General features: G+C 38.7%; 1 protein-coding gene across 1 annotated transcript; it reads right to left on the reverse strand.

The window, feature by feature from the left end:
• Nucleotides 1-23,984: 23,984 nt before the first annotated feature.
• Nucleotides 23,985-36,656, reverse strand: AGR3 (anterior gradient 3, protein disulphide isomerase family member). The gene is made up of 8 exons (XM_043462298.1): nucleotides 36,529-36,656; nucleotides 34,076-34,207; nucleotides 29,734-29,797; nucleotides 26,359-26,411; nucleotides 25,755-25,831; nucleotides 25,460-25,523; nucleotides 24,939-25,022; nucleotides 23,985-24,205 (listed from the first exon to the last, which is right to left on the reverse strand). Exons 2-8 carry the CDS (start codon nucleotides 34,182-34,184, stop codon nucleotides 24,156-24,158), a joined length of 501 nt encoding a protein of 166 aa, XP_043318233.1. The 5' UTR covers nucleotides 34,185-34,207; nucleotides 36,529-36,656; the 3' UTR covers nucleotides 23,985-24,155.
• Nucleotides 36,657-72,089: the final 35,433 nt, after the last annotated feature.

Consider the following 72,089-nt stretch of genomic DNA (forward strand, 5'->3'; position numbering starts at 1 on the left):
TGCTGTCAAATAAAATGTGGTCGAGTTTGCATAATGGAGCTTGTGATTGAAGGAGGACAAAATACAGAAAGTAGTAAAGATTGGGGAAATTTATGGTTTCCAACCAGAAGTGTGTGTGTGTGTGGGGGTGTGTGTGTGTGGGGGTGCACGTGTGTGCACAGGCATGTGTGTATTTCAGAGCATAGTTTGTGAAAACCAAGGAAGTCTAAGATATCTTGCAGGAGTCTGAAGGATCCTGTGAAGCGAGAGAAAAGTAGGCAGTCCCTGTCTCAGTCAGAACAACTCTCATTATGTGTGTCTTACACAGTGGGCTTCCACGTAGAAATTTCTTTTGGACAAAATGACTTTAGGGACTAAACATTTGAAAGCCACTGGTGTAAGCCAAGCCTTTCATTGCCACTCTGTTTTGTCCTCTACTGAATGATCAGTACCTAGCACAGTACCTGGCACCCAGAAGAAGTTCAATAAATATGCAGTGAGTGACTAAGAGGAGTCTCCCATTTGGTGGGAGACTCATATGGTTCAAGATGGGCTTTAACCAAGATGAATAATCAGTTATATTGTTTTAAAAGTGGAGAAGACACTTTGGGATTCTAGATGAGGCTTTAATGACAGCTCAGTTGGGTTATGTTGATAGAATTGAAGAGAAGGGGAACAGAGGAGGTAGAATAGACTGGATCAGCAACTGCTTTGGTGTGAAAATGAAGAGGATGGATTTTACTATAAGATTTTCGAGGCTTAAGCTGAGAGAAAGGCAGTAAATATGGAATGGATGTATTGGGTCCAAGGAGTGGTGGAAAATAAAGATGAAACTGACCATGAGGCCTGGCAACAAGGAAATCCTTGAAATCTTTGAAAGAACAGTTTCTTTTATAGGAACTTGCTTATATTTGTTCTCTGCAGTTCAAAGACTCAGCGGGGAGTTCAGCCGCACCCTGGTTTCCAGGAGAAATCCTGGCCTCAAATGTGAGGAAAACCAGAGTTGAGCTGAGCACACTGACTCTCGGAATCAAGTCACGTTGCTGTTGTGGTCCCTAGTCTTGGGTCCTCCCGGATGACCGGACCCGTGCTTCATCAACACGTCGATTCTGCAAGTTGCCTTGATTCTGGTGTATGGATTTCTGTGTTATTTTCTATCCTTGCGTCTTCATTGAGGTGCCTTTTCCTAAGGTTCACCTCCTGCCTTGGTTGCCTTGACCCCCAGAATAGGGCACCAGCCCTCCCCTTCTAGAGCCATCTTGGAACTGGCTTTTGATAACTGGGGCTCAGAGCTCTGCTCAGAGAATCCCCTATGCTGGCTGTTGGAATCTCTGAACGCGGCCTGTTTCTGGATATTTGCATGCTGTGTTTATTTGTTAGGGCATCCTGATCATTCATAATAGAACTCTCTGCTGGAAGTGTTTGCCTAAACTCAACTGCCACTTCCAGGTGATGTTTTCTGCCTGGCAGACTGGAGTTTTACTAGAAATAGCATCAATCTGAGCCTGCAATGGCTCCTGACTTCGGTGGGTCTGTCTCCAGCATCCATGGTCCCTTACTTCACATCCTCCTTACTGTGTTGAACTGATTCATTTTTCAAAGGCACCAAGTTCTTTCTTGCTTCAAATCTTTATAGATTGGTCTGTTCTAAAGGGTCATTCTACAGGCTATAGAACAACCGGCTATTTTTTGCCACCATTTCAGAAAAGCCTTCCTGACCATGGTACCCCAGTACGTAGTCTTCCCTGCTTTCACCAGCAGTCTACCTGCTCATCTCCTTTGTAGCGTACCTTGTTATTTCCAAGTATTTTTTGTTCACCTGTTACTTAATTGTCTTCCCTGCTAGATTGTAAAATCCAAGTTACAATCGTGTTTCTTGCACCTAGTGATGCTCTAAAAGAATTTGCTGAGTTAATAAATGTACCCTGTGTTTGACATAAAAGGAGTAAAAACTGACATTGAAAGCCAGTTTTTAGGGGTTGGGGTTATGGTTGGGGAGAGAATAAGTTGTGGAAAACCAAATACTGATAGCTCAAGAAATTAGGATCAAGAGAGGAGATACTTTGAGGAAATAACAGGGCTGATAAAAGTTCACTTTAGAATGGAGTCCATCTAAGCTTATTAGAGATAACAGGAAAGTGCCCCGAAGTATGAGAGGAATTAAAGGAGAAGATAGTTTTGTTTGCTTAAGTGAAGTTGGGAATTGAAAAAAGAAAATATTCATTCATTCATTCATTGACAAATGGTAAAAGATCCGTTTACCAAAAATCAAAATAACTTGTGGAATCTATGTGTTGAAGATGAAACTAAAGTTGTGAATAAAGGTGTATAAAAGAATCGTCAGACAGTAAGGGCCCAGCTGAGGTTGGAAAACATGACTTTGGAGTGTCCTCAGACAGTCAGGGTTTATGTTATTTCTTTAGAAAACTAAATTGCTTTTGAACTAGAAAAGTTCACAGGATAGAGGCTCTGGAGTTGCAATTCAATCTCAGTGATTTTCCCTTTCTTTTTAACCTACGGTTTTTAGTTACCTGTGGATTTTTTTGTTTTTAAATATTTTGCAATTTTGTATTAGTCTAAAATAAGCTGATAGCATATTTTATGGGTAATTTAGCAGATAATTGGGATAAAGGGGAAGGTTATTGAAGAGAGAAAAGGAAAAAAGCACAGTAATATTTTTTATTGTACAGCACCAGATCCGTATTTTATCAGAGATTTTTTTTTTCCCTCCTGCTAGGATTAAATCTTCTTTGTATGGTCAATTATGCTTAGGAGATAAAATCAAAAAGGAATTAAAAGTGTTATTCAACTTGATGACTTGATTCTCACTTGACTGATAGAGTAAGTATAATAAAGTGTATATGCCTTGGGGCCTCAGCTTCTTCATTTCTATACAGAATGCGATAGTAATGAACTACTTTAGGTTGCTAGGAGGAAAATAAACAGTCTGATCGTAAAGGACTGGCTAAATATTAAATGCTATACAAATACCTTTGGAGTGCTATTCAGGAAGGACTCATGACCTTTTAGATAAAGTTTATTAAATTTCCAAGGGAAGAAAATGAATGAATAACAAAGCAGGCATTGCAGTTGGAAATCAGTCCCCTGATACTTTCCTGATAAGTAGACTGATTTTCAGTCAGACCTTCCTTTTGAGGAAATGCAAACACTTTAGTAACGTGAGCTTGCAAATAGTTCTAGTCTCATGAAGCAGGGGGCCATGTTTCCAAAGAAGGAGGCTTGAGCCAGGAATACAATTGACTTGATAAGGATCCGCAATACGGCAGGAGAGAGGGGAAACTTACATGAGCGCCTGCTTCGGTAGGTAGAGTCACATACCCCATGATTCAGCCAGAGCTGCACTAAGAAGAACTTCGGGAACCTAGTAGGTGCTCAGGGAACGTTTGCTGCTTTCCAGAATGTACAGCCTGCTGATCTGCTGTACAGTCTGCTAATCGGTGTGAAATATGCTGATTTCCTCTCCAGATTTGTTCATGACTCTGAGTTTCATATGGGTTTGAGGACTGGAGTTCTGAGATTACATCCCAGAAACACAGTAGGCGGGGACCTAAGTAGAATGGCAAGAGGTCCCCTCTTGAGTGCTCCATGTTACCATTTGAAGAGTACTTAGTTTTTACAAATATTTTTTGATTTGGACCATTTTTAAAGTCTTTATTGAATTTGTTACAGTATTGTTTCTGTTTCATGTTTTAGTCTTTGGACCAGGAGCCATGTGGGAGACTTAGCCATCACTAAGCCATGTCCTTAGTTCCCTATTCAGGGATGGAATCTGTGCCCCCTGCATTGGAAGGTGAAGGTAATCCCTACACCCCGGGGAAGTTCCTGCAGAGTGCTTTTATGTTCATTTTCTCTTGATTCCATGAGGTAAGGAGGGTAAGCATTTGTCTCACTTTTCTCAAGGAGAAACTGAAACCTCACAGATTATGCCCTGACCTAATATGTTATGATGAGTACTTTGCTAGAAATCAGTTTGGCTAGAAATGAGGTCTCCTGATTCATATCTCTGTGTTCTTTTTTTCCCCTCAAAAGATTCTCTGATAAAAACAAATGAGTACATAAATAAAATTTGAGGGTCAGTCCTTTCTTAAAACTTCGGATTAAAACACTGAGAGCTTCTGTTAAGTAAAAATAAATTCCCTAGAAGAGGTCTATTATTAATACTCACAGAATATTATGTTATAGTAGCCAAAATAATATGAATAGCCAATACTCTGCCAGGCAGCCTCAAAATGCCTTACAGATATTAACTGATTTAGTCTGCACAATGACTCTGTGATGTGGGTGCCACAAATTTAGTTTAGCAAGTGTGGACAGCAAAGTTGGATAACAAGGGATATTACACTGTTGAAAACAATTTGGTTCCTGATTTTCAGACAGCAGGTAGTGGGAGTTTCCATGCGTGTGTGTGCTCAGTTGTGTCCGATTCTTTGCGACCTTGTAGATTATAACTTTCCAGGCTCCTCGGTCCATGGGATTTTCCAGGCAAGAATACTGGAGTGGGTTGCCAGTTCCTTCTCCAGTGAGTTTCTATAGCAAGGGACTTACTCAAATTTTTTCACCTCCTAAATTTAAATAACAAGGATGTCTGCACTATTATATCTGCTTTATACTAGAGGAAACCGAGGCCGGGAAAAGTGAACTAACTTGCCTATGTCTATCCAGCTTGTCTTTCACTAGGACCCCTAGTTGTGTCCCAGAAATTTTAGGACCTTAAGTTTTGAATAGAAAAGAGAAGGACAAAGTTAGCACCTAGAATGTTAGAATATGGGTGCGGGAGTGGGTGGGGAGGAAGAACAGCTCTGGTGATGCAGGTGGGTGAGTTTAGGCCTAATGATATCCGCTTACCAATGATTTTACTTTAAAACCTGGCAAGCAAAAGCCTGACTTGTCTCTAAAATATCTGATGCGCAGAACCCTATTTAACTCCCTTGGCTTCTTTCTATGTGTCTGTCTGGAATTGGAGGTCTGAGATACATGCTGAATAAGTTCTGCTTCATTCGGCAAGTTGTGCAAGAAAAAAAAATTCTTAGTGCTCTGTTTCCTAATGATACTCACTGGGCATTATTGCCAAGAGATGTTCCCTAAGAAAACATTTTTATAGTCAAAGAGGCTTAGAAACCACATTATACAGCACCCACAACGTATTGCCTATTAGCATCTTAAAGGCATTCAGAAGTTCTGCAGGAATGAAGTCTGTTTAATTTTGCTTAACCAAGTGTTTTTTTCAGACTATCTGATCAAAAAAATTTGGAAGGGGTTTCATTGTCATTTTATTTGCATAATATCTATTAATTTTCCATAGAACAAACCTTAGGAAATCTCAAAAAAAATCTTTCACCAAGGTAGATATTTTATGGAAAATCAGACCACTGCTTAGTTGAGATGATAATGTACAACCTATTTCTAGGAAGATAGAGCTACTTCCACATTTCCATGGCAACGTGCTCTGTGGGCACGAGGTTCTTTTATGCACATCACATCATTTGCCTCTTAAAACCGCTGTGAGATAAAGTAGGGCAGCTAAACTTATCCCACTTGACCTAAGAATGTGGCTCAAAAATGTGGAAGTCACTCCAGCTCCTCAGATACCCAGAGTGGGGCTGATGGCTGCTGCTTTGTTCCACAAATGTGTTGAATCACTTGGGGGTGCTGGGGCTTTGAGTTTTATTTTTCATTGTGGTGATTGCTTTTGCTTGATCTAACAACCTCCTTTGCAGTGGTTCCCATTAATGCTCTCAGGGAGATATCAGGCTGATGTGGAAAGAGACATTAATGGCTATGGCACTGAAAATAGAAAAAGAAACATTCTAGGAGAAAGCAGAGGTAGTCATGTGTGTTCTAGACAGTTAAAATAACACTAAAGCATGAAAAATAATGATAGAGATTGGGCGTTGTGAAGTTGTGTTTACTTTCACAAAAATTTCTGGATATGGAACAATAACTGAGAAGCCAATGAATGTATAAATATGTTTTTCAAGCAGTCAGGATTAGTTGTTGTGGTTCAGTTGCTATGTCTTCTCCAACTCTTTGTGACCCCATGGACTGTAGCACACCAGACCTCCCTGTCCCTCACCATCTCTTGGAGTTTGCCCAAGTTCTTGTCCATTGAATTGGTGATGCCATCCAATCTCTCATCCTCTGCTGTCCTCTTCTCCTTTTGCCCTCAATCTTTCCCAGCATCAGGGTCTTTTCCAGTGAGTTGGTTCTAGGTTAAAATATTGGAGCTTCAGCTTCAGCATCAGTCATTCCAGTGAATATTCAGGGTTGATTTCCTTTAGAATTGACTGGTTTGATCTCCTTGCTGTCCAAGGGACTTTCTAGAGTCTTCTCCAGCACCACAATTTAAAAGCGTCAATTCTTTGGTGTTTAGCCTTCTTTATGATCCAATTCACACCCATACATGACTACTGGGAAAACCATAGTTTTGAATAGATGGACCTTTGTTGGCAAAGTGATGTCTTTGCTTTTTAAAATGCTGTCTACGTTTGAATGACTGAATTAGGATTTGAGTCCAGCACCACTCAAAGCCTAGGTGGCTTGACCACAAGCCAAGGAGTACTGACGTGAACCTGACTGCTTGGGTAGAACAAGTGAGCAGAAGTGTGTTAGTTGCTCAGTCGTGTCAGACTCTTTGTGACCACATGGACTATACCAGCCAGGCTCCTCTGTCCATGGAACTCTCCAGGCAAGAATACTGGAGTAGGTTGCCATTCCCTTTTCCAGGGTATCTTCCCAACCTAGGGATCAAACCCAGGTCTCCAGCATTGTAGGGAGATTCTTTACTGCCTGAGGCACCAGGGAATTAAGTAGCAGCATCCTGCAAATAGTCCTTTATCTGAATCAAGGATCAAATTATGTTGTTAATTAAACCTGCCAGTGGAGCCATGTAGGTAGGCCCTTCAAGTTTGCCGTTTTAGGGGTGCTGTTGGTTTGTCTTGATGCTTAGATTCAAAGACACTTGCCCCAAGTTGACCCAGTTTGTTCATTCTCTCTGGAAGGTCCTAGGGGTAGCCTTATGATTCCCAAGGAAAGGGAATTATTACTGTATAACATTATTTCTCTCTAGCCCCTTTTTGTTTATTTAATCCATATCTTTGCCATTGATGAGTCTGAGTTTCTTGGTATAGTAGAGGGAAAAGAATGTTAACTTTGCCTTCAACATTTTTAATAAGGCAACTGTGTAGATGGTAAGTACCACTTTGGAACAGTGCCTTTTCTGTTGCATGGAGTCTCACTGTCAGTTATCACTAACTGAGACTTTATGAGAGTGGATATCCGGCTGGTTTGACGTTAAACTTTGATATGACTTTGGAAATGTGGGTCTGTGCCAAAAAGTGGTGTAAATAAGATTTCAGGTGGGAATATTTACTTATTTCAGACAACAAGCTAATTAAAAACTTAATCAGTTTGACATAAAACTTACTGTGTGTGCATGCCAAGTCGCTACTGTCGAGTCTGACTCTTTGTGACCCCATGCACTGTAGCCTGCCAGGCTCCTCTGTCCACGGGATTTCCCTGGCAGGAGTATTGGAGTGGGTTGCGGTACCCTCCTCCAGGGGATCTTCCCGACCCAAGGATCGAACCCATGTCTCTTATGTCTCCAGCACTGGCAGGAGGGTTCTTTACCACCAGCCTCTAAATGCTTCTTATGCAGTTTGTCTTATATATTTAAAACATATTACTTTTATCCATTCACTGAAACTTATCCAGTTACTGTCTAAATATGAAAATAAACTGTATTTCTTTGATTGGGGTATTCAGTGAGCATTTGGGGGAATTGAAGTTCTGTTAACCAATTTAACAATCTATACCAGTCTAGATTCTAATGGTACTGATGGGCTTCTATGTGGCTTGGAGCACTTTGAAGGTAACAAACAAAACAACATCAAATATTGTTTGTAGGGAATGGGTTGGAAAGCTTGGGAGTGTTTGTAAAAGTGGGTTTTCCATATCCTTTTAGTTTATACAGTTCCTTCTAAAAGCTCCTTAGCCTTCTGTGAAGATGTTTCTGGTATATAAGGATGGATTTCTGCTAATTAGGTACCTTCCCTCAGGATCCTACTTATAGTTCCAAATCAAAGCTTGAGGGAGAAGTCTCAAATTACATCCTACTCGATAATGAATTTAGATCCTTAGGTGCAAAAGAATAATGATGTTCATTTTCAAAGAGAGTGTTTTTCCTATTTGTGAAGATAAGTTGAAGATGCTAAAATGTGGCCCTTTGAGTAGTCATCATTTATAGGAGGGTGAATGTTTATATTAAATATCAGGGTCTGAAAGTATTTCCCATTTTAGGGATGAGGTTACAGCAGCCAATTCATTTACGCAAGCCAGGGAGCCCTGGATTAGTCTCTGACTTTGTTCAAGGCCATCCATCCTGGTTCAGATAACCTAGAGATGGATGCTAAGATGATCTCTTGGTAATCCCTTGCGAGCTGCAGAAATACTCTAAATGCAGTTTTCCTCTAAATTATCTCTAAATGATAATTCTCCCTCTGTGGTAAAGTGGTAAGAAACATACTCTTAATGATTTATTCTAGATTTTTAGGTTAACATTTAAAAAAGCAGGTTTCAGATACAGAAGCTTTTGAATAGGAAAGGAATTAAACCACCAGTAACTAGCTTTAGGTACCACAGAAAGACACTTAAACAAACAGGGACGATACCAGTCCTTGTTTGTTTCTTGATCCATTCCGCTGTGTCCATGTGCCTCTGTGCGTCTGTGTGTGTGAATTTAAAATTACTCATGTGCAATTAATAACTGGAATGAATTTTATTATAAATGGTGACACATAAACTGTTACAGGGAGAGTTTCCAACAGAGGGCTTTGTTTTTCTAAATAGTTAGAACTACCTTATTTGTGGAAAGAATGTAGTTTAATTCTCTTAATTTGCTTTTACATTTTCTGCTAGGGCCAGTACTTTGAGAGTTGTTTTCACTTTTCAATTTAAGAATGAACATTTTCCCCTAGCTTCTTCAGTGAGATTTCAGGTAAATAGCCAACTTCATATGAGAACTTGATGTACTGCTTAGATGAAAGTATCAATAATAGATTATCAGTTATAAATTTCAGTCCTGTAATTTGTTTTGTGCTGTGACACACATTTTTAAAAAATACCCAGGATTCTTTTTGTTTCAAGTAGCAAACCTCAATAAAATGCCTTTATCACACTATCTTAAAAGAAATACTTCCAAATTAAAAAAGTTTCAGTAGCTCAATAAACTACTTTATTATCTGAGAGAAGTCTGGAAGGGCATGTTAACCCAGACAGTGAGAAAAATGCAAATCTAACAGTGTCCCTAAGGAAAGTCCAGGATACAGCCTACAAAGAACAAGCGGAAAAGTGGGCTTAGGAGAACTGTTATGTTAAAGCTTCCAGAACAGTTTCCTGTCAGTATCTATTTTTTAATGGCTATAGTAAGCTCCAGAAACATTGATGTAACATCTATATTTATTTTTCTAGCTAATTAACACAGCCAGCTTCAGATTCGTGTTTTGTCATTTGTTTGTCCCTATTGATTTCTGGAAATACCTTTTGAACATTTATAATTTTTTGTTCAAAATTTGTGTTTTGGCCCATTAAGAAATCTCCCTGAAGATTTCTACTTTCTTTCTGTTTGAGGTTTATTTTTTCCTCTTGGTTCATACTCTTTGCAGAAATACTTAAAATCAACTTAGACCTTGTGTGATGGGGCTCCTGTCAAAGCACGTTGCTCTGAAGAGCCGTTGGGTCTGTGGCTGGCTGGGAACCTTAAATGCCCTCTTCTTAAGATTTTTTAAAAATCTATTTCAAGTAAAAAGCTTACCTTGATACTTGGGATTCTTTCCCCCTGTTTCCAGTTCTGGCCAGAAGTATCTGTCTGGTTCTTTTAACTTAATATCCTCAAGAAGTTAATTTTATAAGCAAGTCAAAAGCATTGTGTGGTAGTAGAAAATGCATGGAGTTAGGGATCAGATAAAATAGGCCAAATTTTTTAATCTCTCTCTGAGCCTCAACTTTTTTACCTGTAAAAGGGGGGCAATTATACTAACTTCATAATGTTGCAAAGTTCAGATATAAAGTAAATAATCTAGTACTTTGCATCAGTTCAGTTCAGTCACTCAGTCATGTCTGACTCTTTGAGACCCTAGGGACTGCAGCACGTCAGGCTTCCCTGTCCATCACCAACTCCCAGAGCTTGCTCAAACTCATGTCCATTGAGTCGATGATGCTATTCAACCATCTCATCCTCTGTCATCCCCTTCTCTTCTTGCCTTCAATCTTTCCCAGCATCAGGGTCTTTTCCAGTGAGTCAGTTCTTTACATCATGTGGCCAAAGTATTGTAGCTTCAGCATCAGTCCTTCCAATGAATATTCAGGACTGATTTACTTTAGGATGGACTGGTTGGATCTCCTTGTAGTCCAAGGGACCCTCAAGAGTCTTCTCCAACACCACCATTCAGAAGCATCAATCCTTCAGCACTCAGGCCAGGAGCAAACAGATAAAGTGTCCTGCTTTTCATAGTGTCAGCTGCTAAGTTGTGTCTGACTCTTTGCGACCCTATGAACTGTAGCGTGCCAGGCTCCTCTGTCTGTGGGATTCTCCAGGCAAGAATACTGGAGAGGGTTGCCATGCCCTATAGTCGTTGCCTACCTTCAAGTCTTCTCAACATCACGGATCTGTGCTCTGTATGACGTCCTGACCCACAGAATCAGTACACATAATAAAACAGTCCTTTTAAGATATTAAATTTTGAGGTGGTTTATAAATTGGCAGTAGTAGTTAGAACACTTTCCTTCCCTTTCCTACTCCCCTTCCCATGGGCATGTCAATGGAACTTAATTCTGTGTTACTCACATGTTTGAGTAGATGTGAAATGATAATTTATTCAGTGCTTGCACTGTGCTAGGCATCATGGGTTCCAAGCACTTTACACCTCGTGTGTGTGTGTGTGTGTGTGTGTGTGTGTGTGTGTGTGTGTGAGAGAGAGAGAGAGAGAGAGAGAGAGCATTCTTCCTGATTACTTTTTATTTGTGTTTAATTGGAGGATAACTGCTTTATGATGTTGTGTTGGTTTCTGCTATACAATGTGAATCAGCCATAATACTCATCTTACTTAGATACTCTAGGAGAATACTGTAACAATGCCAATGATACAATAAGAGAACCACTATTATTATTATCTGAATTGATAAAGGAGAAGAATCCAGAGGTTATATAATTTGTCCAAGGTCAAACATCCATTAATTGCTGGCTCCAAACCTCCCATTTTACATTTAAAATTACAGAGGCAAGTGAAAGTAGTAATACATAATTCTAGGTCAGAGAGAGCTTGGCTTACTTCATAGGTACATAGATTGAAAATATTAGGTTCCAAATACACGAAAAACATTTCATTCATTTAAGACTACTTCCTTTTGAACTTTAAAGAAAATATAAGAAGTTACCGATTCTTTTAGTAACTTAACTAGTTTCGGGGATTCAGGGAACTCTAAATTAGTAAATCTAACCTTAAAAACCAAGATTTAGCATTACTTTATGTCTTTTACAAACACATTTCCTCCAAGGTGCACATTTTTTCAGCATTTTAACAGCTTAAAAATGATAATGCTTTTACAATGGATCATGTGTCATAGTTGAATTGGCAACACTTTAAATCATTTTTAGTGTTATGTATAAAATAATGATCTTACAATAGATTGTTTTATTTCAGTAAATTGTATGTATTTTACATTTTCAACCTATGAGATGATAGAATCTGGCAAGAATCTGGCAAACACTAAAGTTGCAACAAGGGCATACACATACAGGAAATGACAAATAACCCAAGAATCCTTCTAAATGATTGATGCAGTGTTAAACTGAAAAGTCAAGGATTGTCAAAAATCTAGCAGGCTCTGAAATGAGGCCAGCATTAGGCTTTCAGTACTTGTCTTGCAAATACATGTATTTTTACCCAGAGAACTGTCATCACAGATAGACACTTGGTAATCAGTATTTAATTGGGTCTCTGCTGGAATAAGGTTTCATAAGCAAAATTCAGCCCTTACGTGAGTGCTAAGTCACACGCACAACTGGTTTTGATTTTCACAACCAAAATCCAGGGAAATTTGCTAGGGTTCCTGCTGGTGTTGCCAAATACTTTCCTCTCCTGCAAATAAAGGCATCGTTTGCATTCAAGGGCTCCAGTACCTCATTTCATCCTGACATTTCTCTCGTCAAATTTATGTTTTGTAAATCAGTTGTCATACAGTTATCTTTTCTAATTTATCACAGTATGTTTGCAAGTTTTATGTCAATTTGTAGTTTTTAACTCATTGTAGTAGTAACTGGGCTAAATATTGCTGGTTATTGTATTCCTCCACAGTATCTAATTTTCAAAGATCAGTCATGTTCCTAAAGCCTTAGTGATTTTGTACACTCCAACAAACCAGTCTAAGAGCTTCATATTCATTGGAGGAATGATAACAGTGCGGTAGAAGCTGGGATTCTTGCGGAGAATCCTTCCAAAGGAAGGCATTGCACTGACCAGGGTGGCAGAACAGCTGTCTGTATTCAGGACTGGTGCGCCTGCTATGGCCATTGCAGATACGATCCCTGACTCAGTAACTCCAGATCTGCTAGTTTATATTCCTTCTTTGAGTGGGACTATTTCTCAAACAATAGGATTTCTTGACTGCTGAGGAAGCAAGGTTTCCAGATTGGTTTCTTTGATGCTCCTCTGAGAGTTTCCTTTTGATTCAAAGGGAAAAGTAACACATATCTATTTTTAAATTAAATTAAACCTCTATTTTAATGGATAACATACAAATTGTAATAATTAAAGGTAAAATGCACTTTTAGGCCATTATGCCGTTTGTTATGAAATCCCTCAGAGATGTAGTAAAATCTAAGGCTCGATGGTTAGAATGGGGGTGTGCACAACTGCCACGGTTTTAGACAGCCCAGAGCAGAAGAGGCGGTAGGCAGTGCTCTGGGTTACGATCAGAGGGATCAAAAGGAACCACTTGAAAAGCTGAGTGAGAAGACTGTTTCAGGCAGGAGACATGAGTTAAAATAATCTGAAATGAGAGAGAGATTCTTGGCATAAGAGAGTAATATGAGTGCCAGTCTGTGTGGACACAGTGAGCAAAAGGAAGACAGGTACAAGAGTGTGGGGAGCAGGCTGGGAGAGCAGAAACGGATCAGTGGCACCTTACAGGCCATGAATCGTGGACATTGTTGCTTGCCTACCTAACTTTCCTTTTCTCCTTGTTGTGGACCAAATGTTTGCATCTCTCCAAAAATGCATGTGTTGAAGTCTTAACTCCCAAATGTGATAGGATGTGGAGAGTGGTGGCCCTAGTGGTAAAGAACCCACCTGCCAATGCAAGAGACGTGAGGGAGCACAGGTTCAATCCCCGGGTCAGGAAGAGCCCCAGGAGGCGGGAATGGCAACCCACTCCAGTCTTCCTGCCTGGAGGATCCCGCGGAAAGAGCAGCTTGCTGGACTATGGTCCATGGGGTCACAAAGAGTCGGACAAAACTGAAGTGGCTTCACATGCATGCATGCCTCTGGGAGGTAATTAGGTCATGAGGGTGGAATCCTCATGAGTAGATTAGTGGACTTCTAAGAAGAGACCAAGAGAGTTCTTTGTCTCTCATATGTGAGAATACAGCTCTTTGTAGATCAGGAAGAGTGTGCGTGCATGCTTAATCACTTCAGTTGTGTCTGACTCTTTCCAATCCTTTGGATTGTAGCCTGACAGGCTCCTTTGTCCATGGGGTTTTCACTGCAAGAATACTGGAGTGGGTAGTCATGCTCTCTTCCAGGGGATCATCCTGCCTCAGCGATCAAACCTGGGTCTCCTGCATTGCAGGCAGATTCTTTACACTGAACCACTGGAGAAGCTCAGAGCAGGACGAGAGCCTTCACCAAAAACCCAACCATGCCTACACTCTGATCTCACATTACTAGCCTCCAGAACTGTGAGAAATAAATGATTATTGTCACTCAGACTATGATATTCTATTAAAGCAATCCAAACTAAGGCATCCTTTTTTTTCTGAATGTGTGAACCTTATACATCTTCACGCATTGCCCTTATTCTTCAGTGAGAAGCTGACCTCATTTCCAGCTCCATGAATGGGTTCTTGTTGGCTCAGGCCAATCAGCATTTCCCAATCTTCTGTCTGTAGTCATTTATGTCAGAAGTGTGTCTGTGATCCAAGACATCCAGTTAGGGGAAACTGGACCCTTGTTCCCTCCTTTTAGACATGAACAAAAATCTTGTTATCCTGATTGTGTCTGACAGACATTTTATGAGCCATTATTGCGAGAGATTCAACACCGTGGATGGCAGAAGAAAGCAGAAAGTGGAACTTTGATGACGTTTTTGAGATGCCCTATTTCTGGATCTTCCTGGTGTGAGTCAGTGAATTCTCTTTATCATTTACGTCAATTTCAACTGGGTTTTCTTATCTTAGCATGCAGAGACATAGTCCATTGGGAAACCATTAAGTGGTTTTATGTTAGGGAGTGGTTTGCCCTTGTTCCATTTTTTTAAAAAAAAGGTTATCCTAGGTTAAGAAAGCAGATTTATTGACTTACAAAAGAAAAACTGGATCAAGAAGAATCATTCAGAAGCGACTGCAGTTGTCTATGTGAAAGGTTATAATGAAGAAGCTGAAACGGTAACACTGGAGACAGAAGAAAGGTCATATGCAAAGAAATATATTTTGGCAGTACAGTCAATAGGACTTGTTGAAGGGTTAGTTGAGGGGAATGAGGAATAGGAATAGTCATGGGTGAGTCTTCCAAAGTCATGGGAAGTTTTTGGTTGGAACCATTAAGATGGTGCCATTTACTAATAAGGAGTCTGGTAGCCGGTGGAGAAATCAGGTCAGGAAATAAAATGTGTGAGTCATCAGTTTATCAGTGGGTTTTAAATAAATAGAATTAGATGAGATCATTTATGTGGAGATTATACATAAAAAGTAAAGAAGGTCCTTGGATGGAGCCCTAGTGCTTGCCAAGTAGGAGGCTGATCAGAGATTTAGGGAATACATTAGAAAAGGTTGACTAGAAAGGCAGGTAGAAAATCTGCAGTATGGAGAGTTATCAGTCAATTCTAGAGGAAGTCAACTCTGAATACTCATTGGAAGGACTGATGCTGAAGCTCCAACACTGGTCACCGGAGGCAAAAAGCAGACTCATTGGAAAAGACCCTGATGCGGGAAAAGACTGAGGGCAGGAGGAGAAGGGGATGACGGAGGATAAGATGGCTGGATGGCATAGAACTCAATGGACATGAGTTTGAGCAAGCTCCAGGAGATAGTGAAGGATGGGGAAGCCTACGATGCCGCAGTCTATGGGGTCACAAAGAGTCAGACACAACTAAGTCACGGAACAACAATAGAGGGTTGACGTAACAAAAGTAGGGAAGTATTTCAAGAGAGGCTTCAGGCCTGTGGAAGCCTCCTGAGGGTTTGACCAATAGGGAGAGAGGGAGCTATTTGTTTGGATATGATGAAAATCAGAGATGCTAGAAGGCTCTCAATCGTCAAAGATTAATTTTATTATTTATTTAAGACAGCTTTTAAAATCTATGTTTTGAAGATATTTCATGTATTATGAGTCATAATTAAGCAGAGTATTTGATCAAAATACTATTCTAACTCAGATAACTCTCAGGCCGTATAGATTCCATCCAACAAAAATAATTTAAAATTATTCCTATTTTTTACTTACACTTTTTAAAGAACATTAATGGATATTCATGTCGTGATACTTCTTTTGTCATTTTTGTCCTCCTCTAATTGTTTTAAATTTATGAGAGAGAGAGAAAAAAAAGGGAGAGAAAAATAGTCCTTCCTTGATATTTTCACTAAATATCCCCCAGCTACTTGGCTGTGGTCCTACTCCAAGCCATATCAGGACACTCTTGCATGACTGGAAAACTCAATTACTGTATTTCTCTGAACCTTTCTTCTGGAAGTAAATGCAAGAAGTTCTTTGGAAATTTATTTTACTCTGATTGCTTTTTCCTTGTGGAGAGAATCAGATGAATCAAATTATCTTCCTTCTTAAATTGAATTTTCCAGTCATGCTATATGAAAAAGTTTATGGGTCAAACTATTTTGCTTTTTGGGGGAGTATTCTTTTAAATAAGTTTTCCTACTGTGACTCATTTTCAAAATTCAAAACACCACGTTTAGAGGACTTAAAACATTTACTGCATTTATGAAATTTTCATTCCAGTGGCCAGCTCTGGCTTTTCTTGGGTTGCTGCTTTGGAGAAGGTGATGTGTTTTCCATAATGTCATCATCCATTGAAATCCATCTGTCTCCTTGCCCCTGCAGCGAGGGAGCTCTTTCAGGTTCAGCAGGGAAGCCAAATTAAATGCTAATCTCCACCTTTTCAGTAAGTATAGAAAAAACAAAAGTGAAAAAAACAGGCCTATAGGGAAGAGACAGGTACGTATATACTCCTGCTCTAGAGGTGTAATGTGAAACTAATATTCTGTTAAACCTGTTGAACATTTACTCAGATTTCTTCACCAGTGCAGTTCACATTTAAGATAAAAAATGACCCTGTCATACTGTGGAAGGAACAACATAAATTACTAGAGAAAGACGATTAGATAGGCCACACTTTCTGATTCAAGTTGGGAACCTGACTAGTACCCTTTTATTAATTAGCATGTACTTACATATCAAAGAACTCTCCAAATGGGAAAAATCTAGTCAGTCCCCAATAGACCTCACTACATGGCTCCCTTCCATTCCTTTATTGACTGGGTCAGGTTTTAAGCAGAAGAAAAAGAAATCCAGGGCTCGTGACTCATTCCCCTGTCCTCTTGCTGTTCTGTAGCTGAGTTGTGTCTGACTCTGCAACCCCATGGACTGTAGCCCACCAGGCTCTTCTGTCCAGGGTATCGCCCAGGCAAGAATACTGGAGTGGGTTGGCAGTTCCTTCTCCAGGGGATCTTCCTGACCCAGGGATCGAACCTGCTTCTACACTGGCAGGCGGGTTCTTCACCCCGTGAGCCACCAAGGAAGCCCTTCCCCTCCTCCTACGGTAGTTTAAATGCTGAGGTGTCCTAAAACTTCGGATATACTTTGGAAACTAAACTGAGGAATTTTTTTCTTATTCATTCTGGTCCAGTGCAAATATTTGTCTATTGAGAAATATATAATACATTAGACTCATAAACCCACCATCTGCCGAAAGTAAGCCAACACCCACCTGTGAGGAGACGGATGCAGGCTGGCTTCCTGTTTCTCCAGCTCCTAAGTGGAGGCCGCTGACGCTATGGAGCCCGGCTTTGTTTGCGCTGCCCCATGCTAGGATTGCCTGATCCAGTTACAAAGGGTGTGTACATTTGCTGCAACCCATAAAGATTGCTTTCAGGTTCTATTAGAGAAATGTTTTTACAGAAGTGGGGTCAAACGGAGGCTAAAAAAGACCCTCAGCTTTGGGTATGTGGGTGCATTTGTGAATTCTTCAGGATATTGATTGATCATGGTGCAAGGGATAAAATCAACAACTACATCACCTCTTGTTCTGAGAAGCAACAGGTGTGATGGCCCACATTAGCTGAGAGAAAGAGATCATCCTTGGTGGAGAGGATGACAGCAAAAAAGGACCTTCTACTCACAGTGGCTTATCTTTTGAAAAGAGCAGAAGTCCTCATTTTAACTACAGACATTTGGCTGACACTTGAACTTAGAGTTCTTCCTGAAAAGCTTGCTCTTGCTACAATAAGCTTACAGAATCTAGAAAATGAATTTGTAGTGGAGTGGTTTTTCCTGGAAGCAGCTGCAATTGCTTTATTTTTAATATTATTTTATTGCTTTTGCATATCCTTTTTAATTGACATACAACTGATTTAAAATATCGAGTTAATTTCAAGTGTACAACACATTGCCATTGATGTCTTAAAGAAAAGCTACCCACCCTCCCAGGCCCCAGCACCTCACCCCCTCCCGCCAGAAAACAAAAACTTCAGGATGATCACACTGCATAAAGTGTTCCCTTGAAGGGCTTACCTCTGAGATCGCCGTCCTTTGGAAAGACTCTAATACAAAATGGATACAGAAAGATGACTAATTTTTGTATTTTAGAGGTTGAAGGTTTTGAAACAAACCAACAACCACGTAATTTTTATGAAGGTTTTAGAGTGGTATTAGCATGTCTGACCTAAGAAACATGATTGGCTAAGACTCCTCTGTGATATATACAAGTTATTTGCCAAATCTAGGTATGAAATCAAATCTAGCTACATATATCAGCTCTTTTGGGGTGTGTTGCTTTGCTCAGCATTTTTTCTTAGGATAGGAGAAAGTTCTATGGTTGATGTGAATGCAGTTCTTAAGTTCCTCTTAGGGCTAATGAAGTCAGAAGGGAGAGCGTCAATACAGTTTCTAGGTAGACAGGTGGTCTTAATAAGTCGTTGAAAGCCCCTTTATTGTTAGTACCTGGAGGCACTAAAGCTTCAACAGCCTCTGTGTTCCAGGGTTAAGGGTGGAAACGACAGGTGAGAGTACTAATCACAAACGTCTTTGGGGGGAGAAAAACGCTGCTGACCTCAGAACTGCCTGGGAGCTGGTCCGCAAGCTGCACTCTCTGTAGTAGTGGGACCTGGAAGGACGTCTTTAAGAACGAAGAATTCTGCTAAAAGGAAGCTGCTTTCTTGGAAAGTTTCCTGTGGGTACGGTGCGTAGTGTGATAAACTGGGAATAGCGGGTCATTTATATCCGCCATTGTTCACGAGGAGGTGTGTTTGGGACTGGAAATCACACCGTCCTGTCCACTTCTCTTGATTTCCTTAGAGGCCCACGTTGGAAATCCATTGCAGAATCACCGGGCGCTGGTGGAAGCCAGTCCTTTGGTTTGTTGGGGGTGAAACCTCCAAGCCGAGAATAGTGGGACTGCGTACAGTGTTTCTATAGCATGTTAATTGGAATCAATGTGCACTGCCCTTCTTTTACAAAGAATACACTTTACATGTTTTCCGTTATAGCACACTGTCAGTTTTGATAAAATCATATTTTTCACAACATACAGCTCTAAAGTGGAATAATATGGTAGTTAATCGTGTTGACCCCGGGGCCAAACTTGCTGGGTTTGAGAACTAACTCTGCTAATTAGCTATGTGAGCTTTCTTTTCTTTTTCATCAAGTTATTGAACATCTTCAGGCCCCAGCTAATCATAAGTAAAGTGAGGGGCACGGTATTTCACATTTGTGGTGAGGTATTAATGAGTAAGATCTCAGCTCAGTGCCTGGAACTACAGAGGCCAGTATGTTTGCTTTAATAATAACTAACAATACCAAATGTGATAATCAGCTCTTTCTCTGGGTGTGACTTTTGTTTCTGCATTAAAACCACAGCATTAGTTTTGATATTTCATAAACCTGACTTGACCAATTATGTAAAGGCCTTTGTGTACTAAAGTAACATTTTGCTGGGCAGAAATTTGTTTGGAGGGTAGGTTCAGTTCAGTTCAGTCCAGTTGGTCAGTCATGTCCGACTCTTTGAGACCCCATGAACCGCAGCACACCAGGCCTCCCTGTCCATCACCAGCTCCTGGAGTTTACCCAAACCCATGTCCATTGAGTCGGTGATGCCATCCAACCATCTCATCCTCTATCGTCCCCTTTTCCTCCTGCCCTCAATCTTTCCCAGCATCAGAGTCTTTTCAAATGAGTTAGGTCTTCTCATCAGGTGGCCAAAGTATTGGAGTTTCACCTTCAGCATCAGTCCTTCCAATGAATGCCCAGGACCGATCTCCTTTAGGATGGACTGGTTGGATCTCCTTGCAGTCCAAGGGACTCTCAAGAGTCTTCTCCAACACCACGGTTCAAAAGCATCAGTTCCTCGGCACTCAGCTTTTTTTATAGTCCAACTCTCACATCCATACATGACTACTGGAAAAACTGTAGCCTTGACTAGACGGACCTTTATTGACAAAGTAATGTCTCTGCTTTTTAATATGCTGTCTCGGTAGGTCATAACTTTCCTTCCAAGGAGTAAGCGTCTTTTAATTTCATGGGTGCAATCACCATCTGCAATGATTTTGGAGCCCCCCAAAATAAAGTCAGCCACTGTTTCCACTGTTTCCCCATCTATTTGCCATAAAGTGATGGGAGGGTAGGTTAGTAACAGGCAAATTTACAGGGAGAAATGATTCTTCAGTTGTAGCAGACCTTCTCTTTAAGTGTGTGAAGAGAAGCGTTGGTGTTACCTTATCCCCAAACTGGGGGTGGGGGAGGGGACAGCACGGGGATTGGTTTGCTAGGGTTGTCCCGACAACCCTGACCATACACAGGCTAACTTAGAACAGAAAAGCAACAGAAACACACAGACTAACTTAAAACAAAAAACAACAGAAACTTATCCTCTCACAGATGAGGCTAGGAGTCCCAGATCAAGGTATTGGCAAGACTGGTTCTTTCTGATAGCTGTGAAGGATAATCTGTTCACTCTCACCTGGCTTCTTGCAGTTTGCTGTAATTGCAGCATTCCTTGGCTTCTGTAGCATCACCGGGATCTCTGCCTTCCTCTTCACATGATATTCTGTCTCTGTGCATGACTGTGTTCAAAATCCCCATTTTTGTAAGAATGTCAGTCATACTGGCTAAGGGGCCCACCTGCTACTCCAGTCTGACCTCACCTGGGTCAATAATATCTTCAGTGACTCTATTTTCAAATAAGGTCACATTTGGAAACAGTTGAGGATTTAAGATTGCAATCCCTGAATTTTGGGGGAAACTAATTCCACCTGTAACAGTATCCTGTCCTTGAAAACCCTATAAGGTACTTCAAGCAGCTGCAGGAGTCAGTCAATACTTGGAAAAAATCCAATTGCCTGATTTCAAAGCTGTGGGCAGTGGATTCATTTCATCTTTTAAGAACAGACGTTCACAAACTGATGTTCATAAAGTTGAGCACTGTAACCACGGGGGAATTACACACTTATGTCATCGTGCTCTGGGTGGTTGCCACCGTCTTGCCTCCCCCTGAAGTAGTCCGGATGTATTTTATGAGGGTGTGTGCATGCATGGATGTGAGAGAGGCTGACTTTCAGCAGCCAAGTGCTTTTCCTTTTGTGAAAAAATAGATGTTGCATTAGAAACAATGTTTAAAAACAGCCTGGTGAGGTGGGGGAAAGGTTATCTTTTGTTACACAGTAAGGATGTTTGTGAATACACAGATTTCATATTATGCATCCCTTTCAGTGCTGTTGTGTTCAAGGAGTGCGACTGTAGATTCTCAAGCACGTCTGTCTCAGTTTTTAGAGTATGTGATCCTCTATGTTTAAGTTTGTCTGAAGCTTGGCACAGTATCTTAACCTAATCTAAAATTCTGAAGGACCTTACTAAGGAAACCTTGTGCACTTTTGTATTTTAAAGTTAAACCAATGAACGAGAATGTGCTTTATTGTTTCATCATGTGGATTTCTATGATGGTGGGATACATTCTTGTTCAGGGATGCATGGATGCTACATCTTGTGTGAAGCCCCACTTGGAGTCGGGGCCATCCTCATGATGGATCTTACCACTAGATTAGGAACTCTCGGGAACAGAATTGCCTTATTTTTATCTATTTTATCTTTGGATGCATAATATCAAACACAGTGTATGGCGCAGAGCAGAAGTTTAATTGGGAGAGATTAAGTGCTATAAAATAATTGAAGTTACTTTCTGGAACTTAGAAATTGATTGACTTGAAATGTAAAAGAAATGTTGCAAAAAAAGAGAAATGTTGCTGTTTTAGGCAAAAAATTGAGGAGGGACAGCTAGTGCAGTAACAGGAAATCAAAGTACAGGTCACCCAGTTAAATGTGAATTTCACATAAATGGCAAATATGCTTTTGTGCATATTTGGAATTGTGCATATTGTTTCAGGTAGTTAGTATAAGTAATATAATTCTTAATATTGGGTGTATTAAAGATGGAATAAATACCTTTTTGGAGGTTACAAGGTTAAAAGTAATGGAAGTGAAGTTACATGTACACATATGTTCTCTGTTTAGTCCTGCATTTCAAAGCTGGGGTAACCACAAATGATGGAGTCTAAACCACTGAGTTTATAAAATGAAGAAATCAGAAATATCAGCTAGGATATAGAATTTTAATTGTTAGAGTAGAGAAGGAAACTAAATTGGTTGCAAGACTACACTGATTAACTTATTTTCAAATAATGTGTATATATGTACAGTAAAAGTTCTTGTATGTATAATTAAATGCATACTTGAATTATATAATTTAAATATATATGAAAAAATAAAGGTGTGTATATTTTCATGGTAAAGAATAATCAGTTTATCATTTAGTAACATTTTTATACTTCTTGAAGAAAAACAAGTGAATATTCTATTTTATTAGTTCTTAAGACTGCAACTGTCAACTGATTCCTTCTTAGTTCACTGCAAATAACCAGGGACCTCTGTACTATTTATGCAACAATGAAATCAGTTATATTACTCTTTATATATTAAATTATTATAGAGAATACAAATATACTTTTGATCTCTTAGAATGCATTAAAAAAACAACTCCAGGCTTTTATCTGAAATAAAAATAGGATGTTTAATATTCTTTTGCAAAGAGGATACATGGATATCTAATATTGATGTAAAAAGCAGACATTACTTTGCCAACAAAGGTCCGTCTAGTCAAGCTATGGTTTTCCAGTAGTCATGTATGGATGTGAGAGTTGGACTATAAAGAAAGCTGAGTGCTGAAGAACGGATGCCTTCGAACTGTGGTGTTGGAGAAGACTGTTGAGAGTCCCTTGGACTGCAAGGAGATCCAACCAGTTCATCCTAAAGTAAATCAGTCCTGAATATTCATTGGAAGGACTGATGCTGAAGCTGAAATTCCAATACTTTGGTCACCTTATGTGAAGAACTGACTCACTGGAGAAGACCCTGGTGCTGGGAAAGATTGAAGGCAGGAGGAGAAGGGGATGACAGAGGATGAGATGGTTGGATGGCATCACCAACTTGATGGGTATGAGTTTGAGCAAGCTCTGGGAGTTGGTGATGGACAGGGAAGCCTGGCGTGTTACAGTCCATGGTAAAGAGTTGGACACGACTGAGCGACTGAACTGAACTGTAACGTATTTATATCTAACTAGATCAGTTGTTAAAAGTCTGCTTAAAATGAACTGAATAGTGATCAAGTAAAATCTGAAAGAAACTTTTCTTTCTCTGACTCATGAAACATTGGAATTAATTAGATATCAATATCATAAATGTTGTATACCTATCTTATAAGATGGTGTACCTTTGTATCTAAAATAATTCAAGTTATTTAAATGCAGCCAGATCCTATGGATGAGGATAATTTTTGCCTGTCTGAAACATTCTCGCCTTTCTAAGAATTAATCTCAGCTGATTAAGAGATTTTCATCAGTAATTAGAATTACTCCAACTGATGATGGAAATTTTGTCCATAAAAAATTAGGATTTGGGGGAACTGTTATTTGAAGGAATAGAAGACATGGATATGATCCTCCAGAAGCTTCCTGTGAAGAATTAAGTTGGTGGTTGAATGTTTGATAATTTCAGAGTATATAGATTCCTCTTCAGCTAGTTAGGAATTCTTTAATATTCTGGAGACAGTTTTGTTCTTCTTAAAATTATTAAGTGTTAAATATCCACCTAACAAGAAAAATGTATTTAAAGTTTTAAAATATTATTTAAATTTATTATAATTAGGGATAAAAAGAAGTAAATGTTAATTATAAGAGTTGCGCTGCTGAAAGTTCAAACAATAAGTGGATAGAGATGAATCCATTTGCTTTGTTGACATGAAGATCAGGCATGACCTTAACTTGCATGTTCTATGTAATAGAGGGGTCAGAAATAAGATTAGATTACTTGGTGGAAGGAAAGATAGATCAGAAAATAGAAACAACCAATGTAGATGCCTTTTTCTTAGGTCTCCACTGTAACTATCAGCTTATGAAAAGCTTTCTTTGCTACCAGTGCAGGCAAGCCACAACATTGTCAAGCTCAGGTTTTGACTTTTATTAAAATATCATTTTACCATCATAAGAATATTCAAGCACATTAAGAATCTAAATGATAATGTACAGAATTCATGTACCCACCCATTTAGTTTTAGTCCTTTAACCAGAAGTTTTTCTTCATGACTTTTGACCTCTTAGAGGTAATATATTATAACTCGGATTGAATAAGTTTTAATGCTTTCTTCATGTTTTCTATCACTGTAATAAAGTAAATATACATTATTAGTAAATGAGAGTATAAAATTTTATAATTAACCCTGAATCTAAAATCAACCTGTTTAACAACTATAAAGATATGGGGATATTTTTGCAATATTAAAAACTATTATATAAAAGTGTACACATAAATTTAGGGATTAGACCTTTAAGAGCTGATTAATTAATTTTACGTTAAAGAATTTTATCAGAGGGATTTGAGGGGGTATCTGTTTTGGTAACTGATTATTTTGTGTTAGTTTCATTGGATATGACAGGCATAACTACCTTGTTAAGCATAGCTGATAGTGAATGTTTTTAAGAATGAAAGTCCCAAGTCAGACTGTATCTCCTTGCTTATAGTCATTAACGGAAGAGGAAGAGATTTAATTGTTAATCACTTTGAGGAAACCACATATGATCTTTGATATGAGAAGAATGGACAGGTTTTCTTAAAGTGTAATTTTCATGTGTACTCTATCCTGTTTGATGGTCTTAACATTTAGTGATCACAAGGACTCTGTTGAAAAAAAGAGATTTCAAGTTGTCCCAGAAATTCTGATGTCAATTGGAGCTAAGAGTTTGCATTTTAACCACAACCACCACTGCCAATCCCAGGAACTGTGATGGGTGGGAAGCACTGTTTGAGGGAAAGTGCAGATGGAGGGCATCACTCACCCTTATAACAGTCAAGTGTTGCGAGCATCACTGTTTAAGATAATTTGAGAATACTTACGTAGTGGTAAATCCTGAGGTTCGTATGTATATAATCTGTTCGAGTATCTTCCGGTTATATCAGCTCTGACCGTTAAAGAAGGATCTGCCCACAAAATATAAGTTACTTACATACTTTTTAAAATTTCTGAAAATCATTCATGCCTCTAGCTCTGAAACAAACATTAAGCATATTTACAAGCTAAATCAGTTTTCATACACGTTAATTCATGATGAGTTAATCAGAATTTCCATTTCAGTGTGCTACAGCTCTCTGTCAACATAGTTTAGAGAACTGTATTGAAAGTATTTTGGGGATTGATTTAATAGCATGAGTTAATTTAAAAATAAAACTTTAATATTTATAAGTGGCAAATATAGATATAATGAGTTTGATTGTTGAACTAACAAGAGCTGTTGTTGTACTGGGTTACTAATGACTCCCCTTTAAAAGGAATAGTACTTGAGCTAACATTTGAAAGTAAATAAAAGCAAGAAGGCTACTGATTTTGTAAATCTGATGGGAAGAGATTACACAATTACCCACAAACATGATTCTAGGTACATATTGTCCATCAGGCGATAAATTCTTATCTGTGGTCTCATGCTAGCAAAAGAAGAAAAAAAATGTTATTGGATTGTTTTTAACAGTTGATTTAAAAATAGTCTATGTAAACAGGTTTTCAGTAAATTGTATATTTTAGCCTCTTACAATTCTATGTAACATTCTATGTCCACTAATACTGTATAGCTCTTTTTGCCTTTAAATAAAGACTAAAAGAGATTAAACTTTTCCATTGAATTGAAATATTAAAAAAAAATTGTAGAGATCATGTACCATGAGATTCAGCATGATGAAATTATTCTGAGCCATTTCTTGTATTTCTTTATTTTGGGCAAACACTTTTTTTAGTGCTGTGGGGGAAGATATAATGCCAGTTAGTTTCAAGGATCAAGATTATTTTAAAATAATGTAGCAAAATAAAGCTAGTAGTTTGCATTTGTTTGCTTCTATAACTTGGATGTTAATAGTTGATTGGCCCATTGCTACTCTGTCTCTCATTGGAAAACAGTGAGGGACACAGTCTATCCAAGGTGGGGGGGGGGACATCAAGGGATAATCACATTGAAATCACCAGTTTTATAATGTTACTTAATTCATTGACTCGTTGGTTAAAGCATCATCTTTTCAGCCAGTTTCCCCACCTTTTTTGGGGGCAGGGGAGGCAGAGGGATATAAAATCCTGAAGGACACATCATATAAATATATTCAGTGGATTGCTAACAATCGTTGTAGTCAGTAAGCCCCTTAGTAAAATGGTGGTACTCTATCAGTTGTCTTTTTTTTTTTTTTTAAATTTCGAGTGCCTTCTTAATTTGTAGCTAGGTCACTTTCTTACTTCATACTGAAAACACAATACAATCTTAAAAGCATAAATTACCTTGGCAGTATTGACAGTCCTCCAAGTGATGAATAACCATCAGTGGCTTGTTACTAAACAGAGAGAGAGTGAAATTGAGCCAAGTGATTCATTCGAGTTGAACTGTACAGGGAAATTAGATTTAAAGTTTTCATACTTTGTGTAAGACATTAAAATTCTCAGGTTGACAGATCACAGCACTGAAATCTATGGTAGTGTTATTCATAAAATGACCCCAGAACTGAAGCATCAGCCTCACCAGAAATGTAGCTCATTAGAAATGTAAATTTTCTAGCTCTCTCTGGGTCCACTCAATCAGAATCTCTGGGGGTGAGGTCCAGGAATCATAGCTTAACAAGTTGACCAGGTCATTCTTACATATACCGTAGTATAGTTAGAAAGATAGAGCCAATTCTGTCTCCAAAGTTGAAAGGATATAACAAGACATTCATTTCCAGTGAACATGTGGTATAAAATTTTAGGACAATAAAGTTTTTACTTATTTTCTGTTTTTAGTTTTTGCAAAAAGGCTATTTGGTTATTTTTTACCAACTTTCACTCTTGTCATAATTCTATAAGAATCTCAGAGTTCCCTTCCTATATATTTTGCAGTGTCAGTTTGATTTTAACTCTTGGAAAAAAAATTCTTTATGGTAGTTAATTGACTACTGTTTAGAATTATAAAAAAGTTACAATGTTGATTATAGTAAAGGATAAATGAATTATGATTTGTATACATAAGATATTTTTTAATGTTTAATTTTGAGAGGATGTTGGGTCCAAAAAGAGATGAATGTAAAAATATAAATCATAAATCTTTAAAAGAACAGAGATAATTATATGAAATACACCCCAAAGAAAATATGAAACTTTGAGTTGTTCATAATTTCATTTAATTCTCAAACTTAGATTTCACATTAATTTTAGGTAAAAGAAATCCTACAACTTTTAAAATTTATAACATAGAAAGCTAACATTTACCAACTTCACATTTCCTTTTTTTTTTTTTCCTTTTTCACTTTGGTGATACTCAAGCCTAAAGAAATACAAAGGTGAGGCAAGAGCAGCACTGAGGGCAAAAAATTAAGTTTGTTTCTGCATCCTAGACATCCCTCATGCCTCACCGTAATATCAGCCCTTCCATACTCCAAGAATTTAAAGAAATAAAATTTTGCAGTAGTATCTTCTAGTACCTTAATGGTTTCATCCTTATAATTAATCTTTGTAGTTTATTTTGGTGTAAAATGTGAGGTATGGATCCAAGTTTATTTTCCCACATGACTCAAATTCTAACAGTAATTATTTTATATACTCTGTGTCCCCTATTCCTGATTTAAAATGCTACATTATTACGAACACAGTTTCTGTTGTATCTGGTTTTATTTCTGTTCTTTCCATTCTGTTCAGTTCATTTACCGGTAACATATTGTTTTATTGTGGTTTGGTAAAATGTTACATATTGATTAAAGGCTAGTCCCCACTGGTTTCTTTTTCAGAATGTTCCTAACTATTTGTGTCTATGTTCCCATTTCAATTTTAGAATTATTTTTTAAACAAAAATTATACTAATATATTGTGATTGTCTTTAAAAAATTTGAAGTATGAAGAGAATTGACATTTTTACAATGTTGAGTCTTCCTATATAAGAACACAAAACTCTTATCATAGGTTTGTCATTTTCTCAGTAGTACATTTAGTTCATAATAGATTTCATGCATTTTCTGTCATTTATCCTGAGTAATTTTGTCTTTTTTTGCTGCTGTTTAACCATTTTAATTTTATGTGCGTGTGTGCTAAGTCACTTTAGTTGTGTCTGACTCTGCCACCCGATGAACTGCAGCCCACCAGGCTCCTCTGTCCATGAGATTTACCAGGCCAGAATACTGGAGTGGGTTGCCATGCCCTCCTCCAGAGGATCTTCCTGACCCAGGGATCATACCCATGTCTCTTACGTCTCCTGAATTGGCAGGCAGGTTCTTTATCACTGGCACCACCTGGGAAGTCCTTTAATTTTGTTTATATATATATATATGCCATTGATTTCTGGGTATTAATTTAGTCTCATCTAATTTAACTTAATTTTCATACTTCTGAATACTTAGAGTTGATTCTCAAGTTTTTCATGTACCCAGTCAACATCTGCAAATGAAGATACTTTCACACTCTCCTTTTTAACTTTTTCTCATCTAATTGCATTGATTGGTGTCTCGAGAACAATGTTAATAATTGTGGTGATTAAAGAATCCCATCAGTGGGATACTTTAATTGACTTTCCCAGTAAGCATGATACTGGGTGTTTAGGTTTTTTTTTGTTGTTGTTGTTTTTACTGGGATGGCTATTTCTTTGTTAGGACAAATAAAAATAAATTGATATTGTTAAATAAAAGTTTAAAAAACTCCAGTATAGATTTGGCATTATTGTAAATGCCTCTTCACCATTTATGTTGATAGGAGACACTTGTATGATTTGTGTCCTTATGAATATTAGATTATTTTAATAGATTTCTTAATCTTGAATTTTTTGGCATTCCCAAACTGAATTTCACTTTATCAGAGTATATTTTTTAAGTGTTCTGCTGGCTGCTCTTTGCTCATATGTTGTTTGCTTTTTGCATTTCTCTTTGATAATAAGATTATCCTGTAAACTTTTCTGTGTTTTTTTGGTAATGTTTGTCCAGTGTTGAGAGTGTGTTACTCAATTATTTGGAATCTTTCCTTTTTCTTTGAAGAGTTGAATTGAACACTCATTTGATATTTGATAAATATTTGGGGTGTTTTTAAAAATGTAAGTTTCTCAGCTCTATCGCCTCAAAGTCAGTAGATCTTGAAGGACAAAAATCATGTCACTCTTGGTCATTGAGTACATAACAGTGCCTAGCACATAGCAGTGGGTACTCAGTAAGTACTGGACTGACTGACCATGAATGTGGATTTTAAAGAAGGCTCTCTGAATTGTTCTGATAATCAGAAAGCCTTGAGAAGCACTTTTCTAAACCAGGTTCCTGTTTAAGCTTGTATAATGCCCAGTGTGTAAAGCTGTTTTATTTATGCAGCTAATATTCAAAAGTTTACTTGGTGCATGTTAACTAGACTTATTGCTGTACCATTTTGCAATATATACAAATATCCAATCATTATTTTGTATGTCTGACACTAATATAATGTTAAGTCAGTTATTCCTCAGTATAAAAGCTTGCCTGGGTTATTAAAGAATTAATACAAGGATATTTAGAAATTTTGCTTATAAAAAATTCTAATAGCAACTCTTAGTTTAAACAGCAGTCAGTATCAGAGCAAATTGTTACTGTGTCCTTTCAAAAGCGAACATGCTAGTTTTTTTGGCTCAGCGATGAGGTATGTGTATCATCCGTCAAAGTTGAATGAGAGGTATTTTACCTTTTTTGGGTATGAAAGAGACCTTCCTCATAAGTCTGCACCCAAGTGATGTCATCTCCCCATCCTAAAACAGAAGAGGGAAATCAGTGTATCAACTCAAGACCCTTGAAGAGTTCTGAAATGCATGTAGAGGATACATGACTGCAACTGGATAGGAAGAGGTTGTGCCCTTTTAGATGATAGTGCTGAGGTTTTGCAACTGGTTTCACATCTCAACTGCCCATGGCCGTGAACCCAGTAAGTGTTCAATAGATGCTATTATGGTTAGTGGTGACTGGTAAGACATCTTTGGACCATGCAAAAACTCTGGCTTTCAGGTTGTACAGGAGAAGACTAGTTGATCTGCATGCTTTGTAAGTGCTAGTGCTAAGTTGCTTTGGTCATGTCTGACTCTTTGTGACCTGTGGACTGTAGCCTGCCAGGCTCCTCTGTCCATGGGTTTCTCCAGGCAAGAATACTGGAATGGTTTGCCGTTTCCTCCTCCAGGGGATCTTCCTGACCCAGGGATTGAACCCAATGTCTCTTGCATCTCCTGCATTGGCAGTGGGTTCTTTTCCACTAGCGCCACCTGGGAATCCCACGCATACTTTGTCAATCTATTAGGAATATGTTGGACTGTACTGTCTAGTATCCTTGAAGCTTGAGTACTGAGAGATGTTGAAGCCTTTAAAATCAGAATACATCATGAAAAAAACAGAATTTCAAGTTTTGCTTTTGAGTTTTAACAGGTAAAAAATTCTGCTGTGGAAATTTCATGGTTGAGAGATAAACCAGTAAAACACAGTTGTTTTGGAAGCATCCAAAAAAGAGTGGAGGAGAGGGAAACAGAACCCAAGGAGTAGAGAGAGAACCTACTGGTCCTTAAGGAGGTGATGTGAGGAGTTGGGGATGTATACTGGTGACTGAAGAATGACTGTTGAGAATGCACAAAGTATTTCAAAGTATTTTCTGGAAATGTCTCAGTCTACAGATGGAAAAGATTGAATTAATTTGAAAATAGAAATATTTGCAGCCTAGTTTGTACTCAGATTTTTTTGTATGCTGGAGTTTCTTGTTTTGATACCATGGCTTAGAAGATGGCCAGGACTTATGAAGCAGAATTATGAAGCGAGATAAATATGATTGCATGATTTTTGTCAGGTTTTAGTTTGTTTGTTAATAGAGCCTATTAAATATAATTAATAACAATACATCTATGGAAAGTAGATACTTTTTTTGGTCTGTTTACATAGTGTGCAACCATTACCACAATAATTAAGAGAACATTTTTATCACCTGAAAAAAGAAACCCTTTCCCACTCAGTTATCACCACCTAATCCTTTCATTTCCTCAACCCTAAGAAACACTGACTCCACTTTCTGTCTGTAGGTTCCCTTATTCCAGATGTTTTGTGCCTTTGGAATCACATAGGATGTGATGCATTTTATGGCTGGATGCTTTCATTCGGTACGATGTTTTCAAGGTTCATCCGTGTCATTGCGTGTATTAGGACTTCATTCTTGGGCCATTCCATTGTAACACTATACCACATTTTGTTTATCCAGTTATCATTTGATGAACATTTGGGTTGTTTCTAGTTTCTGGATTTTATGAATACTGCTGCTGTGAACACATGGGTGCAAAACTTTTGGGCGAACATATGTTTTCATTTTCCCTGCGTATATCCCTAGAGGTGGGATTGCTGGACCAAATGCTAACTGTACCTTTAACATTCTGGGGGCACTAGGAAACTTTTCCCAAAGTGATTGCATTATTTTACTGCCTTACCAGAAATGTTGTTGGTTTTTTTTTTGCCTGATTTTAGAAGCTGGGCATTGGAAGACCAACTTATGCTAGCTTAGTAACTCCCCCCCTTAGCAGGAATCGTTCCTGTCTATAGTAATCCTGAACGATTTTCTTCACTTGAGCATATGTAGTAACTTTATGCTACATTTAGCATTCGGTAAAAGTTCCTTTGGAAATAGCCAGTGAGACTAGGCTCCTACTTAATTTCCCTATTCTGTTGCAAATACCATTCAAAGCCAGAATGTCAGCAATGGGAAGAATCACTGTTCTCTGCCCTTGGCGAACTTAGTTCTGCAAACATTAAAGGAACATCTGCTATATGCCTTGCTCCAATTGGCACTGGGTGTACAAAGGTGGAGGAGTATAGTCCCTGCTCTCAAACAGTTCGTTCATAGCTTGGCAAGATAGTCATATTGTATTATAATTGTTTTTATACACTTTACCTCATAATCACAATAGGCCAAAGGTGGTACAGAATTTAAACTGTCTTCAGGGTCTCTGTTCATTGTTGTTGTTTAGTCACTCAATCGTGTCCAACTCTTTGTAACCCCATGGACAGCAGCATGCCAGGCTTCCCTGTCCTTCACCATCTCCTGGAGTTTGTGCAAATTCATGTCCATTGAGTTGATGTTGCCATCCCACCATCTCATCCTCTGTTGCCCTCTTCTCCTCATGCCCTCAATTTTTCCCAGCATCAGGGTCTTTACCAATGAGTCAGCTGTTTGCATCGGGTAGGCAAAGTATTAGAGCTTCAGCTTCGGCATCAGTCCTTCCCATGAATATTCAGGTCTGATTTCCCTTAGAATTGACGGGTCTGATCTACTTGCAGTTCAAGGGACTCTCGAGCATCTTCTCCAATACCAGAGTTAGAAAGCATTGTTTCTTTGGCACTCAGCCTTCTTTATGGTCCAACTCTCCCATCCATACATGACTACGGGAAAAACCATAACTTTAACCTGATGGACCTTTGTCAGCAAAGTGGTATCTCTGCTTTTTAATATCCTGTCTAGGTTTGTCATAGCTTTTCTTCCAAGGAGCAAGTGTCTTTTAATTTCATGGTGCAGTCACCATCCATGGTGATTTTCGAGTCCAAGGAAATAAAATATGTCACTGTTTCCACTTTTCCTCCTTCTATTTGCCATGAAGTGATGGGACTGGATGCCATGATCTTAGTTCATAATTCAGTACTGGCTATGTTTACTTGTCATCTGAGATTTCGTTCATCTTCAATATGTGTTTATTGAATACTTACTGTATGCCAGGTGCTGGTTGCAGAGCAGTTCTTTTAATTCCAAAGAAAGTTAAGGTTTTGGGGTTCATTTTTATATTAAACTATTTCTTAACTTTTTCCAATTAATATTCCCTCTTCTCCCTAACAATGTCTCTGTTTAACTGGTGCTGCTCCCCACTCCAAGCAGCTCCATGTGCTACTTGATGATACACGTGGTGTTTTAATTCAGCCCTTGAGGGTCTTTAAGGGCAGTGACTAGTTTGGTCTTTGGCAATTGAAGGCTACTGAGTTCATTGTTTTATGACTATTGTATGTGTATATATAGAGATCATATGATAAATTACACTTAGGAAAATATTTCCCTCTTTTATTTATTTTGCAAAAGCTTACTGATTTTTTTAGACTTTCTGTGCTTTTAAACTGAGGTAGAATTAATTATTTTGGCTAAATATTGGTGAGCAGTTGGCTGGTATCCAGTACATTTATTAAGGGATAAATTAACTTGGAAAGAAAGTCAATATTTTCAAATTTGAAATTATGCTATAGTTTATCTCTATTTGTTTATCACTTAGTTCACATTGCCTTTCCAAGTAGTGGTCAAGTGTTTTTTTGGGTTGTGCTACTAATTTAGAATTAGCTATGTGCAGATGAATGATTTTCTTTACATTTCTGATAGCTGAAAATGTAGACATCAATTTTGAGAATCTTGTTTATATTTCTTTACAGGTGAAGATATATTTGTTTCTTAGGCCGAAGTAAAGCAGTTGGTGCAAAATAGATGTTTTCTAAATAGTGAAGCCCATGGCAAATTTAGATCATGTTGTCTAAAAATACTATAGCGGTTACCTGGAGTCAGCATAGCAAACACTTGGTTAACCAGAATTCTTGGAGGATGGAGATAAAATAATTTTTGAGGAATCCCAGTATAAAATCATTCCAAATTATTTTCTTCCCTGAATAAATATTGGGCAGAGCACTGGAACAGATTCTATGGAAATCCTGATTGCATTTAGGATATCAATATGACATATCAATAGAATTTTCCAGAATTTTCTAGGACTCTGGTTACCAAAGTTATAGGCAATCAAACTAGTTTTGTACTATTTCTATAGAAGATGCAGCAATTTTTTTTTTCTTTTGATTTGGCTCACTCTTTAAAATTAACTGATGCTTTCTGGGATTCTTCTCCCCCTGTTTTCAAGTGACAAACAACAAAAAATTCCAGTTAATTGAGTCGGTTTTATACCTAGACTGTGAGCAAGAGATGAAGAATTTTAAAACAATCCAAATGATTGAGTTTAGAGAATAAAATGAAATTCCAGTACCTCTTGAAAGTGTCTGAGGAGGTCTCTTTTCCTTTTTGATAGCAATGGCAAGGTTGGAGGAAACTGTGATGAATAAGAGGCAGAGGACCAGAGCTGAGTGTGACATCATGTCTTCTCAAGAATCCTTCAGAACTGGATGGTAAAAAATGTCAGAACCTAGTAGGTTACCTCAGGCTGTCATCAAGACATTTGTTAAGAGTTAGACCAAACTTAGGCTGACAGGTTGCTTTGCTTATGTGAGTTGACATGGTACAACCATCTAGAACTTTCACATTTTATTTTTAAATTATTGTAAAAATACAATCAATTCAATAAAAGTCTACTTGATGAAAAGCCACAGTGTTTGGGCTTCCTGGGGGCAGTACAATGAGGTTGACACCCAAATAGGCACCCAAAGCCTATTTCTGACAGCATTTGAGTGCTTACAGCGCTGCTTTAAATCTCAGATAAAATCATGTTGATTAAAGGGCTTGCCCCTGCTGAATGCAGTGGGAAGGTGACAAGTGTCATGCATAAATAATCTTTGCCTTTTGATTAAAACACCATTTTAACTTTGTGCCAAGACAGGAAGATGAGGCATGAACAATTAGTGCTTAAAATGAAAATGAGAGGAAAAATGGAATATGGAGGTTCTTGTTTTTCAGTCCCTTGATAGTCATTTATCTTAATCCTCCCATCCTTTACTCAGCATTTTGCTCTTCACTGTGCAACCCTGCCCTATTTAAACATCAGGCCTCTCATTTTAGTATCTTTCTCTTGCCAGTGGTGCATTTGGTTCTCTCCTGGATTGAAAACGGTTGCTTTGGTTCTATTTAAATTATTTTCTTTCCTAATCTGGAAAGGACTCACTAGTAAATTTCTTTGTATTGAGAAACCCTGTTAAACAATAATCATGTTGCAGTTTAAGTTCTTATAACTTGGTAATACTGTAAAACATGTCCAAATGCCATCTTTTACCTTATGGATGCCATCTTGTACTGTGAAGATTGGAACAAAGAAAGGGTAGATTTCAGTAGGGATAAAGACTGTTGAATCTGGAGCACAGAGTCCAATGTGGGGAGGGCAGGCTTTGTTGGGGTGAGGTTGCTGTAGAGAAATGGAAGCAACCATCTAAGGCAGGGTCTTAACTTGGGTCCAAGGAGCTTTTGGATGATCTGTGATTGGGCTCCTGAAGTCTCAAAAATCTCTGAATTTGTCTGTAAAATTTTATGAGCCTTTGTTCTCTTTTCTGGGGAAGAGAGCCCCCAGTTGCCTTAAGATTCTTCCAGGTATCTTTAGAAGCAAGGAGTTAAGAAGCAGTTAATCTGGAGAAAGCATGAGAAAAAATTCTTTATGATACAGAAAGAAATAAGTAGGTAGAATCACTATCAAAAGGTTATAACTTCACTTTTTTCTTAGTTTAAAGCTGCTAAATTTAAATAGGAACTGATTTTTTTCAGATTTCAAGTTATTAGGTATGATTGTCAGACTGTTCTACTTAAATCAAAATATTTGTTTTCTGTTTGACATTGATAAATTGTAAAAGAGGTACTAAATATATTCTATAATGAAGACAGTCAATTTATATATTAATGTTTTGGGTGAGTAGTAATTTCCCTGGTGAATAGAACATGAATGACTTACAATCCTCCAGTATCAGATGCCTGGGTTAATCTAATTGGGGGACACAGATATGGTTATGTTATGGTCATGTGCTGGGAACAGCTTGCACTGCACTCGGAGGCCAATAACCACATGTCTACAATTAGGTGTTATAAACACTGGCAGCATTTTCTGACAGTACTTTACTTTTCAAAAGTAATTTAACATATGTCATTTACTTAAATATTTAAAAATTCTCCATAAAAGAAAAGAGGGAGTGAAATTTTACATTCTTTTCACAGGATATTAAAATTAACTCCCTATGCTAAACAGTAGAACCTTGTTGTTTATCCATCCTATATATAAGTTTGCATCTATTAACCCCAAACTTTCACTCCATCCCTCTGTTCTCTTTCCTGGGGAAGAGAGCCCCTTAGAGAATATTTAAAATAAAAATGTATATATATGTATATACATATATATATTCTTTATATTCCTTACATAAATATCCTTTATGACTGAATCACTTTGTTATATAGCAGAAACTTGCATACTGTAAATCAACTATACTTCAATAAGATAATTTAAAAAAGAAAACAGAGAGGAACAATTGTTACTTGCAGCATAATTTTTAAAGGGTTGCTTTGATCAATGTTATTATAGTTACAGTGTTATTATAGTAACATTAATACAAGTAGAGAATAAAAGTATGAAGCCAACAAAGAAAATCTAATTTATTAAATGAAGAAAAATTTCATTGAACTTCCCTCTGACTTACTGAAGGCCTCAGTGTTATACAGTGAGAAGTTGATCTTTTAAATATAACTGAGCTTGACCACTGATTAAATAGTCTGCAAATTTTGCTTGCTTACCTGAAATAGTGCTCTTGCTGGAAGTGTGTTCTGGATGTTTCTGGTTAAAAATGGGTGTGGATTTATAGACAGACACACACCTGATCTAGAGCCCCACCTGCCTTGAAACAAGAGCACAGTCCACTGCAAACTTATAAAAATGGGCCTGTCTGAAAAATCTGTGCTGTTCTCCAGTCCTCATGCTCTCACACTGAGAAAGAAAGTGTCATCTTTCTTTCTCTAAGTTCAGATTGAGTGTCCTGATAGAATGAGGCCAAATACCACCTTTGTACTTTTTTTTTCCATCCACCTTTTACTTCCCAGGGTAATTTAATGTTTGGCTGGAGTTCAACACCAGGAAAAGGTTGGGGGGGTGGGGAGGGTGGCAGGCGGGGAGGAACTGGTATGAATGTTGGAACTGTGTGTGCACTATTGTTCTCGATGAAAGGTCAGTGAGGCTTGAGATTAGATATAAAACAAAGAGGAATTCCTAAGGCTTACTCTCTTTACAGAACTAGAATTAATAGCTGAAGAGAGCAAATCCCCCCTTCTTTTCTGAGAAAGAGGAAAAGAGAAATATGCTGTTTTAAAATTTAACATTTTAATAGTTTGACTCTGTATAAAATCCCTTACCTTACCGTGCCAAGAAAAAAAAAAAGGAAAGCAGGTAATTAGACACTGTATTTATCTAATAGTTGAAAAGAATTTTTTATAGTTAATCTATGATTATGGAAAAGCATTTTTGAAGTATGGAGTTGTGTCAAAAAGAAAGTAAGGTTCTCTTGCCCTTCCCCAGTACTGCCTGTCTTTTTCTGTTCACCCCCTCCCCAACAGACACACGTCTACCTACCCCACCCACCATGTTCTACTTTATGGACTTAATTATTGTTAAAGTGATCTAGGGCAGAGTCTTCAAACCTGGCCTGTCTTTTTGTGCAGACCAAGAGCTAAGAGTGGTTTTTACATTTTAAAATGTTTTTGGGTGAAAAATCAGAAGAATCATAATTTGTGACATGTGAAAATTGTATGAAATTCAAATGACAGTGTCTATAAATGGAAATGACTGGATGAAGCACAACCATGCCCATTGCCTTCCTATTGTCTCGGGTTACTTTTGCATTCTAATGAAGAAGTGCGGTGCTGAAACAGGGACTGTATGACCCGTGAAGTCTTAAAATATTTACTCTCAGGTCTTTTGTAGAAAAAGTTGGCTGATCTTTAGTCTAGGTGGTTGATCAACAAAGTTTTGTCTTCCTTCCTCCCTCCCTGTCTTTCTCTCTCTTTTTTTTTATTCATTATATTAATAAATGTACTGCTAAAAAGTGGAGGTGGTGGTTATCTTCTGACATTAAAGAGTATCCTTCTAGTATTTTAACTTTGGATATAGTACCGGCTTGATTTTATCATGTTAAGAAAGTAGCCATTGTTCCTACATCATGTCTCTTCAAGGCAGGAATGTTCAGTTTTGTTCTATGAAGACGTATGTATATGAGATAGTAAATTTATATGGTAAATGTATTCCTTTTGTATAGTAAGTTTATAGTTTTCCTGCTAAATTTTCCTTGTGATCCTAAGAGAAACCCCACGTAGCCCGGTTTTATTATTCTTTTAGTATACTTCTGATTCCTGTATTTGTTTAATTGTACTTTCTTTCTTTTATAGAATCCTCAAAGGGAACCTTCCTTGGAACATGCTGCTGAAATAGAATCCTTCCTGCTGAAGATTCAGAAACTGGAGGTGTAGTGTTCATTTTACATCCAGTACTTACAAGCAGAGAAACAACTGGGCAGTCATCCTTAAGGTTTCCTCTTAGAATGGGAGAGCTTTCACCTTGTTCTTGACTGGTAGTGGTTTATCGAAAAATCTTAGAACATTCTGAGGACATCCCCGTTAAATGCCTCAGAGATTATCTGTTTTAATAGATAGAATAAGAAAGTCAGCTACTTGAGGAGTAATGAAATGAGGTCCCAAGGTGTCTGAGCTGATCAGTGTCATTTTTTCTTTCCTACTAGTGTGACCATGTAGTATATCTTGTAAACTAGGACAACGTTGAGAGTAAAAGGAGGTAATAAAGGTCACTGGAATTAGGTAATTTTAGATGATATTTTGAAACATACACACGTCAGCCAAAATTGGTTTTATTGTACAGTAGATCACAAATAGTTCTATTGAAGATTTTTCTCTGAAGTAAAAATACTTAAAATATATGTACATTGTAGCAAAAATTTAAAAAATTCTTTAATAAACATTGATCAGTTTCTTAAGTATGCTTGTCTCATATACCAGGTGGTTGGTGTTTTTCTGAAGGTTTTCCTGGTATTATTGGTCTTTATTTTTCAGTGTGATCTTATAGTTTTTTCATAAAATTGCCTGCAATCATCTTCAAAGTTGCCCGTATGATTAGTATATTTAGGATTGTCATCAGCTTCAACTGCTACTTCTCTGTAGATCATACTTTTTTTAAGAAAATAATTCTTTCTGTAGTTGCTTGGTTATCTGTTAAATTTGAGAAAATTTACTTCAATGGCACATGATATTTTTAATCTTATAATTTAGTTTTGTTGAAAAATCTCAAATACCTTCTTTTAGTTTTTGTTTCAAGTCATTTCTTCACCGTTTCATTCCATTTGGGAATATTATTTAAATTTATCTAATTAAAAGACTTTTAATCAGTTAAGAGAGTCTACCCTTGTTAATTCTTTTAAGGGCAGTGACCCATATTTTTACAAGATTAATAGGTTACATAAATCATAAATTGAATTTAGGATTAGGAATATCTGTCCATTTTGTGTGTGTGCGCACATGCATTTGTGTGTCTGTGTCTCTGTGTTTCAATTGTCTTTCCCTGAGAATATATAAACAATAAATAGTACAAATACGTTGACAGTCGGAAGTAGATCTCCATTTTCCATCTTCTTAGGGCAATAATTATTATTGGCTTCTTCAGCTTTTTTTTTAGAAATATTTTCTCAACATTCAAGCGTGTCCCCATTCCATGTATTACCTATCTATCATCTTTGTGTATATATACGTATTTTTTATTTTAGAACAAATATTGCCATTCTATCAATATTTCTAATTCTCTCTTTTTCATTTAATAATACTGAATATTGTGCCATATCAGAAGAGGAAGTTTTTAAACCATTCAGTTTCAAAGAGAAAAGAATCTATTGTGGAAAATGTTTATATGTCTTTATGTTCTAAATCCTGTAGAGGCAAATATTTATTTTAAAAATACTGATTTCTTGAACAAAGCACCTTTGCTTTAAAGGAACAGGCATCTCCAGAATTTGTTATTGAGCCATGTTAATTTATGTCAGACATTTAAAAGCATAGTGTGTTTATGAGCTTCTCATGTTTGGTGTCTGCAGATTCTTGTTCTGTCAGGAGCAGTTACATTTCCCAATGCAGTTACATTTCCCAGTTACATTTCCATTAAGTATCTCAAGGCTCTGAACTTTGAGGCTGCTACAATTAAACACTTGATAAACATGCAGTGTTTTCACAGTAAGGCTATAAATGGGATTTATTCTTTAGTACTTGTCCTGTGGGCTACATAAGATTAAAATTACAAAGGTGGCTTTTGCACTACAATTCAGGCCTTCAGTTAGGCTCTTACCTGTAACCTTTGAAGGCAACCTTTTTCCTGCCATCTGTAAAAATGTTCCTCTGCCTACAAAGAGACAACACATTTTTCCTCTGATGGAGGGAGATCTGAGACCTAGACTGGCCACTTGGGTCCCCAGTTTGGAGATCCAGTTTGGAGAGAACCTGTTTTGGAAACTGTGGATGAAGTTAAAGTGGAACGTGCGGAATTGGGAGGCAGCCATGGCACGACTTCAGAGGAATCTAAGAAGAGTTTTCAAATGAATGAAGAACGGATACAGAGAGTGGGCGGAAGAGGAGTGAGTGAGTCACAGACCCAGCAAAGGAGAGAAGTAACAGATGGGTCTGGGGTAGATGGGGGCAGGGCTCTAGGATCATATTAGGAGAGCTGGCTTCATTTGAAAAGCTGGAGAAAGTGCAGATATGACCTTATTATCATGAGATTAGAGGACAAAGGGTCTTAAGACAGCAAATATAATGTTTGTAATAAGATAAATAAGAGTTTCACAGCTTATGGTTTAATCTGTAAAAACTAAATTATATTTATAAGCTGCAGTTGTGAAAGCACCAAGACAAGGAATAAATTAGGTTTCTAGGGGAATTATACATCTTTGAGTATAACTTCACAAGGAATTAATTGAGGCGTGTTCCCTGAAAAGGATACAGCTGATCTTCCCCTTCACACAGCCTGTTCTTGGTCACGGTTCTTAGGGCTAAATATTGTACATATAGATCCACAATGAAAATTAATATTCAAAGACATTTCTTTAAGTCAAGTAAATTGCATATTATAGTTCTTCTAATAGGGACTGATATTTTGTGTGCTTGATGAATAAACACTGGCCTAGCATCCTCAGCCCTGCTAAAGCTCTTCGTTCATCTTTCCTCCGTTTTGTTTCAGATAATACAAGATTTTAAGATGGTAAAGAATCTGCCTGCAATGCAGGAGACCCAGGTTTGATCCCTGGAGAAGGGAATGGCTACCCATTCCAGTATTCTTGCCTGGAGAATTCCATGGACAGAGAAGCCTGGTGGGCTACAGTCCATGGGGTCCCAAAGAGTTGAATGTGACTGAGTGACTAACACACATATCCCTTTTGCAGGATTACTGAACTAAATACTGTTAACTGCTTACTTAAGATTATTTTCTCTAATACAAGTCTCATTTCTGAAAGAAACTTGTTTAGTTCATATATTCCCTTGTCTCTGTGCGGCTATATATTTAGGAGTAGACTTTACAAGTAGCCCCAAAGGGAAATCTTGATTACTCTATTCCTGTGACTTTAAACCATTGGCACTGTCTAGAGACATTTTTCACTGACACAACTAGGGAGGGTGCCTTTTCATACTGTTCATGGGGTTCTCAAGGCAAGACTATTGGAGAAGCAAGAGCACAAGCTGGGATTAAGATTGTGGGAGAAGTATCAGTAACCTCAGACATGCAGACGACACCACCCTGATGGCAGAGAGTGAGGAGGAGCTAATGATGAAAGTGAAAGAGGAGAGTGAAAAAGTTGCTGATTCATATCAATGTATGACAAAAAAATAAATAAAAAAAACAAAAAACAAAAAAAACAACTCAACATTCAAAAAACTAAGATCATGGCGTCTGCTCCCATCACTTCATGGCAAATAGATAGGAAAACAATGGAAACAGTGACAGATTTTATTTTCTTGGGCTCCAAAACCACTGCAGATGGTGACTGCAGCCATGAAATTAGAAGACGCTTCCTCCTTGGAGGAAAAACTATGAGTAACCTAGACAGCATATTAAAAAGCAGAGACATTACTTTGCAGACAAAAGTCCATTTGGTCAGAGCTGTGGTTTTTCCAGTAGTCATGTATGGATGTGAGAGTTGGACCATAAAGAAAGCTGAGTGCTGAAGAATTGATACTTTTGGAATGTGTCTTGGAGAAGAATCTTGAGAGTCCCTTGGACTGAAAGGAGATCCAACCAGTCCATCCTAAAGGAAATCAGTCCTGAATATTCATTGGAAGGACTGATATTGAAACTCCAATACTTTGGCCACCTCATGAGAAGAATTGACTCATTGGAAAAGACCCTTATGCTAGGAAAGATTGAAGGTGGGAGGAGAAGGGAACGACAGAGGATGAGATGGTTGGATGGCATCACTGACTCAATGGACATGAGTTTGTGAGCAAGCTCCGGGAGTTGGTGATGGACAGGGAGGCCTAGCGTGCTGCAGTCCATGGGGTCGCAGAGTCAGACACGACTGAGTGACTGAACTGAGAGAGGGAGCTGCTGGTATCTAGTGAGTAACCGCCAAAGATGATCTGAAATACCCTGTAATGCACACGATGGCTCTCACAGCAAAGACCTATCCAGCCCTAAATGGCAAAAGTGCTGACGTTGAGAACTCCAAGTTTGTTTTAATCCAGTCATGGTGGTCCCATTCTCAACCAGCCTTGGGTTTAGCATAAACTTGTGATATGATTCTGGCCAGAGAACTAGGAGGGGAAGTCTAGGGAAAGTTTTTTTTTTTCTTATTAATGATAATGAATAAATGTAACGAAGATGTCTCCTTTTTTCACTGTATATAGTTACATTTGGATGTAATGCACGGAATGCGGCAGCCAACTTGGTATCATGAGGGTGGTTGAGGAGGACAAAGTGGCTGTGTCTTTAAAGAGCCTGATAGAGGTGGAAAGTGTGTGTGTGTGTGTGTGTGTGTGTGTGTGTGTGTGTGTTTAAACATCATCATCACCATCTTAACCAGTTTGGAGCCATTAAAATTTAGGGCTCATTCTAAATATATATTTATCTTATTGTTTAAAATAGCTGAGTCAGTTTCCTGTTACTTTTAGTCAACAGCATCCTAGCTGATAAAATTATTTAGCATTTATTTGTTTTAGAGTAAAACTTTTGGCCATTTTTGACATTTAGTTGTATTGGTTTAGTTTCTTATGACATTTCTCTTTTGTCATATCTTTCTCATCAGAATTCTTTGTTTTGGGGTATCTGAGAGCAATGGTATGCGGGTGATATTTACTGATCTGGGTAAATCTAGAATGTCTGTTACTCTGAAGGTGATGAGAGCTTGCTTGGATGTTGAGTTATTGGTGGTTCAGTAAATTCTAGATGCAGCTGTTTAGTGTTCTGCTTGTTTAGTGTAGAGGAAAGATTTGGGGCCAGTCTGATCTGTACTGTCTGACTTTATTTTTCTGTCCAGATACTTGTGGGAGTCTTTTGCTTATTCTTAAAATTGAAAAAAAAAAAGAGTATTATAAATTTCTACTCCCTAATTTTGCTGAGGACTCGATAAATTTGTTTAATGTCAATACCTAAGTCTCCATTGAGTTCCTAGAAGTGTTTTCTCTTGCTCTGTGGCTGGGTATTGGTTTTCATTCTGTTTACCTTTTTCTTACTGGAAAACTTGTTTTGCACATATTAAATTTCAGATACTGTTATCCATACGTCCTTGATGATTTTCATCTCTTTAGCCTCTTCCTCGGAGGCCTGAATTTCTCAAGATTGTTTTCTAACTTGTTGATTTGATTCCTATCGTATTCAATTTGTTATTTATTGCTTCTATTACAGTTAAAAAGTTAGCAGTCATACTTTTCAATTATTAACCTCCTTTCTGTTTTCAAAGTGTTCTGTTTACGACTGCAAATCTTGTTGCTGTGTATACAAGCCAAGATGCCTTTGCAGAGGTGTGTCCAGCCAGATACTAAACCCTGGGAATGACTTCACTTTCCTAAGTCAGTGTCTTGCCTAATTTATGCTGTGAGTGCCTTTGTGGCCCCCCACTCTATGAAGACTCCATATTTTATTGCACTTCCTAGAAACCCCAGCAAAGTTGAAATTTGCTCCCACCCACCATCCTGTGACTTAGCCTTATTTTTAGGCCCCACTGCAGAACTGCTGGAGGAGTCCCTTCCCTTTTGCCCCTGAAAGCTTTGCTTTATATGCTTTAGGTTATGGGCATACCAGTCCTTGGTCACTCTGATCCTGCCTGTATTACCTTAGATTCTTTGAATTTTCAGTTTGAGTAAGCATGCCTTTCTATAGTTTGTAACAGAGGTCCTCAACTTCTGAGATCTAATGCCTGATGGTCTGAAGTGGAGCTGGTATAATGAAGATAGAAGTAAGGTGTACAATAAATGTGGACTTCCCAGGTGGTGTTAGTGGTAAAGAACCTGCCTGCCAATGTAGGTAGACATAACAGATGCAGGTTCCATCCCTGTGTTGTGAAGATCCCCTGGAGGAGGGCACAGCAACCCATTCCAGTATTCTAGCCTGGAGAATCCTATGGACACAGGAACCTGGTGGGTTATGGTCCATTGGGTCGCAAAGAGTTGGACATGACTGAAATGACTTAGCATGCATACACAATAAATGTAATGCACTTGAATCATCCTAAGATCATACTCCCTTATGCTGCTCCATGGAAAAATTGTCTTCCATAAAACTGGTCCCTGGTGTCAAAAAGACTAGGGACCGCTGGTTTACAAGGAGGTATAGTTTTTTTCCCTACTCCATTCAAAGGAGAGTTTAGAAGAATGTGGACTAACTAGGTTGCCATCTTGGGCCAAAAACTACTGTTTATTGCATTTAAGTTGAGCCCATGATAGATTCAGTGACTTGCCCAAGCTCACAGTGACAGAGCCTGGTTTCAAACTTAGATCTTTTGAATACAGATTGTGTTTTTCCCACTCGGGGAGGCATCATACATGGAGGTGAAGAGTGGGAGTCCTACCGAGGGAGAGGCTGGTTCTAACAGCTTGGAAGAGGGATCCCATGAGGGGGCAGAATGGGGAACTGGTTTTCCAGTGCTAACGGAGGGAAAGCAAGAACTTGAAAGGGGAATCTTCTTTTTTTGATTTTTAATCATGTATTTTATAATGTGTCCTCTAATATTGTCATCATTTCCTTGAACAGTTGTCATGGTTTAATATATTACTTAGAGGAGTCATTTAAGGATCAGCAATCATGGGCCATTTGTCCTCTCCTGAACAGCCTCTAGTTGTCCTTATGCTCCTAGGGACCTGATGTCTGAGTTCATGTACTTGATTAGTAGCTAAATGAATTATTCATGTAAATAGAAATAATGATAATGTTAATCCTACAGAGTTATGAAAATTAGAGAAAAGATGAAAAGGGACAGAAAAATAGATAGTATCTTTCCAAACATGTGGCTATCAGACTTTCTTATGGTTACTATAAATAAGACAGTATAGAGAGTTGCTTTCTTTTTCTTATTTTTTTAAAATTTATTTCAATTTGGAATATAATTGCTTTATAATGTTGTTAGTTTTTTCCTTTTTTTGGCTATACGACAATGTGAATCTATAAGCTATCTGTATACACAGATGCCCTTCCTCTTGAGCCTCCCTCCCACCCCCACAAGCTCACCTGCCTAGGTCATCCCAGAGCACTGAGCTGAGGTCCCTGTGTTGTATAGCAGCTTCCCACTAGCCGTCTGTTTTATCCATGGCAGTGTATATATGTCAATGAGAGGTGCTTTTTTAGGGGGGGGAGAGGGAAGAAAAAATAAATATTTTAAAGTGATATTGGATGACTTCCCTGTTAGTATTAGTTCCCTTATTATTATAACTATTATTCACATGAGCCCACTAAGCCCAGTAAATAAATAAGAGCATGCTTTACCAATAGGATGAACTGACGTCATGTTTTAGGTATTTTCCAAAAATATACACTTTTGTAAAAGGGAGGCTTCCCTTAAGAAAGGGCCCATTTTGAGGATGTGTGATTCTTAGAGTTTCACATACAATTGTACTTTCATTTTAAACAAGTTTAACTCAGTTTTAGTCATGTTTTTCATGGCCCCACAGATTATTCTAGCAAAACCCGTCTACGGAAAAGGTGAGGTTGTAATCTGAAGAGCCCTGTGAGTTGGGAAGCTTGGGCTGAGCTGAAGGTACTCTCTGATTCCGACGTTAGGTGTCACTACAATCAAAGAAAAACAGAGCATGCAAATGAGCAGTGAAGTGGACCTTGAACTTGCAGGGAGAAAAATACACGTTTACTTTGTGATAGGAAGTGCCTGGACAAGACCCTACACATCCACATTGCCTTGGTGAAAGGGAACATCTTGATACATGTATGGCAACAGCATCCATTTTCCTAAATGTTGATTAGAAACAACAAATAACTACTTGTCATATCTTGCTATTTCTTCCCCTAAAAATGTGAAAACTGATAGAGGCCTCCAAGGGTTTTTAAAGTGAAATGATCCCAAAAGGTTACAAATGAGATTTTCACAGATTAGTTCATGGAGAGTTTAGCTCTGATGAATTTAAGCTTAAACTTTAAATATTTTTAAAATGATAGAATTTACCAGATGTTTCCTAAGTCTATTTGCTTCATAAAAATGTGAAGAACCAACAGATTCAGTGAGTTTAAATTAGAAATTTGTTTCATACTTGGAAAGAAGTGGTTATTGTGTTTCTTCCACATTACTGACATTTGGGTGTGAAGTGTAGTTACCAGGTGTGTTCACATGTGTTAATTTAAACAAAATATATGCAAACAGTTGGAGAGCATGGTGCCCACCTCGTTTGCTTTTATTCTTAGAGTACATAGTGAGCTGTCCATCCTCCCAAAAGATGCGTTAAATGTATTTTCCCATTTATATGAATTGGCACACACTGTTGGAATAGATTTAGAGTATTTAGCAATTGAAACGCCATCAGTTCAGTTCAGTCGCCCAGTCGTGTCCGACTCTTTGCGACCCCATGAACTGCAGCACTCCAGGCCTCCTTGTCTATCACAAACTCCCGGAGTTTATTCAAACTCATGCCCAGCGAGTTGGTGATGCCATCCAGCCATCTCACCCTCTGTCGTCCCTTTCTCCTCCTGCCCCCAATCCCTCCCAGCATCAGGGTCTTTTCCAATGAGTCAACTCTTTGCATGAGGTAGCCAAAGTACTGGAGTTTCAGCTTCAGCATCAGTCCTTCTAATGAACACCCAGGACTTATCTCCTTCAGGGTGGACTGGTTGGATCTCCTTGCAGTCCAAGAGACTCTCAAGAGTCTTCTCCAATACCACAGTTCAAAAGCATCAATTTTTCGGTGCTCAGCTTTCTTCACAGTCCAACTCTCACATCCATACATGACCACTGGAAAAACCATAGCCTTGACCAGACGGACCTTCTGTAGGCACTGATAAATCTAATGTGTATGTATATGTGTATATACACACACAAATAAAATATAATGTGTATATATATATACATATGCTCAAAGCTGATACTCAACTAGTAGGTACTCATATAGTACTTCAGTTGTTAACTTGTTGAAACACCTCTTCCCTGAGCTGATAAATAGGCCTTGTTGTCATTGCTCATTATCAAATCCCCTCCCACACACATATACGTTGGGAAAGAAATGAATGTATGACATAGACTAGTGATTTTAATATTGTGTGGAATCTGATTACTGAAGCTGTTCTTCTGGCACTTGTTTCATTATCTTGATGATTCACAATCAAAGTCACAGCTAAAATAGCCAGTTTCCATTAATCTTTATATTAGCATGACTTAAAACATAATTTCCCATAAAAGGGAGGAGGGACTTCTCTCCATATGTCTCACACTGCCTCTGCCAACATGTTTCAACATTTATGTTCACTGCCAAAATACGGATGTGTCATACAATTTAAAAAGTATGAGCCTCAACTGTGACACCATGACTCTTAGAGTTAATGATTATCATGGTGTTTGGGGACCTTGTCTCACCCATGATGCACACCTTTTGATGTCACAATAAGTGTATTTTTTTCTCTTTATGTGAAATTACTTTTAATCCCGCCATTTAGCATTCTTTACCCACTTTCACTGAAGTGTTTTGCTCTAAATTTCATTGATACATGTATGCTGTTTGTTCCAGGGTCTTGACAATTCCATTTCATAAGGTTGATCCCATTGTACATTTATAAATTTCACAGTGTAAGTTGCTGGTACTCTTGTCATGATGTGAAAGTGCCTTGATGCTAATGGTAATTCAGAGCGTGCTACCAGTAATCTGTTTTAGAGGTCAGAATATGAAAAGTCTCACTGACCAAATTCAGATTCTCAGATTACACGGTTTATTGAATCAACAGAGAGAGAAACAAGGGGAAAGAGTTGGCATAAATTAACATGACGGGCCAAATTTGATAGACAGAGTGCCTGATGAACTATGGACTGAGGTTTGTGACGTTGTACAGGAGACAGGGATTAAGACCATCCCCATGGAAAATTAATGCAAAAAGGCAAAATGGATGTCTGAGGAGGCCTTACAAATAGCTGTGAAAAGAAGAGAAGCGAAAAGCAAAGGAGAAAAGGAAAGATATTAGCATTTGAATGCAGAGTTCCAAAGAATAGCCAGGAGAGATAAGAAAGCCTTCCTCAGCGATCAATGCAAAGAAATAGAGGAAAACAACAGAATGGGAAAGACTAGAGATCTCTTCAAGAAAATTAAGAGATATCAAGGGAACATTTCACGCAAAGATGGGTTTGATAAAGGACAGAAATGGTATCGACCTAACAGAAGCAGAAGATATTAAGAAGAGGTGGCAAGAATATACAGAAGAACTGTACAAAAAAGATCTTCATGACCCAGAAAACCACAGTGGTGTGATCACTCACCTAGAGTCAGACATCCTGGAATGTGAAGTCAAGTGGGCCTTAGAAAGCATCACTACAAACAAAGCTAGTGGAGGTGATGGAATTCCAGTTGAGCTATTTCAAATCCTGAAGGATGATGCTGTGAAAGTGCTGCTCTCAATATGCCAGCAAATTTGGAAAACTCAGCAGTGGCCACAGGACTGGAAAAGGTCAGTTTTCATTCCAGTCCCTAAGAAGGGCAATCCCAAAGAATGCTCAAACTACCGCACAATTGCACTAATCTCACACGCTAGTAAGGTAATGCTCAAAATTCTCCAAGCCAGGCTTCAGCAATACGTGAACCGAGAACTTCCAGATGTTCAAGCTGGTTTTAGAAAAGGCAGAGGAACCAGAGATCCTGCCAATATCCGCTGGATCATTGAAAAAGCAAGAGAGTTCCAGAAAAATATCTATTTCTGCTTTATTGACTATGCCAAAGCCTTCGACTGTGTGGATCACAATAAACTGTGGAAAATTCTGAAAGAGATGGGAATACCAGACCACCTGACCTGCCTCTTGAGAAACTGTATAGGTCAGGAAGCAACAGTTAGAACTGGACATGGAACAACAGACTGGTTCCAAACAGGAAAAGGAGTACGTCAAGGCTGTATATTGTCACCCTGCTTGATTAACTTATATGCATAGTACATCATGAGAAATGCTGGACTGGAAGAAGCACAAGCTGGAATCAAGATTGCCGGAGAAATATCAATAACCTCAGATATGCAGATGACACCACCCTTATGGCAGAAAGTGAAGAAGAACTAAAAAGCCTCTTGATGACAGTGAAAGAGGAGAGTGAAAAAGTTGGCTTAAAGCTTAACATTCAGAAAACTAAGATCATGGCATCTGGTCCCATCACCTCATGGGAAATAGATGGGGAGACAGTGGAAACAGTGTCAGAGTTTATTTTTTTGGGCTCCAAAATCACTGCGGATGGTGACTGCAGCCATGAAATTAAAAGAGCTTACTCCTTGGAAGGAAAGTTATGACCAACCTAGATAGCATATTTAAAAGCAGAGACATTACTTTGCCAACAAAGGTTCATCTGGTCAAAGCTATGGTTTTTCCAGCGGTCATGTATGGATGTGAGAGTTGGACTGTGAAGAAAGCTGAGTGCCAAAGAATTGATGCTTTTGAACTGTGGTGTTGGAGAAGACTCTTGAGAGTCCCTTGGACTGCAAGGAGATACAACCAGTTCATCCTAAAGGAGATCAGTCCTGGGTGTTCATTGGAAGGACTGACGCTGAAGCTGAAATTCCAATACTTTGGCCACCTCATGCAAAGAGTTGACTCATTGGAAAAGACCCTGATGCTGGGAGGAATTGGGGGCAGGAGGAGAAAGGGACGACAGAGGATGAGATGGCTGTATGGCATCACCGACTCGATGGGCATGAGTTTGAGTAAACTCCGGGAATTGGTGATGGACAGGGAGGCCTGGCATGCTGTGATTCATGGGGTCGTAAAGAGTCGGACACGACTGAGCGACTGAACTGAACTGAACTGACCATGACAGGGATTGGCGTCAAATGGAGGGGAAGGACCCCAGTATCTAAGTCTGTGCTATACAACAGCCATACCTCCTGCTCCTTTCTGCTACATCACTCTTTATCTGCTAGTGGCAGGTTTATGATAACTGAAGTTGGAGATGGGCGAGAGGACTCAAGAAAAGTGCCCAGAGTCAACTTACTGTGCGCAGGGCACAGGATGAAATGTCTGATCAGTAGCTCTTGCCAAATAGCAATGGCTTTTATCTGTATGAGGCAGAAAACTTGAGGGACAAATATGAGTGTTAGCAATGGGTGACTGATTTATTGTTGCTATTAAACTGGAGGTGACATGATTTGAACCTTGGAAATTCATGTATATATTTGCACATTTATTGAGACTAAATTTGCAAACAATTAAATGTGTCCATTTTAAGTTATGCTTCAGTGATGTTTGAGGACACTATTATTTTATATAATCACCCTCAGAATTAAGATACAGAATATTTCCATCTGCCCGGAAAATTCCCTGTGCCCTTTTGCAGTTGATCTTCCACCACCAGTCCCAGGCAGCTACTAATCAGCTTTCTGTCAGTATAGATTAGATTCTTTTGCTAACCACCATGGTTTTGAGATTCATCCATGTTTTCGAGTATATCAGCAAATCACTCCTTGTTATTGCTGAATATTATTCCATCACATAGAATACCTCGATGTGTTCACCTGCTCATCTGTTGTTGAACATTTGGGTTGTTTCTAGTTTTGGGTTATTGTGAATAAAGCTGCTATGAGTATCCAGTATTGGGCTTGGTATGGATATATTTTTATTTCTCTGGGACAGATATCTGCAAGTGGAATTGCAGAGTTACATGGATAAGAGTGTGTTTAACTTAGTAAGAAACTACCAAACTGTTTTACAAAATTGTTGAACTAGTGTGCATACGCTTGTCAACACTTGTGAATCTTTAACTTTAGATGTTCCACGGATATTTAATGATGTCTCATTGTATTTTTACTTTTCATTTTTCTAATAATTATGTTAAACATCTTTTCATATACTTTTTTGATTATGTGTCTTTTTTGGTGAAAAGTCTATTAAAATATTTTCTCCATTAAAAAAATTAGGTTGTTCTTAATACTGAGTTGTTAAGAGTAGTTTTATGTTCTGAACACAGCTTCTTCATCAGAGGAAATACCGTTTCCAGTTGGTTGTTGCATTTTCAGTTTCCTATGTCATACTTAGGTTTTAATTTTTATATATTCAAATCTACTATTTAAATTTTTGTGTTTTCTGTATTTTTTTCTAAGAAATCTTTTGTCTACTTCATTATTGCAAATTTTTTCTGTATTCTAAAAATTATATAGGTTTAACTTTTATGTTTAGGTCCATAACTGATTTTGAGTTAATTTTTGAGTTGGTGTGAGGGGAGTGTGGAGGTTTATGTTCTTTACATAGTTGTTCCAGGATCATTTGTTGAAGACTAATCTTTCTCTGTTGAATTTGGCATGTTTGTCACAGATGAATTGACCATATAGATGCGGGTGTGTCTTGAAATCAGGCACTGTAAATCTTATTTCTTTTCAAAGTTGTTTTGGCCTGTCTAGAAACTACCTTTCCATATAAACACCAGGTTGTCAATTTTCACACATACAAAAAACAAAGAAAAGCAAAACTTCAAATCAAAACAAACCTGTGGGGATTTTGATTGAGAATGCCTTGAATCTACGCATTAATTTGGAAAGGATTGGCTTTTAAAAAAATTGAATCTTCTAACCTAGAAACATTATTCATCTCTCTGTATCTTCAAGTCTTCCTTAATTTCTCTGAGTGATTGTTACTGATGAATATTATTCCATCATATAAAATACCTCGATGTGTTTACCTGCTCATGTTTCAGTTTTCAGTATACAGATCTTGTATGTATTTTGTTACACACATAAAATATATCATATTTGTGGATCACATTGAAAAAAACCTTTTTAAAAATCAGTCCACTTTCCAATTATTTGTTGTTAGAATATGGAAATACAGTTGATTCTGGCTATTGGCTTTATAACCTTGTGACCTTGCCAAATTCACTTAGTAATTTTAGTAGCTTTTTGGTTGATAATTCAATTATCCACATAAATATTTGATTTATGAAGAAACAGTTTTACTTATTCCTTTTCAATTTTTGATTTCCTTTTCTTTTTTATTGTGTTTGCATGGTTGTAGTGAAGGCAGATATGTTTACCTTGCTCTTTAAGGTAGAACATATAGTCTTTCACAATTAAAGTGTCAGCTACAAATTTTTTATAGATGGCTTTTTATCAGATTAAGAAACTACTCTTTTATTACTAGTTCCCTGAGAATTTTTTTACATAAGGAATGAGTGTTGAAAATTTTCACATACCTTTTTCTGCATCTATTGAGATGATCATTAAGTGTTTTGTTTTTTCTTCTATTAAATATGTGACACTGAATTTCAGATGGTAAACCAACCTTGCATTCTTAGTACGAACTCTGCTTGGTCATGATATATTATTTTTATATATTGTTGGATTCAATTTGTTAATATATTTTAAAGAATTTTTGTATCTATATTTATAAGATGTAATGATTAATAATTTTGTGTTCCTTTTAGTATTGGTGTAGAGTAAAACATAAAAAAGAATCAACATATTCCCTTCTCTATTTTTGTGAAAAATTTTGCAAACAACTGGTCTTGCTTCTCTGTTTTAAATATTTGGTAGAACTCAGCATAAATCCTCCTGAACCTGGAACTTTTAAGTGGAAAGTTTTAAGAGTTTTATTTTGTTTCAAGGTTTTATTTTGAAGTAATTACATATTTATGGGAAATTGCAAGGAAAGTACAGAGTCTCTGTGTAGCCTTCATCCCATTTCCCGCAGTAGTCACATCTTCTTATTTACAGTGCAGTGTCGATACCAGGAAATTGACGTGGCATATAAAGTGTGCGGTATAGTACTGTGTACTTTTATCACGTGTATATGTTTGTGTAATTACTACTGCAGTCAAGATCAGAAATATCCTATCAGAAAAGTCTCCCTTGTGCTGCCCCTTTGTAATCACAGAGGGATCTCCTTGTCTGTATCCAGTCATTAATCTCCTTTTATAGCCCTTTATTCTCCCCTCCCTACTTATATTAATCTAATAATTATCTTTAAATTGCAAATTACTTCAAGGAGTTTTGTAATGTTTGTTTTAACCTTCCAATGTAACTTAGAAAACTCAGTTTAAAAGAAAAGTCTATTGCATTCAGCCGTATTCTTACTCTTGCTGTTGTTTTCTCTTCCTTCCTGATGTCCTAATATTCCCTTTTTTCTTTTAAATCGTTTTTATTCTGTTTGAAGAACATTCTTTAGCCATTCTTTTAAGGTCAGTCCACCAGCAACAAATTCTCTTACTTTACTTTTATCTGAGATAGTCTTGATTTCTCCTTAATTGTTGAAGGGCACTTCACTGGATATAGGATTCTTGACTAATAATTTTCTTTTCTACCTTGAAAGATGTCCATTTCCTTCTGACTTCCATGGTTTCTGATAATAAGTCTGCTGTCATTTCAGTTTTTTTAACCTTTGCTACTGCTACTGCTAAGTCACTTCAGTCGTGTCTGACTCTGTGCGACCCCATCCCTGGGATTCTCCAGGCAAGAACACTGGAGTGGGTTGCCATTTCCTTCTTTATGTAATGTTTAATTTCCTTTCTCCTTTCAAGATTTTTTTCTTTGTATTTAGTTTATTTATTTGTTGACTGCTCTGGGTCTTTGTTGCTCTGTGCAGCTTTCTCTAGTTTCAGCGAGTGGGGCTACTCTCAGTTGTGGTGCAGGGGCTTCTCACTGCAGTGGTTTCTCCTGTTATATAGCAAAGGCTCTAGAGCATGCAGGCTTTAGTAATTGTGGTGCATGGGCTTAATTGTCCCACAGTACTTGTGATCTTCCCTGACCAAACCCATGTCCTCTGAATTGGCAGGCAGATTCTTTTCTTTTGCTTAATATATATTTATTGAATGAGTGAATTCATGAATTGTCATCATAGAGCTAATAATGAGTATTATCATTATTATTATCAACATATCATTGTTATTAGCAGAATTCACAGAACTCTTTTGTATTATATTCTTCAAGATGAACAGAGGGTAAAATTAAAACACAATTTTGTAAAAGCCAATTTATGGAAGTGAAAATAATGTGGCATGAGAATGTAGCTTTTAGCAGTCGAGATGTGAATGTCAAAACACCTAAAGCAATCAATAAACTGCATGTTTTTGGACAATCCTTCTTAAATAAGGATTTATGATGAAGCTTCAAGTTGGGGTTATATTTCCTGAAAGCAGTTACAAACAGCTCTTCTATGTTCTTACGAAGGATACAGCAATATGGTTTATTTCAACTAAGCTGAGTTAGGAATTAGAACAAGGAGTCTAAAAATGAGGTATTCCTGAAAATAAACTCTGATACTTGCAGAGACAGGCCAAGAGATAAACCCCAGCCTGAGCCAAGATTTTTCTCTGAAAGAGATTAGGTGCCCATGTTAACATTGAGACATTTATGTGTTTGAAAAGAGTTGGACACAACTGAGTGACTGAACAATATGGCGTTGGCCCCAAATGTATAGATTAATAGCCCTAAAAGATCTTCACCTGGGAAAAATTTAAAGCAGGATACCCATATGTTCATCTGAGCCACATGACATCTTAGTAAGTCTCCCAGAAAGTGACAGAACCTTTCAATATATTCTGATCACAAAATGTACACTTAAATAAGCAAATAAGTTAGCTTGCTAGATAGGGACATTTTCCATAAAGAATTTAAATGTGGAGAGATGTTTATGTATTTAAAAACATTAATTTGATGAACAATGCTCTGTAGCAATTCTTCCTGAAACTATTATATAACAGAATCAGTTGTCAATTCAAGTCAGTCATGGTTGTTGATAATAAAACTATATATTAAGCATCCAGGAGATTATCTTTTTCTAGGGCTTGGATTTGGGGATGTCATTTCACCAATCTCAAGTTGAATGGATCCTTTTTTTTTTTTTTTTTCTATTTTGGAGTGAGAGGAACCATAAAACCTCTCTGTTTTACTCCTGCCAAATATGATTTAATTTGCAAAAGCCCATGCACACCAACCTGACTCTCAGTTACAAATAATTCCCAATGACACACAGTGGGAAGTGATGTGTTGTCTATGGTGGATGCTCTAACGTGCCCCTAGATCCTCTTAAAGGCTGAAGGATTTATGCCCCTCTACTTCTGGAAGTTCTGTCCACATTCCTGCCTCAACTGTCAGCCTCTTTGGGAATCCACTGAGGCAATGTGTGCCTGGCCCAAGTGTGCAGTGACCCCCTGGCCCCCCTGCTGTGTTCTCTGCCTGTCCAAATCCAGCCTGCCAATCAGGGCCCTGCTCAGATACCATCCTCTTCGAGAGGCCTCTCTAGATTCTTTCCTTTTCTAAATGACCATGCTCCCCCCTCAGGAAGAGTTGCTAGATAAAACAAAGGGCACCCAGTTAAATTTGAATGTCAGATCAACAGGAAATAATTTTTCATAAAGGTGTGTCCCAAATATTATATAGGATACACTTATACTAAAAAAACTAATCATTGTTGATCTGAAGTTCAAATTCAACTGGGCATTGTGTGTTTTTATTTGCCAAATCTAGCATCCTTGGGGGGCTTCCATTGTGGCTTAGCTGGTAAAGAATCCACCGGCAATGTGGGAGACTTGGATTTGATCCCTGGGTTGGGAAGATCCCCTGGAGAAGGCAAAGGCTACCCACTCCAGTATTCTGGCCTAGAGAATTCCATGGACTGTATAGTCCATGAGGTCACAAAGAGTCGAACATGACTGAGCAACTTTCACTTGCTTGCTTGCTAGCATCCTTATTCCCCGGCAACCAGAATCACATGACTGTTCTACATGGAGGAATAAAGGCCCAGCCTCCTTACCCCAGCATGGGACAGAGGGGTCACCCCAGTTGCAGAGCTTCCTTTGGGAACAGCTGATGTTTTCCACTGGGGCTGTATGGGAAAACTGTCAGGCGGATTCTTAACCCCTGGACCACCAGGGAAGGCCCTGTATAGAACTTTGACTACAGTATGTCTTGGGATGGATTTCTCTGGGTCTGCTATGTGTGTGGTTCACTCAGAATCTTGAATCTATGTCTTGACCCCTTTTGAAAACTTTCAGCCATTGTTTCTTTGAAAACTTGTCAGCCTCACTCTCTTTGTCCTCTTCTCCCGAGACTATAGGGACATGAATATTAGATCTTTTGTTATGGTCTCAACAGTCTCTTAAGCTTTGTTCGTTTTTCTTTTCCCAGTTCATTTTCTCTTGGTATTTCAGATTAAGTAGTTACTTTTATTCTATCAGCAAGTTGACTGATTCTTTCCTCTTCTCTCCATTTTGCTCTACTAGGCTCTCCAGTTAGTTCTTATTTGTACTACTGTAATTTTCAACTGTAGCATTTGGGTTTGGTTTTCTCTGTTCCATTTGTCTACTGAGGCTTTCTCTTTCTCTGTGAGGTAGTTCTACTTTTTCCACTTGTTTTCTTATGCTATTGTGGTTTGAATAATTTTCAGTGCTTCAACATCATTCTCAGATAATTTTAACATCTTTGTCATCTCAGTGATGTCTTTGGATTGTTTTAATTCAGGTTGATATTTCCCTGTTTCTGAAACTTGGATGTATTTGGTATTTGAGAACCTTCACCATATTAAATTTTCTGCTCTAGCTATTTTTCTCTGACTCCATTCCAAAAGGGGCAGGAGTTCAGGAATAATGCCCCTTATTTCCAGGGCAAGATGGAAGTCTCGTTTCTCCAGTTGACAACTGAGTTGAGAGGACCAGCTCTCATAATGCCTCCACTAATACCATCTTGCCTGGGAAGAGTGGGAGGTCTTTGTTACGTCTCCTCCTGTGGTTTTCGGTTATGCACCAGGGTAGATGGACTCCTTACCACTGGGTGATGGTGAATGTCCTAACTACAGGCCTCTGACACTAACCCCACAGGGAATGGGAGGAATAGTTTATTACCACCTGGTAGGTATGGAGGTCCACACTCCTTGTGTGATATCCACCAACATTGTAGGAATGGGCCTCATTATCACTTCATGGATATCAAAGTCCAGGTCCCTACTTGGCTTTCTCTAACATCACTCTGATGGGTGAGGTGAGGTACCTTATTCCCATCTGTCATGGTTTAATTCCTCACTCAGCTTTTGTTGGTTGGAGTAGTTTTGTTTCTTTTTTTTTTTTTTTCTTTTTTATGTGATGTTTGGCTGGAGTAAAATGGATATTTTTCCTCTAGCCAGGTTTCCCCTTTACTGCTTTTGGCTAGAGTGAGCTGTCTTTTGTTGAGAGTCTTTTGCTTTATACCTTTTGGTATTTTTTGCTTGCTGGCTCCTTGGGCACTAAGTCTGTGATACAAGAAGCAAAGAGAAAATCCAACAAACTTATTACCATGTCATTTCTCAGGGCCTGAGTTCATTAGCTTATCTGTTACAATATGCAGAGTTTTTAGTTGTGCGTAGTGGAAATAATGGAAAAGAGTATTTCTACTCCATATTTCCAAAAGTGGAATGTAAAGTTTTTAATTACAAAATCAGTTTTGTTTAATTGGTGTAATGTTATTCAGATTTTCTATCTTTTGAGTCAGTCATTGTAATTTGTGTATTTCAAGGAATGTGACCATATCATTTACATCAATTTTATTGATATATGATTCTTTGTAATTGTTGCTGTTGTTCATTCACTCAATCGTGTCCAACACTTTGTGACCCCACGGACTGCAGCACACCAGGCTTCCCTGTCCCTTCACCATCTCCTGGAGCTTGCTCAAACTCAGGTCCATTGAGTCAGTAATGCCCTCCAACCATCTCATCCTCTGTCGTCCCCTTCTCCTCCTGCCCTCAGTCTTTCCCAGCATCAGGGTCTTTTCCATTGAGTCGGCCCTTCACATCAGGTGGTCAAAGTATTGGAGCTTCAGCATCAGTCCTTCCAATGATATTCAGGGTTGATTTCCTTTAGGATTGATTGGTTTGATCTCCTTGCAGTCCAAGGAACTCTCAGGAGTCTTTTCCAGCACAGTTTAAAGGCATCAATTCTTCAGTGCTCAGCCTTTCTTACTGTCCAGCTCTCACATCTATACATGACTACTGGGAAAACCATAGCTTTGACTTTATGGACCTTTGGAGGCAAAGTAATCTTTTTGCTTTTTAGTATGCTGTCTAGGTTTGTCATTCCTTTCTTCCAAGGAGCAAGTGTCTTTTAATTTCATAGCTGTAGTCACCGTCCACAGTGATTTTGAAGCCCAAGAAAATAAAGTCTGTCACTGTTTTCATTGTTTCTCCATCTATTTGCCATGAAGTGATGGGACTGGAAGCCATGATCTTCATTTTTTTGATTATTGGATTTTAAGCCAGCTTTTTTTTCCACTATCTTCTTTCACATTCATCAAGAGGCTCTTTAATTCCTCTTGGCTCTCTGTCGTAAGGGTGGTGTCATCTGCATATCTGAGGTTATTGATATTTCTCCTGATAGTCTTGATTCTAAATTGTGCTTCTTCCAGCCCAGTGTTTCTTATGATGTACTCTGCATATAAGTTAAATAGGCAGGGTGACAATATACAGCCTTTCGCACTCCTTTCTCAATTTGCAACCAGTCCGTTGTTCCATGTCCAGTTCTAATTGTTGCTTCTTGACCTGCATACAGATTTCTCAGGAGGCAGGTAAAGCAGTCTGGTATTCCCACCTCTTGGAGAATTTTCCAGAGTTTGTTGTGATCCACACAGTCAAAGGCTTTAGTGTAGTTAGTGAAACAGATGTTTTTCTAGAATTCTCTAGCTTTTTCTGTGATCTAGAGGATGTTGGCAATTTGATTTGTGGTCCTTCTGCCTTTCTAAATCCAGCTTGTACATCTGGAAGTTCTCGGTTCCCAAACTGTTGAAGCCTAGCTTGAAGGATTTTGAGCATTACTTTGTTAGCATATGAAAGTGAAGTTGCTCAGTTGTGTCCAACTCTTTGTGACCCCATGGACTGTAGCCTACCAGGCTCCTCCATCCATGGAATTTTCCAGGCAAGAGTACTGGAGTGGATTGCCATTTCTTCTCCAGGGGATCTTCCCAACCCAGGGATCGAACCCGGGTCTCCTGCATTGCAGACGGATGCTTTACCGCTTTACTGTCTGAGCCACCAGGGAAGCTAGCATGTGAATTGAGTGCAGTTGTGCAGCAGTTTGAACATTCTTTGGCATTGCCTTCCATTGGGATTGGAATAAAAACTGATCTTTTCCAGTCCTGTGGCCACTGCTGAGTTTTCCAAATTTGCTGGCATATTGAGTGCAGCACTTTCACAGCATCATCTTTGAGGATTTAAAATAGCTCAGCTGGAATTCCATCACATCTGCTAGCTTTGTTCGTAGTGATGCTTCCTAAGGCTCACTTGACTTCACACTCCAGGATGTCTGGCTCTAGGTGAGTGATCACACTATCGTGGTTATCTAGATCATGAAGATCTTTTTTGTATAGTTCTTCTGTGTATTCTTGCCACCTCTTATTCTCTTCTGCTTCTGTTAGGTCCATACCATTTCTCTCCCTTATCATGCCCATCTTTGCATGATATGTTTCCTTGGTATCTCTAATTTTCTTGAAGAGACCTCTAGTCTTTCCCATTCTGTTGTTTTCCTCTATTTGCATTGATCACTAAGGAAGGCTTTCTTATCTCTCCTTGATTATCTTTGGAACTCTGCATTCAAGATGGATATATCTTTCCTTTTCTCCTTTGTCTTTCACGTCTCGTCTTTTCTCAGCTATTTGTAAGGCTTCCTCAGACAACCATTTTGCCTTTTTGCCTTCATAATATTTCTTCCTTATGCCTAACATCTCTGTAATATATATATAGCACATCTTTTTTATTCATTCATCTGTTGAGAGACACTTAGGTTGCTTCCATACCTTTGTAGTTTTAAGTAATGTTGCTATGAACATTGGGGTGCATGTATTCTTTTGAATGAGTGTTTTTGGATATATACCCAGGAGTGGAATTGCTCGGTCATACGGTAGTTGTTTTTTGTTTTTGGATCCCATACTGTTTTCCACAGTGGCTGCATGAATTTACATTCCCACCAGCAGTGTATGAGAATTCCCTTTTCTCCATTTCCTCACCAGCGTTTGTTATTTGTGTTCTTTTTGATGATCGCCGTACTGACAGATATGAGGCAATATCTTGTGGTTTTGATTTACACTGCTATGAAGATTAATGATGTTGAGCATCTTTTCATGTGCCCATTGACTATTTGTGTATCTGTTTTGGAGAAATGTCTATTTATTAATATGTCTTCCTATTTTTAAATTGAGTTGTTTAGTTTTTTGATGTTTTTGTATGAGTTATTTATATAGTTTGGATATTAACCCCTTATTGGTCATGTCATTGGCAAATATTTTCTCCCATTTATAGGTTGTGTTTTGTTTTATTTTCTTCGCTATACAAATGTTTTAAAATTTAATTAAGTCTCATTTAGTTTTCCTTTTATTTCCTTTGCTTTAGGAGACAGATTAAAAAAAATGTTGTGATTTATGTCAAAGAAGTTTCTGGCTATGTTTTTTTCTAGGGGTTTTATAGCATCCAGTCTTACATTCAGGTCTTTAATCCATTTTGAGTTTATTTTTGTGTATGATGCTAGAGAAGTTCTAGTTTAATTCTTTTACATGTAGTTGTCCAGGTTCCCCAGCCCCACTTGTTGAAGATCCTGTATTTTCTCTTATATATTCTTTCTTCTTTCATTATAGATTAATCATGGGTTTATTTCTGGGCTCTTTGTTCTGTTCCATTGATTAATGTGTATGTTTTTGTGCCAGTACCATATCGCTTTGATTACTGCAGCTTTGTTGTATGAAGCCAGGAATTATGGTTCTTCCACCTCTCTTCTCTGTCAAGGTTGTTTTGGCTACTTGGGGTCTTCTGTGTTTCCTACAAATTTTAAGATTGTTTTAGTTCTGGGTTTTAAAAATTTTTATTTATTTTTAATTGAAGGATAGTTGCTTTACAATATTGTGTTGAGTTGCATGAGCTGCCTGTATATTTTGGAAGTTAATCCTTCGCCAGTTGTTTCATTTGCTATTATTTTCTCCCATTCTGAGGGTTGTCTTTCCACCTTGCTTATAGTTTCCTTTGCTGTGCAAAAGCTTTTAAGTTTAACTAGGTCCCACTTTTATATTCTTGCTTTTATTTCCAGTACTGTAGGTCATAGAGGATCTTGGTGTGATTTATGTTGTAGAGTGTTATGCCAGTGTTTTCCTCTAAGGGTGTTATAGTGTCTCATCTTATATTTAAGTCTTTAATCTATTTTGAGTTTATCTTTGTGTTTGGTGTAAGTGAGTGTCCTCTAATTTCATTCTTGTACATGTAGCTGTCCAGTTACCCTTAGTATTTTGATATATATTGTATTAATCTATCATATCTCTTGATAGACTTCTCCAAGTTAATTTGAGTTTCCAGATGGGAGACTGTGGAAAACTAAGATTGGTTGGTAAACTGGCAAAACCCAAAAACCTAGTCTTTCTTCCTTTTCCTTTGTATTTTGTCTCTAGTCATTTTCTAGGGCAGCAGAGACTCTCTTCCGTTGTGCAACTGACTGTATACTCAGCTTCTAGATTAGTGATGGTGAATACACTGCATGAGTGCCCCCTCTCCTCCATTCCATCCCCATGCACACATTGCTCCAAGATCACAGCCTCTACTGATGTTAGGGAGAAGCCCTCTAGCTCTGAAGAGCAGCTCCATCATCAAGAAAACTGTTCTGCCTAGATCCTTTCAGCTATTCTCAAGTGTTGATTGCCTTTTGCCATTTGCATTAGCATTTCCAGGGCTCCATTATCACCAGAAGATACTCTGGAGGTACAGTAATTCTCAAAGTCTCTATTTTAAGATTCTGATTATTTAGGATCTAAGTTATTGGGGAAGAATGTCTGTGAAAAGTACTATAAAGTAGAACAAGGTTTCAACTATGTTAACTTTGGTGTCTGTTATTGTTTTGAGCTGGAATTAAGATGTCCCCTTTACTGCTTGGATGATGCTGGCTTGTTTCATGAAGTAAATGAAAATGGTGAATCTGAAAGCCAGAGTGGTTTCAGTCTTCACTATGTTATTCCAACAATTTCTGAGAAGCCAAGACTATTTACTATGAAGAATTGAAGAACTGGTTAAAATATTTCCCAAAGCATTGTCACAGAGTGTTAAAATGTGTGATGTTACTTACATACACCATAGACTGTGGGTACCGAATAGGCCAGAACCTGCTCTGTGATTCTGGAATCCTGGTGCCTTCATGAATACAGCGTATTTGGATGGGGTCTGTGTCCTGATACTGAAGCTGCTGCTGCAGCTAACCCCAGGGTTCCTGGGAAGACATGGACTGCATCATCATTTCCTGTGGTCTAGACGGTCTAGATATGGGCTCTACTGACTAGGGCATCTTGTGTGCATAGAGAGCTACCTGGAGGAGCAGCAAGGCACTGGAGAGAAACCCAACACCTAAGGGTTGAGGAGGAGTTGAGAGTGACCATCCAGCATGGAGAAGTACCTGCCTTAGTCAAGGGACCTTCAGGGGAGAAACCACCAGTGAGGAGCCTGTGAGAAGACCCTACAACCGTGTCCCTGTGAAAGAGTTAGCCCTAAAATACTGCCAGACCTGGAGTGTGGGAAGCCAGCTTAAAATAGTCGCAGTCCAGGTGAGAGATCTCCCAAGCATTGTCTATACTTTGCTGTCACATCCTGTCCACATCCTTCTTCCTTCCCCCCACACTCACCCGCTCTCAGAAGGAAGGAGAAAACAGCTAGGAAACAGGGAAGGAGGGATGCGCCCTGGGAGGAGGAAGATTCCAGCTGTGCTTGCTTGCTTTCCCCAGGGTAGGATTCTCCTGGAGATGGTCAGGGGAAGAGGGGAAGATTCTGATGTTTAATCAAAAGAGTTCTGATTAATATGTTGAAATGGAAGTTTTCATTTTTAAAATGAATCTGTTGGCACCTTCCAATGTGTGTAGAACTGTGTATTACCTAAGGGCGAGCAGAAAAGGCATAGGACTTGCTCTTTATCCAGGAGCAAGGAAGGGTTTGTCGTTGTATAGTCACTTAGTCGTGTCCGACTCTTTGGGACCCCATGGGCTGTAGCCCGCCAGGCTTCTCTGTCCGTGTGATTTCCCAGGCAAGCATGCTGGAGTGGGTTGCCGTTCCCTTCTCCGGGGGATCTTCCTGACCCAGGGATCGAACCTGTGTCTCCTGCATTGGCAGGCGGATTCTTTACTGTCTGAGCCTCCAGGGAAGCCCAAGGACGGACTGTCCCCACTGAACACATCTGAAAGTGTGAGAGGACCCCAAAAGAAAGTTGTGTTTTGAATGTAAGTTGTGCTTGGTCAGCACGCCAGAAATAGTATGGAAAGGAAGAAAGCTGCTGGACTGCGGGGCTGGTGTGGGGAGGACAGTTTGAGGGCTGAAGAAACCACAAGCTGTGTTTTTGTGTGATGGGCCTCACGTTCCTCCCAAGCAAGCTGTGTGATCTGTCAGGCAGAGAATGGTCTCGTCCTCAGGAAAAGCCCGAGAGAGATTTCTTGTATCTCAGATCGTCTTGATTTGCTCCTGAAAAGGTAAGATGTCAGGGGCCAGTGTTCGGTTACAGCTTCTGACAAAGGGAGCCCTTTGGTTTTCTGTTGTAACAGGGAGATGAGAGGAACTACAGGCTCTGATCTAGCACACCGGGGTCCCTTCCAGGCACTGGGAAGAAAACCTTACTCAGTTTAGTAAAATAGTGTTCATGACGCTGGAGTGATCTTTGTCATTCCAAGAGATGATGGTTTTAAATAGGACTGAATGGGATATGGAGGGCTGGCTTGTATGTCCCCAGTTGATCTTGACTTTACATGTGACTAATAATTTTTTTTTTTTTTTTGAGATTGAAGAACAAACTCTCTTGCTGTGTTAAGTTTATTTTTATCAGATAACCTTTATACATCAACACATAGGATTTGTCTGTCAGAAAAACATAGAATCCTTATGCCTGTGCTTGCTTGCTTTTTCTGCAACTCTGGCATTACCTGCTTAACTTTGTACTCAGAATAGTGTCTCAACAGACAAGTTCTGGTTTTTCCCTTTCGTGGTTCAGAAAAATATCTGATTGTGAAAAAGTCAAATTTTGAATATGCAAACAACCTACTTCTTCCTCTTCACAACCAGGCAGACTGTCTCATTAACTCAGCTCCTTTCTGCTCACACACTGAATAGAGTTTGCCTTATTTCTGTGTTTCGGGTTGCTTATTATGCTGAGTGTTGTTCAAGGTCTTTGTTCTCTTTGACTCAATGGGATATCACCTTTCATTCTTAAATTTTCTCAATACAGCAATGGGGTCAGACTTGTTTTAAGCTTTGAATGGATTCTGGATACAAGGAATTAGGAGTGAAATTGCTTTTTAAATGATGTGAGTCAGGGCTGTCTGTGTGTTTGGTTTAAGATGATCTGTGTTTATAAAGCTATCTTTGAGGAGTCTCTTCCCCAGTGCTGGGAATACTGCGGCACTGTGTGGCACGGGGGTCAGCATGCTTAAGGACACGCGCTTTGGAAGGGTCAGACCTCATTTTGACCCCGGCTTCTGCCTCTTACAGAGATGTGTGCCTTGGGCAAGGAATATAACTCGGCTCCCCTTCAGCTTTCTCCTTTGTAAAATGGAAGTAATGACACCCTTTCAGCTTAAGTAAGAAGCTTCTGTGAAAAACCCACTAATGTGCCTACCCCTTAGAAAATACCCCATCCATGGTAGTCAATATTAATAATAATAATGTTAATATTATTAATAAATATACTATTAATAATAGTTCACAATAATTTTAAAGTTCATAATAAAGATACATTACAAAGATAATATTACTTAATGTTAATAAAAATAAGATAATATTTTAAAAGGCCTTTCTATATAATAATTTAATTAGGATTTTAGAGCTTTGGAGGTGGCCCACTAATACCAAGAGTGATAAAGCATGACAATGACAAAAATTACTCCAAGCATGACATTGACAAAAAATTAATAACTTATTCCAGATTTACTACTTAATAAAGGGATTAAAGAAAATGGCCACGTCATCTTTTAAATTTTAGCAATATGTTGGCAGCGCCATCTGCTGATAGAACACTTTGTGACTTAAATAGGACTGAATGGGATATGGAGGGCTGGAAATTTAACTGTCTTCTTTTGTATCTTTTTTAACAAGGGTAGACCCATGTGTCATTTTCTTCACTTGGAAAATTTAATTGTATTAAAGAGCTTGATGACATATAGCTATAAGATTCTTTTGAAGTATCAGTCACAGTCTCTAAGAAAATGATTCTCTAATGGTGTCATTATTAACTTCTTAATCCACTTAGTGACTGACTCATTAGCAAGGGATTGAAGGGGGCAGAATCTGCCACTTCCAAATTACCTCCTTGGCATAAGGGTTATGGTCACTTTTAAGAAACAATGGACAACAGAGAAGCCATGAAAACCATGTAGAAATTACCCTTTTGTAAGAGACAGTCAGCGAAGCTCCAGTACTTTGGCCACCTGATGTGAAAAAGCCAACTCATTGAAAAAGACCCTGATGCTGGGAAGGATTGAGGGCAGGAGGAGAAGGGGATGATAGAGGGTGAGGTGGTTGGGTGGCATCACCGACTCAATGGACATGAGTTTGAACAAGCTTTGGGAGATGGTGAAGGACAGGGAAGCCTGGTGTGTTGCAGACCATGGAGTCGCAAAGAGTTGGACACAACTGAGTGACAGAACAAGCGGAGACATTTATGTTTATAACAGTGCCCCTGTCTCTGTACCAGGAAGAGAAGATGACTTTGTCTCCAGAAATGCTTCTCTTTAGAGAAGACACAGCCTTAGATCTGCGTGACAACCTTACCCTGGTTGATGGTGCTTTTCCTGGTCACCTCCCGTGACTGTCCCCTTCCTGCCCAAACATCTTTCTTTTGCCTTTAGCTGAAGAAGGTACTTACAGTGAAGGCTGGGGCCATTTGGGGCCGTTATTCAGTTCTTCTGGGTCTCTCCCAGTAGGCATAAGTGTTATTAAATTTGTTTTTCTCCTGTTAATCTTTTATTGGAGATGGGGGTGTCTCAGCCAAGAACCTAGAAGGGTAGAGGGAAAATGAATTTTCCTCCCCAACATGATGAGTTTCTTTATTTTAAGGTATCTTGATCTTATATTAGAAATGGAAGGTCTGTGTGAACGTAAATTTTGTATGGTTTTTTCCTGCTCACTCAGAGACTCATCCAAGGTCAGATTAATCTGGCCAAATGGCATTGATTCACTTTCGACCTTTTTTTTGTCATTACAAAACAAGCTATATGTTAACAGCAGAGTATAGAATGACAACAGATGCCCATGTGGTTGGAGTCATGGGTCCGATTCTGAGAAGTCACACAGAGATATTTGTTTTACATCGCACATGGGACCCTCATGGGACTCTCAGTGAAGGAATAACCCTGCTCCAAAAGCCATTTGCAACCAGAACAGGATTTGGAGTATCTGCCAGCATCACCATAAATTAAAGTGAATATCTATAAAATGTGGCAAATAAATGAATATGTTACATGAAATATATTTCCAATAATCTTTTTAAAAAATTTATTTTTAATTAGAGGATAATTGCTTTTCGATAATTGTGTTGGTTTCTGCCTTATATCAATGTGAATAGGTATACATATGTCCCTTCCCACTTGAACCTCCCTCTCACCCCATCTCACCCTTCTAGGTTGTCACAGAACACTGGATTTGTATGATTCCTGCACCATACAGCAAGTTTCCACTAGCTGTCTGATTTTATATATGGTAATATGTATCTCTTAATGCCACACTTACAATTTGTCACCCTCTCTGTCCACGAGTCTGTTCTTTACGTCTGTGTCCCCATTGCTGCCCTGCAGATAGGCTCATCGGTAATCTTTTTATTGTGGTAAAATTCACATGACATTCATCATTTTAACTATTTTAAAATGAACATTTCTTTAGCATTTAGTACATTCACAGAGTTGTGTAACCGTCCCCACTGTTAAGTTCCAGAACATTTTTATCACCCTCAAAGGACACTTAGTACCCATCGAGCACTTACTCCCATTTCTCCACAACCTCAAACAGGCACTAATGTGGTTTCTGTGGATTTTCCTACTGTGGGTATTTCATACAAAGGGATTTATAGACTATGTGGCCTCTTGTGTCTGGCTTCTTTCACTTGACATAATGAATTTTAGATTCATCTATGTTGTGGCATGTATCAGTTCTTTTTTATGGATTAATAATATTCCATTGTACATATATACCAACATTTCTTTACCTGTTCATCCACTGATGGACATTTTTGTTGTTTCTGCCTTTTGGCCATTGTGAATATAGTTTATACTATAACCATTCATGTGTAAGTTATTGTTTGAACACCTATTTTTTAAGTTCTTTTGTGTACATACCCGGGGAGTGGAGTGGCTGGGTCATATTGTAATTCTCTTTAACTTACTGAAGAATCACCAAACTATTATTTGTGATGGTTTGTGCCATTTTAAATTCCATTAGCCATGTATGAGGGTTCCAATTTCATGACGTACTTCACCTTTGAGTATAGCTGTCCTAATGGGTGTGAAGTAATACCTCATTACAGTTTTTTTTTTTTTTTAAAGAATTTATTTATTTATTTATTTTTAATTTATTTTTATTAGTTGATTTTGTATTTTTCTAATGACATGGAGCATCTTTTCAAGTGCTGCTTGTCGGCCATTTGTATATTTTCTGTGAAGAAATGTCAAGCCCTTTGCCCTCCATGCTCTTTTCAAAGGATGAGATTAGGGTAGAGAAAATTGTGTTTAGGTTCTGTAAGATTGTTAAAGATGGAAACTATTCTAGTCATCTCAGGCAGGTTGTGGTAACTGCAAGGTAAGAAAGGAAGGAAGCCCAGGAACCAATCTCTGCAGCAATCCTGGTCTCTTGAAGAATGAGATGCAGTTGATGACCATTCATCCAGTCAGTGTTATTTGAGGGCCCACTTCTTCCCCATGCAGGGCAATTGTAGGCACTGGGAACCTTGGAGATGTGGGATAACCTGGTCCCCAGAGTGATGTCCACTGCTTCTTCTTCTGCTCACTCTGTCCTCTTTGTTCATCAGCTTCCCTGTTTCCTTTCCCCCTGTTTACCCACTCCTGTTCTTTTCCTTGTAGTTTTACTGCCTTCTTGGTGTCTTGCACTCAAAACTCCCAGAGAGGGAGTCTGATTCCTTTGCTTGGTCACCATCCATAATGGCAGAGGTAAAGAACCCGTTTGCCAATGCAAGAGATGTAAGCGACTCTGGGTCAATCTGTGGGTCGGGAAAGTCCCCTGGTGGATGACATCACAACCCACTCCAGTGTTCTTGCCTGGAGAATCCCATGGACTGAGGAACCTGGCAGGCTGCGATCCATAGGTCCGCAGAGTCGGACACCACTGAACAGCTTAGCACAGCGCATCCGTAATAGAACATCTCACTGTGCAGACGCCTTACCCCTGGCTTCCCTGTAGACTCGGGCCTTCTTCCGTGTACCTGTAGGTGGTCCCATCAGATGTAGTCAAGCCAGTGGACAGCTTTATCTAAGGAGCTGTCTGAGCACTGTGCTCAATGTGGCTGAGGGTGTTTCATGGGCTGTTGACTATAATGTTTCAACTTTTCAGACATTTCCAAGTGGATCCAGTTTAGTTTTCTTGTTGCTGTAAAACTAGTGACCATCCTTTCAGTGGTTTTTAAACCACACACACACTTCTTATCTTACAGTTGTGGAGGTTGGAAGTCTGAGATGGGTTTTAGAGTGTCAGAATCAAGGTGCTGGAAGGGCTGGTTTCCTGGGGAGGCTCCAGGGAGAATCTGTTCTTTGGCTCATCCAGCTTCTAAGGGCTGACGGATTCACTGGCTTGAGGTCACATCACTTGGCTCTCTGCTTTCATCATCAACTTGCCTTCTCCTCTACCTGAATTGCCTGTGTTGTCTTTTAGGGACCCTTGTGTTTACATTGGTCCCACATGGATAATCAGCACACTGTCTTTGTCACATGACCCTTCCCTTAATCATATCTGCAAAGTTCCTATTGCCACACAAGATAATACCTGTGGGTCTGGGGATGAGGGTCTGGGGATATCTTTGGGGGACGGTTGCTATTTGTTCTACGCCAGAGTCATAATAAGGAAAAACTTAGACCCCGTAGACCAAGGGGTTTTACTCTTTTAAACAGTAAGTGGCTCAGTTTAGGCAAGTGAATGTCATTCAGGTGCTGAGATTTCTTTCAGTGCCTTATTTGACTGTGGTTTGCAAACAATACTGTTGCTATTTTGAAAGTGGGCCAGGAAAGGTTGAACCCAGAGTAGCTATTGCTTGGCAAAATCACTGGAGTGGCTTACTTACAGGAATTAAGCAGTTCTAAAAGCAATTAGGCCACCCCATGAGTCCTTCATACCTGTGGATTCGTTAATATTTGACAGATCATCCTGCATGAGGCAAAGTGTCCTATTCTAGTCCAGCTTCCTCTCTTTCTGAAAGGGCGTATGTAGTCATGAGTCCCAGAAGTTACATTTGGAATGAGGGTAACTCATTTCTGAAGCAAATCATTTCCCACCTAATTTGTCTTTAAAACAAACAAACAAACAAAACCTAAATAGCCCAAGCCCCTAAGCTGTGAAGAAAACAGTCAAACTGTACAAATTGTGCAGCATTCTGACTAGTCAGACCTTTCTACAGCCTCCCTGTCTTGAACAAATCAAGTGGAGTGTTATCTATATAAGGGAGATTAAAGCACTTTTTTTTTCTATTTGTTTTAAATATTTGCCTAGGGAGTATTAGGAAATGCATTTTACCTGAAATACCAGATAGGTTCAAAGTGTTTCAGAAAGGATTAAGTTCTTTTCTGCTTGTGTATCACCCCACCTTGACTGCCCAGAGTTACAGGATTTGTAGCCCAATAAACTGGAGAAGTCAATGGCACCCCATTCCAGTATTCTTGTCTGGAAAATCCCATGGATGGAGGAGCCTGGTAGGCTGCAGTCCATGGGGTCTCGAAGAGTCGGACATGACTGAGCGATTTCACTTTTCACTTTTATGCACTGGGGAAGGAAATGGCAACCCACTCCAGTGCTCTTACCTGGAGAATCCCAGGGATGGGGTCGTACAGAGTCGGACACGATTAAAGTGACTTAGCAGAAGCAGCCCAATAAACACTTTTAAAATTTATAAACACAGAGACACACATGTCACCTTTCATTTCAGTTTGGTCACATTTGTCCTCCTCACACTTCCACCTCCCTGAATCCAGAACAGGATGTGCAAAACTTGGCTTTCTCTCTGCTCTCATAGGAGGAATGGGAGGGGACTTCTTTGGTCTTTGAATCCCTGTCTGTTGCAAGCAGGAGGGAGCCGATGGTCTTTGCCTGCCAGTAGTCTGAGCATGCCTCGTTGTAGAGCCAGCATGTTCTGCTTTCCTCAGCCGAGATCCCTTCTCTAAGCAATGCAGAATACAGTATGGTAGTGTGGGTCTGTCCCAAAGCTGAGTTTATATGTCCCTTTCTGGCAAATGAGTCTTTCTGTTTCTGTCCTCCCTATGATCTCTTTTGAGGTCTCAAGGATATTTAATCAATAGTATAAGTTCAAGGTGTTGACTTTCTTTACCCTGGCAGTTCTGTATGATAAATGTGGGTTCTAACACACCCAGCCTGGGAATGGGAACTCAACTTGGACCTCACCACTTTTCCTCCTCTCTCTATAAAAGGTGATGGCGGGATGATGGAAGATACCAAAATCTCTACTGGAAATAGGCCTAGAGCGTTGCCTCCAGTGACTGGCTCCCTGGCCAAGTACACAATAGCCTCACTGTTACCATAGTTTGGGATTCTATCTCGAGCTTTGAAGCATTAGAAATTTGATATGACTCTCGGAGCTGGACTTTTAGGGACCGGATCACAAACAAGACTGATGAAAGGCTCCTATGTAAAATCAGAGTGCCAGTGTATGATTTTCACATGAAAAAAAACAAAAAACAAAAAAAAAAACACCCAAAACCCTGTCATTTCCAATATGACAGGTGGAGGGAGTGGTCTCTGAAATCAGGCCAGTGGTGCCTCTGGTCTCTAGACCTTGGTTTGGCCAAATGGGAATAAGCATGGTACCTGCATGACGGGGCAGTGTGCAGAGTGATGGAGAGAATGCTGGGGTAGGGTTGGGGTGGTAAATAAGGTCACTGCTATCGTGTTCATGAGTTACACCATTTTATACCTAGGGAGACCGAGGTGGAGAATATTTGACTAACTCTGGAGTGACAGAGCTGAGCTGGAGACAGAATGTCCGACCATGCTTATGAAAGAGCTCTGTAGCCCTGAGTCTCACTGTGAGTGCCCTGTGAGGGTCTTCGCACTGTCCAGGACTGTCTGTCATCAGCTTCCTTTGCCTTACACGAAAATGCAAATGTAACTTTCAAACCTAGTTATCCATGAGACGGAAAGACGGAGTTCTGGAATTTCCATCTTTTGTCAATCCTTTTGCTACTAAATTTAAAGTCTCCAGGGTGGTTGCTTTTTTGTGGACCAGGGTATTTATGTCTCACGTCAGTATTGGAGATTAAAATGACGTGTAGCAATTAAGGTCTAAATTCACTGATAGAATTTCAGACCTCCCACTTCTTTCATTTACTGTCTTCCAGCTCACAACTCTTCCCGGAGATGCTTCTTTAAAGTATGACTTTTGCGCATTTTATGTTTCTCTGGCTCCTTCTGATGATGGCATGTAAATAATTCAGAAAGTAAATAATCCGATTTCCTGCGCCCACTTTTTCT

This window comes from Cervus canadensis, chromosome 3 (genome assembly GCF_019320065.1).
Source record: "Cervus canadensis isolate Bull #8, Minnesota chromosome 3, ASM1932006v1, whole genome shotgun sequence".
NCBI lineage: Eukaryota > Metazoa > Chordata > Mammalia > Artiodactyla > Cervidae > Cervus > Cervus canadensis.

Coding starts and splice junctions, on each gene's coding strand:
- AGR3 (XM_043462298.1), bottom strand. CDS start 34,184: ATGATGTCACACTCAGCTCTGGTCCTCTGCCTCTTATTCATCACAGTT. Junction 25,832..26,358: donor GGACTGTCAATACTGCCAAG/GTAATTTATGCT, acceptor CTTCCCCCACAG/CACTAAAAAAAGTGTTTGCC. Junction 24,206..24,938: donor ACCTCAGGATTTACCACTAC/GTAAGTATTCTC, acceptor ACTTTATTACAG/TGATAGAAAACATGAAGAAA.